Genomic DNA, 60,948 nt, shown 5'->3' with positions numbered 1-60,948 from the left:
TTCTTGATTGATTTACTTATAGGAAAGAAACCTGTATGCACAAATCATACTTAAATTTTATGATTTTTTTAAAATTTTCACCAAAGATGAATGAGAGAACAGAAAGGAAAGGAGAACATTTCGGCAGTAACTCCACTGGCAAGAATTTCTGCTGATAAAACACATACAATTTACATACTTTGGCTAAGCTTAATACACGTAATTCCACTTGCTACACACATGACAAATACATTACATTAGATAAACGTCCTCCATTAAATTGGTCCTGTGTACGTGAATGTGAATGTGCGCTAACGTGCCCCCATGGTGGACTGGTGTCTATGCAGGGCTGGTACTCCTTTTGTGCCCAAAGCTGTAGGGATGGGTACCAGCAGTCTATGATCCTGAACTAGTTAAGAAGATGGATGGATGAATGAATAATAGTTAAAACAAAAGACGCACTAACTGATAGAAAAGGTCTTAAATTCTAAGATCTAACATTAAAATAAAAATGGTGACCAACAAAGGCTGCCATATACAATAGGATTGCTGGATCTGTCCTCCTTTCTAAATTCATACAATATTTCACAAGGCTTTTAGCCACTGTTAAATACAAGATGGTGCAGGATGTTTCCATGTGGGCAAGACTAAGCACTGAGCAAACAATGGGAGTTTTAAAGAAAGAAGGAGATTACAAACTAAGCGCCATGAGGCTGGACTGGCCGCATTGCTCGCCCAAGAAAACTGAAACATAGACATGAATAAGAAAAAACATGAGAATAGGAAACATAAAATACCATTTCGGCAGTTCACCTCGTGATTTACCAGATTGTTAAAACAGTAAAAATAATAATTTCGCTCAACAATAAAAGAATAGAAAAGGTTTGTGCGATGAACCTGAATAGAGTAATTTAAACAAAAGTATAGTGAAGGGAAAGCTAAAGCAAGCATTTTACAAACCAAAAAAACTCCGCCTGTGCTTGACAAACTCTGTCTCTTATTTCTTAGACACCTATCAGCCACACATGCATTTGAAAATCAGTAATTTTCTATACAGTAGATGTTAACTTGTAGAATAGTGGGTCTATTTGCATACGACACTTTTTTTGACAAAGATTTTGAGTACTCTTGATAGATGGCCCACTTGAGTTAAAAAAAAATGTCAAGTGCCAATTAGCAAAGGTTTGCCACCATTCATTAGTAGACCACCTCCTCCCACCCAGACGTCGCTTAAAGCCCCCCCTCCTAACTCACCCAGTGCCACCCCAAAACAAAGACGTTTTTCTTTTTGTAAGCTTAGTGTTGAAGAGCTTTTTTTTTTTTTTCAACAATGACAACATTAGACAGATTAGCAAAATGGTTTTGCTCTGTTTCCCTTTTACTCTCACTTTTTGTCTTGTCTCTTTCTTTCCTTGCCTGCTTCTCTGTCAAAATATATGTTTTGCCTTTTTCTCGTGTTTTTATTTTTTATACATAGCTCTAAGTAAGATGACTGGAATTAAGTATTCAGCAGATATTTAGGGAACGACTGAGACCGACAGGGCTTTTTTCTGTAAACACATTACTTTCAATAAACTAATTCACAAAGCATAAGACCACCAGCCGTCCTCATACACACATTCTTGTGAGCCAAACATCTACCAACACATACATACACAGAGGCCATTTGGGGGTCTTCCATTTATTTTTTTTTTAAAAGGTACACATCTCATGCGCCACTGTCTTCACAGGTATTCACTCATATTGCATATTTGTAAGGAGAGGTTGTTGTTTTTCTTACTCTAATCCTAAAACTACATTTGTGAGAAACATTTTAAACCTGGAACCTAGTAAAAATGTGAGAATATACTTTACTTTCAAGTCTGTTTGTTTATTTTTTAATGTGTTAAAGTTAAGAAAATCTAAAGAGAATTAACATGACATATGTTACTGTAACTATTTGAACAGAAATTTTACTGGATAAACATTACATAATTTTATTGAAAATGTTAGGATGAAACAATAATTTCTGCTAATATAAAATTACTGCATGTGTATCTATCTATCTATCCATATATTTATTATGTATATATATGTGTGTGTGTGTGTGTATGAGTGTGCATATATACACACATACATAAATATAAATATATATGAGTGTGCATATATACACACATAGACATACATATAAAAATATACACACACACACACACACAGTATGCTACACCTCTTTATATATAAGGAAGCACAGTGCCACAGTAGTGCTGCCTCACATATCCAATACCCTGGGTTCAGATAGCACAACTGGATGTTGTTCTTGTAGAATCTAAAATGCTTCCCATCTCCACTTATTTTTACCTCTTGATACTCTAGTCTTTCCACCACATCCCCAAAGACAGGCAGATGATACACTAACTGGTGATTCCATATTGGCCCCTATTTGAGTGTGAATGTGAGCACTCTGATAGATTGGCACTGGCTCTGGTCCCATGACCTTGAGTTAGATTTAGTCGGTTTTAAATAGAGTTGCGTGTATGTATGTATATATGTTTTTTGTTATATATATATATATATACAGTATATATATATATATATATATATATATATATATATATATATATATATATATATTAGAGAGAGAGAGAGTTCTGGTTCAATATTTGGCTAAAGCTGTCTGAGTAGATTTAACCCATTATTGTGACTGCGTGGATTTTCTTCTTGGTGGTTTTACTCCTAAGACAGATAGGCTGATTTCGAATTACTAGTGAAATTGACCTATTTCAGGATGGTATGGGTGTGTGTGTGGCACCTTGTTCATGGATGTCTTTTTTCTCTGAGCTGCAAACTCACTGCCCACACAAAATTGAATTAGTGGGGTTAGGAAATGGATGAATGGTCATGCTGATAAATAAGTATCAGGAAAGAGCAAAGGTCTTCACTTTCAGAGAAATTCAGGATTCACATAGTAGATGTATTAATTTCATAAACCAGAAGGTTGTCTTTTTTTGCTCACACATGTCCACCTAGAACTTTGAAACTAAAGGACATGAATGGTGCACTAAATAATGGCATAAGCAGTATTAATAACCATAAACTATTCACTATCATTGATATATATGGATATATTGTTTAACATTCTTTGCAATTTTGGTGTTGTGGAGTTAGTAAAGGGTGTTAATATTATTTTACACGGTTTATGAGCAAGATTCTCTAATGCGTGTGTCTCTGAATGTTAAATGTAATCACGATAAGAGACCTACTGTGTTTCCATTTGCCAGTTTCATCTGCGCTGAAAAGAATTAAGTGTACTATTACCTGCAAATGGTTAAATATCTAAAAGAGCCCCCCTTTCTCTCTAGACTGATTCTGAGATGGTTGGGTCTGATTTGCATGTATTTGAATAATGAATGTCATTTGCATGCTTGCCGGGCAGGCTGTACCATGAGAACAGACAAGGGAACGTGCCCATGTGATCAGTTGATTGGCAGCGTTTGTTTGTGGGGTGTGGGTGCGGGTGCTGGCTGTAGTTTTTTTTTTTTTTTCATGATCGATGGTATGGGTTAAATATTGAGTATTTTATTTTTTTCCTTTTTTATTTCATGGTTCACTAACAGGTTTTGACTTATGGCTTTGTTTCTGTGTTTCTCCTAAAGCAGATTGCCAGGCCAAACCAAAAAAAAAAAACATATATGATTAAGCGAAGCAGAGAGAATGAAAGGAGCAGCTCGGCTTCTAATTCTACACCACCACCCCCTAACACACAAACACCACATTCCCCGCCCCGCTTATGTGACGAAGCCTCGGAAAAAGATGCTGCTGAGACCACCATCTTAGAAAGCTGGCATAAAATGGATGTGCTTTATGCAGGTAAATATTACAGCAACAGCAGCTGAATGCATCACAGTCCACAGGATCTCCTCTTTTATTGTTTCTAAGAACCCATCTGCCATCTGTATTGCCCTTTAGGTAGCTGGCATTATCAGATGGGAGAAGTGGAAAGCTTTTGTTTTAATCACCAACTGCTGAATTTCTATTTCACACGTGTTTTTTTTTTCTTTGAATGAGTGTCCCTCTCACTTTATTGAATATGTAAACAATATGAAAATGAATTCATTTAGCTTATTTAGTGTTATTCAGTTTTGTTGTCTAATGTAGGCTGAAGTGATTGTAAGTAGCCATACTTCTATATTTTACACAAGATTCAGTACCATCACTGTTTCCATGCCACACACAAAATATTACAATTTACAAATGGCTTTTTGGGGTCACAATGCATTAGCTCACTTGCTATTTTTACACATTTTTTCTTTCTTTCTTTTCTTTTCTTTTTTTTTTTTTTTACAAATGAACTATGCATGTTACAATCATCAAATGAAATAGGGGTGCTCTTATAATACATCAAGATTATTTTTAATTCACAGTCTTATGGAATTGTCTTTTAGTAGCTATATACACTGTGTAGCCATAGAAATTCGACATGAAGCAAACTATCATTTTACTGCCAATCAACGTATCTTTTTCTGTAAAGAAATTAATGGCTGAACATTTAAATAATATAACAGTGTATGGAATTCCAGTAACAAAAATTATACACACACACATAGATTTTCAAGTAATCCACTGTAGAACGTATACAGGTATTTTTTTGAAAAATAAAATGCTTCTTAATATTATAAGGTGTTAGACATGAAATGCTTAATTTAATATCATAAGGTGCTAGAAGGATACACATTTATGAAACAAATACGTATTTAAATACCTTTATTTATACACGTGATTCTTCTTCACAGTAAAACATCAGATTGTATTGACCTGCAAAATTATTTCTAGGAAATCGAAATTGAAGACAGAACTCAAGTCGATTAAAAATGCATAGAAGGAAACACTTTTTAAATTTCTAAGCTATCTAGTATTGATTGTTGTATACATAAAATAATAAAGTTATTATCAGAAAAGGCCTATGGTACTCAAGGCCATAAAAGCCCTTGTTGTAATAAGTGTATGTGTGGATTAACCTGGTTTGGGAAAAGAAGGAAAGATGGATGAATGTGGATCATGAAGAATTTTTCACGTTTTAAAACATTTTACCAAATATTTTTCATTCAGATAAAAACAGAAACAAAGCTTATGCAGGAGCAATTCTCTTAAGTTCTCTTCTAGTGGCTTGCTCTGCCAAGCACTTCCTTGAGTTGGATTGGTTTTCTGTTTTTGATGTTTCTTGCACTTTCTTCTTGTTCTTTTTCTTAACTTTGTTTTTTCCACTCTTTGCAGTGATTACAGAGCTTTATAACGGACGTCACTGCCGCGGCACAGGATAAGAATTCACCTTTTCCGTCTGCGATTTTCACCATCCGCCTCCAAGAGTGCCTGCAGGACTTGTCAATGTGGAAGACAATGCTTGAACAGGTCAGTTATGGGTCTCTTTTCACCTAAGTGAGGTACACTAAGGAAAGCAGTGATGCAAGTTAGTATCATGTTTTTAAAACTTTAATGGTTCTTTAAGTGTTCATTGAAATCAGCATGTCAAACCTAAGAGAAGGAACAACGTTCATTGAAAAAATCTTGTAGCAAATTTTCCAAAACTGCTAAAACTAAAACCAATTTTGAAATCTAATAATATATGTATTAAGAAATAAAATGCATAGTGTAAATTAGTTCTGCCATTTTAATTAATTACCGTTACAGTATTGCTGCCTCACAGCTCCGGAGAACCCATTCAAACCCTAGCCCAGCCATGGACAGTGTGGTGTTTGAATGGCTCCCCATGGCTTTGTGGGTTTTCTTTCCTTACATCCCAAAAGATATTCGAGTTAGGGAAGTTGGTGTGCTCACACTCAGTGTGCTCATGAGTGCATTGTAATGGACTGGTGTCCTTTTCCTGGGTCAGAGCTATGTGTTGCTGGGATAGGTGTGTGTGTCGATCCCTGCTATCGAGTAATAATAAAAAGAATTCAGAAAATGGATAGAAGGATGGATTTTGTTGAAATGATAATGACTCAGTTTGTCTGTGGGGCTTTGTGAAAGTTTCCAGAAATTACTTAACACAGAAGGAAACAAATTTTATGTAATGATGCCAAATTCAACACACGTTGATACAATATACAACACAATATATTTGGTTTTCAAGTTTGTATTTTTCATAAAGTTGATAGCTAAAAAAGCAAGTGCAGATGGTGTCATGGTCTTAAAAAATTTCCCAATGTTGGTAACTGGGAAAGGCATTCTAATACATAACTTGAGGAAGATATTAACAAAGTCCAGTCTAAGTTTGATCACAATTTGCTAAATCTGAAAGCCTATCTGATATTGTTGTTTTTCTTTCAAATACTGATTCCAGATAATCTTACGCCAGTTTGCCATAATCAGTTCAAAGACAGTTAAGCTATAATGAAAGGTTTAGAGCTACAAAAATCTTTATTAAGCTTCCTACAGCATTTCTTCTTGTAGCGACAAAGTAGCAGTCCCATTACTGGAGCAGAGGCATTCTCTAATGTAGTTTGGTTGTTTAAAAACGTATTAAATATGCCACAGACGCTGGTGTTTACTTTCCATTTCTTTGCATGTGTTGATCTTTAGATTGTCTTACACAGCGTTGATATTGTCCGAATCACTGCAAATGGTTATTGAGGGCAGAAGGTCAAAAAGGTTAAAACTGCTTAACTAAAATGCCGATTAGAGCATTCTGGAAAGGATTATCCAGTACAGTAAACAATGGTGACTATTGTTACAGTAATCAAAAAAGCTTCTTTTCTTTAAAATATTGACCGAAGCAGAAGGCTTTGTTGTAGTTTGCACTGCATTGTATGGGGAGAATGGTCAGCAGTCTGCATGCCAGAGAAGCCTCTTTACCTTTCATGCACACATGTTAAAGAAATTTTTGAACGTTTCTTCAAATGGGAAACACACATAAAAGTTAACAAAATGGCATTCATTAGAAAAGCATCAGAAATTAAATGTGTTCAATAAAAAACGAATAACGTCCTGCAGGAATGTCGTAATTTGGGGCCAACTAAAAATGAAGTTTTGTAAATAAAAATAAACATAAGTTTGTGAGCTTAATCACAAAATTAAAATATCAATTTGAGAGAAAATGATTTTTTCTTGTTATCTCCACTGCTTTACAGTTGTTACGAGGCCAGAACAGCCAACCCCCCCTCCAAAACTGCAATGCTGGTGATGTACAAAAACTTCTCACTAGGCCCCTGTCCTCTCCACCGTCTCTCTGTCCTTCATGACTGAAGGGGCCGGCTGAGTTGTGGTCCTTTTCTCCTCCCTTGTTTCAGGGAGCCTGGGAATGACTTCAAGTTCAAGGCCAAGCTGCCTATTGAGATGACAGGCTGGCTGTTTGCTCAGCCCTCCTTTCTATTCACCCCATTCAAGGGAGCTGCCGGTCACAGTTGCATACTAAGCATACTGATATCCCAAGCCAGCCTTTCTTTATAGGCAGACAAGGGCTGAGGGGGGTTGGACTGTGCATAAATAAAATAAATAAATAAAATTCTGCGCACGATGGTTGTTGAACAATCTGCATCCCATGAATACCACCCACCCCCCCGACTCACACCCTCCTGCCAGACTGCTATTCAGCCAAGTCACAACACAGACCCCCTTATTCTACAAAGCTTAAGGCCCGTGTTGGTGCGTGTCTAGGATGGCATGCCACTGTCACTGTAAATAAGACACAAATGTTGAGAAAGGGTAATTCACTGCCTTTGTGAGGCATGCGTGCCAGACAGCCTGGAGGATTTCTCCTTGCTTTGTTGGAAACCTCCACAGAAAAGCAGTACATTTTGTGCTACAATAAAATGTCAGAAAGTGATAGAGTTTTTGTACATTTTGCAACTTTCTGGCAATAATAGACTGTGTTGTATTCATTTTTTATCTTTGGGTGTGTTGTGTTTTGAAATAATAGCAACAAAAATGATTTTTTTTTTTTGTGTTTAGGATGATATATACAATAGAAAAAGTAACACAAGTTTGTTCAAGAACAACTTTTATTGATTATCATTTTTTAATACCTTAATTAAAGTAAACTTCTCATTAAACCACACTAGACAGTCTTTGATCCAGACAGCAGAAGCAGTCAAAAGAAAGAAAGAAAGAAAGAAAGAAAGAAAGAAAGAAAGGTTATTCTCCATCTAGACCAGAAAAGAGATTTATTTGGAATTTGTTATGTTGTTGATATATATTGTACTCATACTTTAAAAAAATCACTACATCTATAAATGATTCTCTCTATAATAACTGTTTACTTAAAATGAAGCAGTATGTACCCCTTTGTAATAAATGATAGATATTTGTGGGGTAGTACAGTAAAGTGTATAACAGAAATGAGTTGAGATTTGAATTCTTCTGGATATCAACCATGTGCCTTAAAGCTGAGGTACACTTGCATTAAAAGTACCGCACAAAGCCATTGAGAGATGTGATCAGATCTAAAAATATGACCTTTCTGAACAATTGGTTTTGCTCTGAAAACACCAGTCTCCTAAAACCTGTCACTAAAAGTTCTCAGTGCACAAAAAGGTTAATTTACCCTGCAAATCCAGCCGCCCTCACTAGCTTATGTTACTTCTCTAAAGCTTTGTAATTCCTGCAGTCCAAAACTGTACTGTTTTTAGCTTTAATCACATCACATGCTTTTGCTTTGCATTAGTGAATCAGGTACCAGCCTCGTGTGGGTTTAAACTTCGTCCTCAATCCCTTTCTAATAAGAATGCAGGTTTGGTAGAAATCTTTGGAAAAAGACCGTGCCCAAGAGAAAATGTTCAATGTATATAGCACATTCCTGGTTTTAATTGCACATCACTATATAAAAAATGCATTTTTCATTTTATTTAGTATCCTGAATGCACCTTTATTTTTCATAGGCACTGTTACACAAGGTTACACACTTAACCATATTATTGTTTATTATTGTATACTATTTTTTCCTGCCATGGAAGCATTTCCACATCCCTGCTTAAAAATAATTCATACATATATGAAATCAAAAGTAAAGAACAAAAATAATATGATAAGATAAATTCTGCAGGGCATCACACTCTTCTCTAAGAAATGGTTCTTTTGTTAGCACTCTTAGTTAACTTCCAAATTCTCCTGTTCCTCTTTTCAAAACTGTAAATAGAAGACACTTAAACTTTAGAGGAAGATGACGCATGGCTTGACTGTTTATGTTGGTTTGTTTGAGTTTGCACACACGAGCAGCTGTAGAAAGTTTCACATCGTCGTCATTAGGACTTGCGTCTCTAGTCAACATCAGTGGCGGTAGGAACATCGCAAGTCTTTCATGTCTGCTGCCGAGCTCTTGGCTCCAGTATGTCCAGCTGACACGAGTTAGCAGGATAGAGGAAGATGTCTTCTCATAACAGTATTTCAACGTTATTTATACTAATGACTCCTCTAAATATTACATTTAATAAACTAGAACCACATTTGCAACATCTGGAAATTTCTGAATATTGTTTCGAAAAACAATTATATGAAGGAATTTTCCATCTTCTCTTCCACCATATATGTTTCTCCATGTGGATCTCTCTGTTTAAAACTTTTATAGCTTTAGCATCATGTGACCTTGAATAAAATGCTTTTTTATGCTACAAATGAAAAACTTAAGTACATGTGAACTCAATCTGGATTTAAGTGTGAATTATTATTTATGTTTTTCTTTATACGTTGGTTTTGTCATTTGGTGTGGACAGCAAAGAAAGAATTTTTTGTTTGAATGTATCCTTGCATGTATACAAAGTCATTTATAAAGACTAATTAGGGCAGCATACTGATTACTGAATAGTGCTTATTTTTACTGCTTGCTGCATCAGTAACCATTGTCTCTTTGTATATTTTATTCCCCCTTCAAATAAAAAGTAAAGCTGAGTGATCCTCAAACATTCAAAACTGTACTTTTTACATGCTATTCACATGTGCATTTAAGAACTCGACTTTTCAGTAATATTTTATGTCTTAAAACAGCACAAAATAGATATTAAAATTGATGACATTAATTTTTTTCCCCATCTTTTTCTTGTAGTATCAACAAGAAACAGGGAGAGAAGATCAGTTGCTTTAAGCTTATCCCACTAAAAGAAATGACCACCAGACTTACCGATGAACATCTCCCTGTTTGTCAGCTTTCTCTGCATTTGCAAACGTCTGATGGAAGACATCGAAAACCGAACTGATCCAAGAGGAGGAGACCACTGCTATTTCTATCGGACATGAATGTCTCAAAAATTGTAATTGCACTCACTTTCCTGTCTTGATGCTTCATAAATCGAAGGAGTGAAACCTGCAATATGGACAAGTTGTAAAGCATTGCATTTATTCCTTAAATGTCCTACTTGTTGATCAATTGATTCTATTGACCGTCCTCAAATAAATATCTAAAATGTATATATAAACACAATATTCACTATGGACAACAACATTGAATACTTAACATGGGTGGAAGTAAGTGATCTTCACTTAGCCCAACTACTTATTAGATGGAAAAAATTGTGTTTTCTTTGCACAATCAAGAAACGTTAAGAAATGATTGATTCAGATCATTAGGGAAAGTGTTGCAGTGTGAACCTAAACTTAATTGCCATTGTAGATTCAAACTATAAAACCCCCATGAAACCTAATATGTGACACTCATTGTCATGTTTAAACTGCTTTTGGTAAGACGTTACTTGTAATAGCATGTATTTAAAGACAAATATTGAACTACACAAATTACAACAATTGCTAAGCATGGTCACAAATCTAGAAAATAAATAAATAATCATGTAAATGTATTGTTCATGAACTTGATTACCAAACAGTTCTGTGTCTTTTGTTTTAATTTCCAAATAAAAGGTGGTGAGCAGGTCCTTAGAGTGGCCCTCTGTTTCCTGCTCAAGACTGACCATCTTTGTATACAATCATGTTTTAGGTTTTTCTTTTTCGCAGCAGTTTTTATAGAAATTAAAACAAAAGATATGGAATGGCTTGAAAATTAAGTTCACTGAACAATATATGCTTAGCAATTGTTGTGTTATACTTTACTGTTACTATTTATCTTCTGTCTTTGTTATCTTTATATTTTCTTGAGTTGATGTTTCTGAAAACAATTGGCGGCTATTGTGGTTGCTCATATTCAGTAATGGTCATCCACCTGCATTTGATTAAAGAGAATCCCCCTTGAAACATCTTGCGCTAAGGGTATACTGTACCAATATCCAGCGGTGTGCTAAGAAATGTTGCTGCTAGTCTAGGTAGAAACTGGAAGAGGGGCTGATAACTGCAAGTGGTGGGCATTCTGGCACACGTCAGGCACTGATTAGGACTGTAAATATTTTTTATTTGTAAAGTGTTAACATTTGTCTATTGGTACACTTGTCAATAATTACCCAATAAACCTATGTACCTGTAAACGTATTGGCAAGTATTTTTCAGTTAGCTTGACATCTTAGTGAAAAAAAAAAAAATGAGGTCAAAATGGAGTCCTTAGAGCATTTAGGAGGCCGTACTTTGCCAAATGTTTACGTCTTATGACAAGAGTAGTGAGAGCACATGAAGCTAAGCCACAAATACCTAAAGTGAACATTTCCACAGAAAAAGGATCTCCAGTCGAAGACTTTAGCTAAGCGTTGAGGGCTGAGAAGTAGCAATGCTAAAAGATCCATGAGGGGATGTGTATATTTAAAGCAGCATACATTGAAATGGCTATATCACTCGTGAAATAAAACACTGTACTGGTTTAAATTTCATTTGCAAGGAAGCACAGTGATGAGTTGTAAATGGTGACACTTTTCAGAAGAATGTTATGATTGGTATGTTAACTATTACATCGAACTAAAACAATCAAAAGTGATTTTATGATTCTGTTCATTTTATTTCTATGCAGTTTCACACACTACCATAAAGACGGTTAGTGTGGGTATATAATAATACATATTTTAAATAGTCTGACTTAAAAACACATGTAACTAATTAGTAATGACAAGTGAGGACCTCTTCTCCAATAGGACTTTTTGCCTCAAATTTTATATAGACTTTCTTTTGTATTTTGAGTGGCAGTCAGTAATCTGTATGAATGAAGTGACGCCACAATCTGCTTGAATTTTGAATTGTCCAGCAGAGATTATTGGCTAATATTTTGGTTGAAACCAAAAGGTCAAGGTAATCACTCTCTCCACGAAATCCTAATGGATGCGTTGGTGGTGAGGGGACTAATGGATGGGTAGCAAAAAATGTAAATCCATAAACTGAAAGTTTTGCCGGCACTGAGTACGAGTGTTTCAGATAATTTGTTATTCTGTGTAGTCTTGAATCTTAAAAAACAAGGCCCTCATCCTTTATGTAAAATACTCAGAACTCAAGAGATTATCAGATTCATTTTGTAATTTTACGTCAGTACTAATAGTTGAAGTGTTAAGATGAATATTAATATTACACCTTTTAGGACCTTTATGCAGATTTTCCTTGTATTACTTCCACTTGATCATTTGTGTCCACTGATACATTGATAATTTTGGGAAAAAGTTGCAAAATTCACAATATGTAAAATTATCTAAGTTTGTGTTATAAGTTGTAATTTACAGTATTTAAATTCTTTCTGTTTTAGACTTTTAAGAAAGATGTGAATTTATTTGTATACTGACTGTAAATTATTTAAAAGGGTTGAGTTGTGTATAAAGCAAATATTTGTAGCCACGCTGATCTTATAAGTTTCGGAAACAATTGCTTTACATTATGTTTAATGTCCATATTTAGATTACAGAATATTTTAATTTTGTTGGTTTTTAAATATTTCCTTTGAATATTCCAATTGTCTCAGAATTTTAATGTACATATTTTTGGATTTGATATTGTGTACCTTCTTGTTAAAAATTTTCTACAAATAAAAAAAACTGTTTTCAACTTTATTGTACACATTTTTTTCTTCGCAATAACATTAAAAGTAACTTCCGGTTGGGTTTTTGTGCTTTTAATTCAGTTGCTCTTTTGTATCACAAAGACAATATTCAAATATTAATGGCACTTCTTCACCTGAATCAAGCACAACATTCAGTATCCATTCAGCTTTATGAACTCTGCCACAGTTTAACACGGCCAAACTCTTGGATTGTACGCATAACCTAAAACGTGCTATTGAATGTTAGTGTTGTAGCCACAGAGATTCAGGGTTTCGAGTTTGAATCCTGTGCCCAGTAACTGTCTTTGTGTACTCCTCCCATATTCCAAAGACACGTATCTTAGGTTTCTTGGAGATTCTAAACCGGTCCTATGTGTTTGTGAGTATGGATGTGGATGCTGAGATCAATACGCGCCTATTCTGTGACAGATGCCTTTGGAATTGCAACACTGACTTGAATTAAGATGGTTTAAGAATGTTAAGTTTTTATAATATGATAATCCATGATACTGAATCTGATCATGTTGCTAAATAATTCTCAGATGTTCAAGACCATCCTAATAATTTGGGCTGGGGTTTCTTACTTAACCAAGATGTGCTTCCATTGCTTGCTTACTTGTAACTGTATTTTTCTAAGGTACTTCTACTATTAGGGTATACAGTATGGTAAGTGCAATTTCTAATGCTCTGACTAACATGCTTCTTGAACAATACAGTGCACATTAAAATGTAAAGATCTGTGAAGGGAAGAATATAGCAAGAGGTTTCAAGAATAGGTATGGATATACAGTAGGTTAGCTGGGAGAAGAAGGTAGAAGGAATACTTAAGACATCTGGTTTCTTATGTGGAAATGGATTGAGCCATCATGTTCTGGTAAGAAGGAATGATGGTTGGAGAAACATTACAAAAATGCACAACAAAGTTGAGAAGGATACCCAGCGATTAAGCTGTGAGTGTAATACACAGTGCTGGTTTCAGCAAGCGCTGTTCTGTTCAACAAGATGTTGGCTTGGTTGCCTAGCAATGGCTCTTACAACTTTCTATGCAGTTGATTTCCACTTTTTATTAAAATGGTGTTTATAGGATCTGTGCTTTTTATATGCTCAGAATCAATGCTTTTGATGCCCAGGTTTTCTGCTTTCATTGTTCATATCTTTAAATCTTCAACATGTAATTATGTGACCACAGGTTGCCTTAGCCTATGGAGACTTTCTGTCTCTTGGAGGTCTAATGCTATGTCTCTGTTTTTTGGTTTTTCCTTTTAGTTTTCCACTGTAGGAATTCATATCCATCTCACCTGGTTCCTCAGTCAGCTGTTTGTGTTTCATTTCAAGGTGACCTGGTAGTCACTTTGTACTCAAGGCTCAACAGATGGCATCTGGTTAGTACTTTTGGCAGAAACCCACCTGCTTAGAGGTGTGACAGAATCCTGATATTGTGAAGTTATTTGACTGAAAATGGTATACCCGCTTGTGTTTTTGTAACACAGTAAACATATTTCAGTACCCCTGCATTTAGTTTTAATGAAAATAATTGCACATAGCGAAAATGGAATTGTCTACTTTTTCTTTCATCATGATTACAAGTGTCAATTTTTTTTTTCATAATTCATCTTATTAGCTTTTCATTTTGGAGTATATTTTCATGTTTTTAAAGGGATATCAAAAGTAAAAAAAAAAGAAAAAAACTATTATATGACTAAAGAACTACTATTAATGTAGCATGTAATCATTTAATCACATTATATTTTACAGTTTTAGGGGTAATTATTGACTCTGACCTGAATTTTAAATCACATAATAATCAGATCACTAGGACAGCAATTTTCACTTAAGAAATATAGCAAAAGTTTGATCCCCTATAATTTTGTAAGATGCTGAAAAATTATTCACGCTTTTGTTTTTTAATTGACTAGATTACTGTAACGCATTCCTCTCAGGACTATCCACAAAAGACATCAATCAGTTACAACTACTGCAGAATGCAGCTGCCAAATCTGAGCACATCTCTCCAGTTTTGATGTCACTACACTGGTTGCCAGTGTCATTTAGAATTGACTTTAAAATACTGCTTATGGTTTACAAAGCCTTAAATAATCTCACTCCATCCTATATCTCGGAATGTCTTACACTCCAAATCGGAACCTTAGATCTTCAAATGAGTGTTTCCTTAGAATTCCAAGAGCTACACTTAAAAGAAGTGCTGAGGCCACCTTCTGCTGTTATGCCTGCCAATAGGAGTTTGATAGGCTAATACACTTTAAAAAACTTCTAAAAATAACATTATTTTTAACATGGCTTTCTCTTAGCTTCATTTTATTGTAACCCTGATATTCTATATATGCATTTAATTATTATTTTTTCATGGCTCCAAAATCCTTACTATTCCCTACTTTCTCTTTTTCTCTGTCCTTTATTCTTTGTTAATTAGTATTGCCTAATTTTATTTTCATATTTTTTTCTTTCTTTCTTCATCTTGTAAAGCACTTCGAGCTACATCATTTGTGTGAAAACATGCTATATAAATAAATGTTGTTTTCAAAAACATTCTAAGTATTACTTAGCCATGTATTTTCTAAATCAAAAATTTAACGTCTCTGTCTAAATGGGCTGTAATCATTTTGATAGCATTGGTCATAAGGCAAGATAAAACTCCATATAATGCTCTTTTATAACAACAGCAACAGTCCCTTTAATTCAAATAAACCAATTCTAGGATTGCTAAGTAACTGCGCCTTCCTAGGCAGAGTATACTCACATACATTTAGACACTCACTCAGACTGGGCTGGTGCCACCAAATTCCATTACTGCTTTACAAAAAGTGAATTTTACTTTATAATGCTGCATTGAATTATCAGAAATTCTCCTGAGATGTGACACTTTGAGGTACATCATTTGCATGAAAACATGCTATATAAATAAATGCTGTTGTTCTTGTTGTAAGAAGTGTTTTTGAATGATTCTGATCATAGGCAACAACCTGCACCCTTGGTCTTAATCCCGACTGGCAATGACAGGTCTCAGAATGTATTCTGTTATGATGATATGTATATTGTAGTTATTGCTCTCTTCCACAGTATGTAAAAGACATGTACTGCCAACGCATTTTCAGTTCAATATATTAATTGTTCATTTGTGTATATGATTTTGAAGTGCTAATTTGATTCCCTAATAGCAGTTGAGTGTAGTACTGGTGTGTGTGTGTGTGTGTGTGTTTTGGGGTTTATTGTCATTCACGTACATACATTAACATACCACATATTATTATTATTATTATCTGGTTCAATTCATCAGCCCTTCTCAAAGTTGTCCATCTATTTATGTAGCTCTAAACAGCCATTGTGACATGCTGTGCATTTTGAACACATTTATTAGCCATTGTGAAGTTGTGTTTGGTCCTCTCTCAGCTGCCTATCAAATCCTACTCTTTAGCTGATCTCATAGAATTTATTTTTTCAGCTCAATTAGTTACTATTCTCTGCATGATGATTTACCTATCATAAATCTTTTATCACAAAGCTATTGTTATATCCATGTTTAAAGTCTACCTTCAATTTTTATATTGTTTATCAATATGCTATTGTACCTAACTGCATTTTATTTTGCCTTGTAACAATACTCAATGGGAACATTTCTCTGCAATGATAAAAAATGATTTAATCAATTGTTCACCAATACTGTGGAGTTTTTGATAGGGCAATAGCTCTTATTCTCCAGAGATCTATAGAGGCAAACATATGAGCAAAACAGCTTAGAAGAAAGGCTTGGTTGTCAGTAGTACCGGTAGGAATCAAAATGAATCTGCTTATAAACCAAGTGGTGTAACACAAACATACAGGGGCTCCTGAGACTAATTTGTTTCAGGTTCTCTTCTTGCTAATAAAAACATACAGTTGTATATTGGGATATTTTCAGTATGCTGTACAGCAGAACTACTTTTTAATTAGCTTGCAATATTTCATGGGTCTTGTAAGTGGTACATTTGTTTGATACACAATATGTTATTTAGTTACAAAAGCAAGGGTTGGGGACAAAGCTGAATAAGAGTGCTGGTTTTACACGGGACAGAGAAAAGCAGAATCGGGATGCTTTGAATGTGCCATGGAGCTGGACATCAGTAAAAACAATGTTCTCGTTTACAGGAAATCATAAGTTTTTTCAGAGAATTACTTTCCCGCATTAAAACATTTTTTAATGCAACATTTCAGAAGAATGTCTGTACTAATAATTCAAGACAGCACCATAAAGTAAAATTTATGTAAAGCAGTAATGGAATTTGATGGCACCAGCACAGTGTGAGTGAGTGTGCATGTATGTGAGTATACCCTGCCTAGAAAGGCGTAGTTACTTTGTAATCCTAGAATTGGTTTATTTGAATTGTTGCTGTTGTTATAAAAGAGTATTATATAGAGTTTCATCTTGCCTTATGACTAATGCTATCAAAATGACTCCAGCCCATTTAGACAGTTAAATACATTTTTTGAGTTAGAAAATACATGGCTAAATAATACTTTTTGATAAAATTTATTTATATAGCATGTTTTCATACAAATGATGTAGCTCAAAGTGCTTTACAAGATGAAGAAAGAAAAGAGAAAAATATAAAAATAAGATTTGGCAATACAAAGTAAACAAAGAATAAAGTAAGGCCCGATAGCCAGGAGGGTAGAAAAAAAAAAAAACTCAGTGGGCTAGAGAAATAAAAACGTAAAAAATCTGCAGGGGTTCCAAGGCCACGAGACCACCCAGCCTCCACTGGGCACGTGGGGACGTCAAGTATTTATGTTTTGTGTGAATGACTTCATACTCATTTGAAACAGTTTCTTTTCTTTTAAACTTCTTACATAGGTATAATTCATTAAAATAAGCCCATGATTAACAGACAAATAAATTATTTTGTGGAATATGTAGAAAACACTTCAGAAAAACTAAAAAACAAGGATTTTCATGCCAAAAATTCACAGATTAGACATTAGGACCATCATGAAAATTCTTTGTGGGTTTTTTTAAAGTGGACAGGAGTCATTGTGGTCTTGGCACCATAACATGAGAGTGCATTTGAGTGCTCATCTGTTCTGGAATCAGGATGGCATGACTGAAGAGACCCATGTGAGGTAATCCAACCTCATTTGATTTTGCTTGATTGACTGATTTTGTGGTTTTATCAAAATAATCACTATACAATACACCTTTAACACAAATGTAGTTGCAGTGTAAAACATTTGCATTGCTTGGGTAAGCTGCACCAAGGTTAGTACAACCTCTTTATTATTACAATTCAGGGTTTTCGGGCTAAAATCCACCACAAGAAAGTGAAGAAAAACAATAAAGGAGTTTTTTTTTCACACATTCTCCAATGAACTGTCATGTGAGAGTAAAGAAATGGCTGTGGTCAACCTCTGCCAGAATATCTATAAAAAACAGATCTGTGAAATAAATTCATAATGTTGTGTTATACAATAACACCATGAGTTATTGGGCAAATCTTAGAAAAAGGATTCAAACAGGAAGAAGGATTTTATGTTCATAAGAATTACGTCTGGACACTTTGAAATCACTTCAATTTTTGTTTTGTCCGGCACATCCTAACTCATGGATATGATAAAATCTCCACATATGATATATTGTTTAACTTGTCTTGATGTCTAGGTATGCGACACATTGAAAATTTTCAGGTTCCTCCCGAACTTTTAGGCCATTTTTGGACCATATTTTGTACATTAGTTCTTTATGAGAAAGAATGAACCAATAGGTGTTTTCAGAGAAAATGATCAGAAGGACTTGAAGTTGTGCATACCTCATCAACTGAGCCCAGGGGTTCACCCCGTAATGAGTTACAAAAGAGTCAAAGTTGCTTGTTTTCCCACCACTTTGAAAAAGTGAGGATCAGTAATAAAGGAACATGGAGTGTCATTTTATGCTATTTCAAGGGTGTTGATCATGAATATAGTATTAATTTTTGATATTTGATTCTATACTGGTAGTTGTAGCCCTTTAAGAGTCACACCCAGAAGGTTAAAAATGACAAATTTGAAACCTGAGTGTGTGGGGTATCATTTTAGATTATTTCAAGGTCAGTGATTATAAGCATTATAAACATGACGTTATTTTACATTTTTGTTCCTTTACTCCATGGACTTCTATCAGAGGGTGAAAAATGACACGTTTCTATTACATTTGCAAATATTTCGATTTTAAAAGTTTAAATTGAACTACACATGTAAATATTTCAGAAAACTGATGCAACTATTCTTGTTAATTATGTACTTATAATCAAAAGTACATAACATACTTTTCTTATGATTTATCTTTTTTTTTCAGCAGCAGCTTATAATTTGAAACAGAAATGAGCTATGTCAGACATAATTAATTTTGTTTTTCCTTTGCTATTATTTCACTCATACATTTTAGGTGATTTGTTTTATGTTATTAACTTCAGAACAGAGCCAAGCAAACAATGCCCCATTTGGGCGTTACCAGCCTTAAATGCCGTATAAATCCTGCACTTAAATTTTTATTACCCTAATTAAAGTTTCAGTAAAAGCTTTAATACACAGTTGGGACAAAAGACTTTACTGCTGGATTTCATGGTTGCACATGTAACATGCCTTTTAAAGAGTGGTGGCTCTGTGGCTAAGGATCTGCGCTGGTATCTGAAAGTTTGCTGGCTCAAATCCCATTACTGCCATAAGGCATCCTATTTCGTTGGGCCCTTTAACCTGAAAAGTGCTCCACTGTACAAGTGCTGATCCTGCACTCTGACCCCCAAAGTTCAAAGTTCCCCTCAGGGAATAATAAAGTATATCAAAATCAATAAATAAAAGCAGGCCCAATTCCCATAAGCCTGACCATCCTCTATGAGACTAGTGTTTTCCCGTATATTTATATTTATTTTTTCATGGCTAACCATTTAGCATTAATACAAAGTTAAACGTTTATTAAATAGATATACAGCACTTGGACCAGTGCACATTCAAATTTATAGTAATGACGCTGATTCTGCTAAAGTTGGAAACTCATAGATAATACCAAAGTTGAAGGAATAACAGATAATGAGGAAGTAAAAAAATAAAGAAAACAATCTGAACAGACACTTTGGCATTGTATTTTAATATAGAGAAAAGCAAAATGCTAAATTTAGAATAGGCATCAGGAACATTCATTATGAATACACGATGAGAGAAACTCTCTTCCATGAAGCCACTTTTGAAAAGGATTTACGTGGTTACAAAGTTTTCATTTTCTGAAAAAGATGCTGATGCATTTAAAAAGGCAAATAAAATGTTAGCATATAGCCATGAAGCTTTTCACCATAAGTTAAGGGTCTTTACATTAAGACTATATAATGTGCTAAACACCCCACATCTAAAGTACCGTGTGCTTCTCTGAACACCTCATTTTAAAAAAGACACCACAGGAGCAGAAGCTTTGCAGAGACGAGCAATCCGATGCATCTCTGGCTTACAGGGCATGTCCTACTCGTATAGTCTTAAGGAATTAAACCTCTTCAGTCTGAAGCATTGGAAGCGACATTGAGAATTAGGCCTAGTATCCGGACTTCTCGGTTGATTGGTAAAATTTGACTCAGCAGATTTCTTTCATTTAAATAATAAATTGTCTACTGAAGGACACCGGTGGAAATCAAGCAGAAGTTGAGTTCAAACAAAATAGAAGGAAATATCTGATTTGTTACAAACTTTAAACTCTTTAATTTGAAGCAGAAACTGTGACAACTTGTACAAAGTATTTCAGTGTGATATTTGGACACCTTATCTATTAGTTAAATGACTGACTGACTGATACTGTTTTATTTGTAAAACGTCTTTGGCTCTTTGAGAAATTGTCTCTCCTAAGATCATTTATTTCTTTACAGAAGTACATACCTATGTCAGCCCACATCACTTTAAATAAAACCAAAAGAACAAAAGCACATTTAAAGTTAGGGATTATTATAAAATGGTCTAGGACCGGAAATATAAATAAGTAGGATGCATTTCATACAATTTTCACCTAAGTTTAATCTCATTAAATAGGTTTTACAGTGTTTATAGAATCTTAAAATGACCTCTATTAGTTGTAATTTTCGATTATTCTGCAACATTCATACACACAGCATGCACAAACAATATCATTTAAGTGAAATAAGCAATGAAAAAGCCAACATATAATTAAAAGCAAAATAAAATATTTTTCACAGGATTCTCTTTTGTTTATATTTTGCCTGTAAACAAAAATTTGTAACACAACAATCATAACGGTTGTTCAAATAGCATATTCTCAAATTAAGGAGTACCTTACAAATAGTAAAAGAAAAATGACAATTCTATAAAAAAATAAAAAGTAGAAATGGAGAAATATCTAAGGGCAATGAAGAATAAATTAAATTACAACTGAATTCACCTTTATTTGTATGTCTCTCATGGTTAAATACCAGTGTTCAATTTGATAATGTATGACATAGTTTGATGGCCAGTGAGAAGAGGAAAACAAAATCTCCAGCTAGTATTAAGGGTGAAGAAAATAAATCTGCAGGTGTTCCAAGGCCAAAAGCAACTGGGCATTCATACAATCACACTACAGTAGCAAAGGATATTTAGAAAATAAGTCCAGCTACAATCAATCACAGTAACTGAGTCAAATCCACCCCAGAGTTGACAGGAGCAGGAGATTTTTCTGACAGCAAGTTTCATGCTTTAAAATAATATTCCTTGTGTTACTAAGGAAAACAAAAGGCATGCTAGCCAAATGTAACAAGAACAGGCACTAAAATTTGACATAAACAGAAAATACCCCAAAAAAGAGGCATATGAATTGTATGAAAAGTAGGCTTTTCTAAACAAGTGTCATTAAATAATTTGGTATTTAACATGACATCTTGCTTAAAACAATACTCCATCCAAACACTTTTGAATTGAAGACAGGGGTCTTGACCAATGAATGGGCAGGAGAGGCGGGTCTTCCATTCAAAAGCACTATCTCATGTGAAATTACTTCATTTTCCAGAGGAGCTTATTTATTTATCATGCGTTTTGCCAATTGTGAGTATAAGGCTGGATGATATGATTTGTGGATTATGTAAAACAAGTATTGTAAGATTTTATTCATGTATGTTTTTGATATTGTTTGTAGCTGTCCTGTTTTGGAAACCATATTTTCACATTCTATCAAAAATGTTATCTCTGTTCTCCATGAAAATTAAGGTGAAATTTTGAATCACTACAAACCACATGAGGTAAGCAACATATAAAACAAAATCAGTTTTGGATGAAGTATTCCTTTAGGATTATTTATATACAGTAATCCCTCGCTATATCGCGCTTCGACTTTCGCGGCTTCACTCTATCGCGGATTTTAAATGTAAGCACATCTAAATATATATCACAGATTTTTGCTGGTTCACGCTTTCCGGACAATGGGTCTTTTAATTTAGGTTACATGCTTCCTCAGTTTGATTGCCCAGTTGATTTCATACAAGGGACGCTATTGGCGGTTGGCTTAGAAGCTACCCAATCAGAGCATGTATTACATATTAACTAAAACTCCTCAATGCTATAAGATATGCTTCCCATGCGGTGCTTGTTTGCTTCTCTCAATCTTTCTCACTCTCTCTGCCTGACGGAGGGGATGTGAGCAGAGGGGCTGTTTGCACAGAGGACACGGATGCTCCTCTACAAAATGCCGCTTTATCGCGGTGCTTCTGTATACTTAAAAGCACGTATTGATTTTTTGATTGTTTGCTTTTCTTAGCGAGCGCTCTCTCTGACATTCTCTGCTCCTGATGGTGCTCCTTTATGACGGAGCTCCTTTGAAGATAAGATATGTTTGCTTTCTTTTAATTGTGAGAAAGAACTGTCAACTCTGTCTTGTAATGGAGCACAGTTTAAACGTTTGACTAAAGGGTGTTATTTCATTTCTAGAGGGCTCTAATAATGTTAACAGGGTGGGAGAGTTTATAAGGGCTTAAAATATATAAAAATAACCATACAAACATATGGTTTCTACTTCGCGGATTTTCACCTATCGCGGGGGGGTCTGGAACGCAACCCCCGCGATCGTTACTGTACTAGCATACGGCGGTGTAAGAATAGGAACAGAAAACGATGAGAAAGGAATTCAGTATAACAAAGGCTTAGGAAACCACCATCGCAGTATAACGAAAATAGCAAGGAGTGAAACCAATGCCAATGGTTGAGAGAGTACCTTCCTGTAGCAGGCTACGGAAAACATAGACATATAAAGATAGATGCCGCATTCACTGTGTTGCCCAGTCGACACGATAAGTCAGCACGTCCGCCTTATTGTGAGTGGTAAAAGTGCCATTTAAACTAATACAGGTAGACGTGGAAACCGGGTTTTCTGATGAAAAAACAATAACGTTTTAAACAGTACCGTTTACATACAACAGATTTTGGCGAATCATTTACATGCAATTATTTATATCCATTTATACACTAAATGCGTGCGTATCCCATGGTCTTAGAGTTGGTGGGCGGGGCTCTGTGAGTTGGTGGGCGTGGCTCTCTGTCTTGCGTGCGCTCTCTGTCTTGCTTGCCCTTAGTTAGAGTTGGCGGGCGGGCTTTGGTGGGCGTGGCTCTCTGTCTTGCGTGCGGTGTAAAGTCAAGCTCAGAGATGCATGTGGACTTTTGCACAGACGAAAGCAACTGAGGCTGTGTTTGGTGAGTTGTTGCGTGCCTCGAGAGTGATGCTGGACTCGGGAGGACGGTTGCAGTTGGCGTGCGTGGCTCTGTCGTGCGTATCCCATGACGCGGTAGGTGGGTTAGAGTTGGTGGGCGGGGCTCTGTCGAGCGTATCCCATGGTCTTAGAGTTGGCGGGGGGGGCTCTGTCTTGCTTCCGCTCTCTGTCTTGCGTGCGCTCTGTGTTTCTTGAGTGCCCTTAGTGAATTTTATATATATATAGATACGTAGAAATGTGGCTTTTTATAGACATTCATTAAATAAATAAATACATAAATAGGTAGATAGGAAAGTAACAACATAAATAAATATACACACACACTTTGGTTTGAACACACACTAGAATGACTATAAAGAAAGAAAATTAAAAGAAAAAAAACTTCTGACTTGGCAGTCACGGTTGCAGTGAGGCATTGTGCAGACATATTGCTGTTGGTATAAAGGAGTACCAGTAGCTTTTCTTGACACACTTCTGCTGAATAATTCTTTGGCTGAAAGTCCTCAATGTTGTTGTGTCAGAGAGAGGATGTGCAGAATTGTTCATGATGGCACTCAGTTTTATTTTAATTCTCTCTTTTGCAATAACATGCATGGGGTCCAGAGTACAGCCTATAACCGAGTTTGCTCATTTAATTAGTGCGTTAATTCGGTGGGCCTCTCTTGAAGTGATGTTACCAGGCCAGCACACCACAGTATAGAAAGTCACACAGGCCATCACAGAGTTATAGAAGATGTGAAAGATGTCACTTCCCACATTAAACGAATGAGTCTGCTACGGATAAGGAGCCTACTCTGCCATTTTGTATATAGTTCTTCTGTGTTCTGAGACCAGATGATGGCAAACCAAATTCTCTTTATATTAGTTACAATGGCCTAAAGAAGCCAACATAGAGACTTTAAGTGATTACTCATTTTTGAAGCATATTTTGCAGCAGATTGCTTAATGTGTGGATATCTCAAAATAAAAAATGTAATGCTGGCATTTACGTTTGAGGGAAAGACATCTAGAGGTAAGTGAAAATTCCTTGGCCATGATGGTCATGTATTGATTTAAGATGCAATAAATACTCAGGAAACAAGCAACTAATTTGACTAAAATTGTTCTATTTTTATACATAGACATGTATTTTTAGAAGTGATTATACTTGCTGATTTACTACATATGTAGATAACCAATAAAATGACTCATTAATTCTTTTTCTGAAATGAATTCATCCAATACAGTTTGTTCTGTCAACATTGGGTGAACAAGTTCTGTGCAGAATGCCAATCCATTGCAGGGCACACTCGTACACACAGCCATGGTCTAACATATCAGCCAATTTAAAAGCACCAAGTAACCACACAAGCATATCTTTGGGATGTGGTACGAAACTACAGAACCTAAAATCAATTCACACAAGCATGGGAAAAATGCGCGAACAGATAGTGATCAAGCAGGAAACTGGACCTCAAGAGCTTTTACATGGCACTTATAACTACTGTGCCACCATATCCCCTCACAAAGATATATCTTAATATATAAAAAAGGAAAAAGGCTACATTTGAAAGAACCAACTGGTTACAGCGCAACATCAGGGCCGTTTGTCAGCAGTATCTCTCTTCTTAGTTGGAATGAGCTTTAATGTGGCATCCCAATAGTCAGATGCCAGTAAGTATAATTAGGTTCACTGTTACTTCCGTTAAGGAGACTATAATTTATGAGAAGTACTGAGGAAAGCGGAGGCTAGCATTAGGAAACATACTAGGAAACGTGAAGCTAGAAGAAAGAAATGCTTGTGGTTTGAAAGCAGTTTGGCAGTGAGATTGAAGGTTCTGTCTGCATAGTCAGAATACAAGAGCAATGAAAATGAAAAAAAAAATAGTGCAAATTTCAGAAGATGGGATAAATCAAGAGTAAAATTAGGTAATGGAAGAAAGAAAAGAAAGCCCTGTCTGTTCAAGTTTCAAAAGAAAGAGGATTTTTACCTTGCATGATGGCATAAAATTAAAAATGTAGCTGTAAGTAGCATTCCCGTCTCCCTGTTCACGCCCACCCACACATCTCTCCAGGTCTGTGATGTCATTCACATGCAGATGCAGCTGAAATTCTTTCAGAGAATTTTGTTTCTGAATAGTTCTGATTCCTCGTCTGAGATGCCATTGCATAAGCGTTCCTCCAGCAAGGCCTCTTGAGAAAATATAGCTACTCTGCCTTCTCACTTTCTATGAATTGTATTTGTATTTCTCCCTTTATAGTTAAACTAGAAATATTAATTTAATATTCCATTATTCTCACTTTAATCACCCCAAGGCCAACATAGCATAAACATATTATCCTCAAACCCACTTAAACCACTTCAGGGTATTAGGGGGTCAAGACAGAAATAAGAGCTGGAGGGGGCTCCAGTCCAATGGTGCTTTCCTTTAAAATTGTTGCACTTCAATCTCAAGTGAAAGACACAAATCATGATTAATCATTTTTAGCTTGAATATACTGCTAACTGGGTTTTTTATGCTTTCTTTTTAATATACTTGCATTTCATCGTTACTATTCTTGAAGCAGGTATTTAAAAATGGTGTGTAATATACAAGCTCCTAAAATTAATGCTATGAGAGTGAGAAAATATCATGATTGGCACACTTGTTTTATGAGGAATCAGATGTATATTTCTTATAAGAAGGTTCTTTATGGCTAAAGCTAATTGCTTGTGGTTTATTATGAATTATCATCTGAGAATAGTGTGTGGTTTCTCTTATAGCCATTGTCACATATCAAATACAAAACTTTCAACACAATGTTTAATTAACACTGTCCAGAAAACTTGCTTTGTATGATGCTTGCCATTATAATGAGGATCAATAGTACTTACGTCCTACTCCCTTGCGCACACTGGAATTAAAACAATAGTATGTTTGATGCTTTACGACTCTTAGTGGAGCCACAATAACATTAATATTGCCATAAAAGTGTATGCAATATACAAAATCACACATTATAGCATAACTTATTAGAAACTTCCTTCTGTCTTCTACTAGGGAGTAAATGCTCTGCACTGATCATTTAACATTCATTATAAGGTATCCCTCAGCTGAAAAGAGAGCTGACAGGAATTATGAAAAGAGATTACTCTCTGCATGTTTCTGCCATGAGAGCGGATAACAACAGTGAAGTCTAATTTTTTTTTTCCGACAAGTCAGAGACAGAAGGCTGCCTTTCTCTTTCAACAATATTACATTTTCAAAGGGACGGGACCATCAAATGCCTGATCTACAATTAGTAATATACCGAGTTTTTATTTTTGTTCATGAAATCATCCTAAATGTATAACACTTCTATATTTTTAATTGAATTGCTAGCTTTTTCTACAAACACAAAGCCAAAGTCTGTTGAATTTAGATTAAAATTTGAAAAAAGAAAGTGTCACAAAATAGAAAATGGGGGAGTAATAGTTGTAGTAGTAGCAGTGGTAGTATTGTTCATACTGTATTTACAGAGTATAGGCAAATTCCCACTTACAAGTTCAACCAACATGCAACAAATCAACACTCCATGGCATCAAGATTAACAAGAATGTATTAAAATAAAGAACTTCAGTTTAATATAATATAATATAATATAATATAATATAATATAATATAATATAATATAATATAATATAGCATTCTTTAATATTTGTATAAGTTTTGCCTGAACTTAGGGTTTCAAGGTTGCAGCAGCCCACAGCCTATTCTGCCAACAAAACAGGAACCAAACCTGGATGGGGTACTTCGCCATTGCAGGGTACACTTGTGTATATACCCACATGGAGCCAATGTAGAATTTTCTATTTACCTAACTCATAGGTCCTTCACATGCTAGAAGTACCTGGAGAAAAACCTGTGCAAACAGAAGGAAATAGAGCAAACTCTACCCAGAAATTAGGTGAATATGAGATTCAAAACCAGGATGGTGGATCCATTAAGCAACAGTGCAGACTGCAATGCTTCCACATTATAATATAATATAATATAATATAATATAATATAATATAATATAATATAATATAATATGCTACCGTGGCTGTCCGTTTGTCTGCCCAGGATTTTAAATCACCGGTAGCTTGCAAACCATTAGACCGATTGACCTGAAATTTGGTACACATATACTATGTGAGTCTACTATACACTTTTGGGGTGATGATTGACCTCCATGGTTATTCCTCTTTTTATTTTTATTTTATTTTATTGTAGAATCAACTCTCAGCAGCTGCCAGCAGGGTGGCCGTGTGGTGCATGTGTATGGCCGCCGTTCTCAATCCTACCACCTTCGCCATCACTTCCCCTTCCTCTTCATATCTTAAATCATTCTTAAGGCAGATTGAAGACTTAAGTGCCAGCTTAAGTGAAAAATTAAAGAAAATGTACTAAGTAATTGCAACACAAACACTGACTTAATCAGTTTTAATGCGAAAAGATGCTCACAGAAGAAGAGAAGAAGCGGGCTGCTAGGGTAGAGAAAAGAAGAGCTGCTCAGGAAGCAGTAAGTGCAGCAACCTCTGAGCAAACGAATGATAAACATACAGAGAAAGAGGATGAAAACTATAAATCAAGTGTATTCACTGCACGTTGTCATGCAGTGTGCTGTTACTTCTATAATATAATGTGCATTTGAGCAAGCCCTATGGTATTATGAAAATGTTATATAATATGATACATTAAAATAGCTTGATGCCCTGTCAAAGGGATTGCTCTGTACTTGAGCCGATGGCTGCCAAGATCATCTCTCCCATAATTTAAAACTGAAATAATATAATATAATATAATATAATATAATATAATATAATATAATATAATACCACCCTTGTGCCCCTCAATGGACTGGTGCCCAGTTCAGGACTGAATCATGCCTTGCACACAATGCTGCTAGATAATGCACCCTAAAAAATTGGATTAGGGCAAAATTGGATTCTGCAAATATATATTCATATTTATTCTCAAACTCAAATTCATATCAATCAGTCTCAAGTCTACATGCTAAAAAAATCCCTATAATTAATGAAAGTCTACCATAAAACTTGTGGGGAAATGTTAATGTGGGGTACTCTAAGTAACAAGGCTTTCGAAGACTTAAGGCCGACAGCTCAACAAAGGGAACCACTGAGCAGCTATTGAGCTGAGGTCAAGGCCAGCTTTGGGGTTCAAGTTCAAGTCGACAATCATGGTCTGCATTTTAACTCCATTGAACCCTCCCACTACGGTTATTCCATCTACAACATATCCACCCACCCCCACCCCACATAAGGCTTAAACTCCGGGAAGCACAAACTGTCTTTGTCTTTCAGAAACATAATCAGTCTCTAGGCATTCAGCTGCCATACGCTTAAACTATCCCAGACTAGACAGACTAGGTTTGACTGCTTTGACTATGGTGGGTAGACTGACATTATTGTGCAGGGTGTATTTGTGTGTGGGTGTGTGAATCTGTGGGGTTACTAAGACAGCACATTTCTTGTCTAGTCATGAGGATGGGGTGGTGAATTTGTAAAAAGATAGCCAGTGAAAATCCCACCATTTTAAAGTGAAAGTATCATGCTGTAAAAGATGAAATAATTTAAAAATTGAAAAAGTACTTTTTCGTAAATTATTTTTCTCTATAACAAGAAAAAATGTGGTGCTGTCTTTTGTAAAGACCCTCAATAAAAATATTTAAAGCAATTACCATTCAAACACATAATTAAACCATTACATTTTGTGAATTGTTAGCTAAAAACCCTGAAGTGTACATGAAGACTGTACCAAAAAAAGGGAGACTAATATAAAGAGACCTGCATGCTGCTTATAAATGCCAGCATTCTGTAATTCAAGAGTCAGTGGACAAACATTTTTGGTCCAAATATGAAAGTCTGGAGCAATAGAGTTATATACAATACGGTCTTCAGAGAATAGTATTTAGTAACATAAATATAATAAATATAATATAAATATATTTACCGCTGTAACATAAATATAAAAAACTAATTAGGATGTGGAATATCTAGAATAGCTGGCATGTGAGATTCAAAAGTGTAAAATTAAACTCAGTATTTAAGGATAATAAATAAAATACAATGTAATCACTTGCAAATTGGCTTTCTGGTTAGAAAACTCAAAATGTGTCCTACACAAAGCTGCGGGAGCAATGGAGATGTTAGAATCATCAGCTGCGGTAAAGGGTGTGTGGCTGCTGTTTTCAACAGAACACAAATGACAGGTATATCTAAGAAGAAATAAATAAAAAAGAAGGGAGTTATGGGAAGAAAGTACAATATGAATACCCAGATGTACTGCAGGCATTATGATTAATGGCCAGGGAGAGTAAAGGATACTTTTGGTCAAATTCATGATTGCCGTACATTTCAAGCTGGATTTTCAATACTTTACTTGTTTAAAGTGAAATGTTCCACTGAAAGAGCACTGTTAAAGCTTCAGATAGGCACAATAAAAGAGATTGTGGAGTATAGCTATCATTACTGAAGATTAGCTGCAGATATCTACTGTTAAAAAATAAACATACATAATTTTGGCAAAAAATAATGTAATATATAGTGTGACATGAATGCTCCAAAATGCATATGAAATACAAACACAATCACACATCACAGAACTAACTATTCTAGACAGTAAAATTGCCAAAGCTCATTAAACTGAATAGTGTTAAAGTAATACTGAAACGCATATTCAATGTAACACTGTTTTCATATATAAAATCAAGGTGTTGATGTAATAGGTGTATCTGCAATTGGGGTAAAACTTTTGTAAAAGTGTGGTTTGTATACCACCATCTCAGTTGCTTTAGGGCACCATGGAAGAGTTAGGGGCAAGAATACATTTATTGTATTGTTATGTTTTTATCAATGTCTACATTATGTGTAATAAAAGAACAGTGAACATGCCTGGTGCCTCTACTGTTACATGTATATCTTGCAGAAAGGAGTCTTCAAACACTTTTTTTATGCAAATGACAGACCTTTAAGGAATGATTAAGGAGCTAGGTGCAAGAGAAAATCAAAACAGGGCTTGAAGTGGGACAGTACGTACCAGTATGGAGTATAAACACTTTTTCATTTTTTGAAGTAGCACACTAGTAGTTAATGGTGCACAACAGCAGTTAAAGGTTGCATGTCAGAAAGTTGGTGTATTACATTACACCTTATTTTTGTATAGCACTCTTTACTGAGTGCAGGCGCAGAGCACTGTGAAAAATTCTCAGTTAAAATAAAAGTATATAGATTATACCAATTACTAAATACAGAAATGGTACGTATAGAAATACAGATTTGCTAAAAAACATGGAAAAAAAAAATTGAAACTGATTAAACATAAATGGAAACATTCAATATCTATTCATTAATTGATTGATGAACTATGGGCAGTTGACAACAGAGGAGATTAAAATTGTATAAGAGAAAGTCAAAAGCAAAGTCATACACAGTGATAGTGTGCAGCCAACTAGTCGCCTACCCTCTCCTGGGCATTCTACAGTAGAGTGTGGTCTGTGCTGGCTGTCCAATCTGATGAGAGAACCTTTCCATCCAATAATTCCAACACTCATTTATCCAAGATGACTTTTCCATGCTCAGTGGAACACCCTGGCAGTACAGCAGCGGCACCAAGTGCCACATGCAAATACCAAGAAGAGAAAGAGAAAAGAGGAAGGTTAGTAATGGTTTATAAATATTCCATTACTTGTATTTCTGTATAAATGGCTAACAAACAGAAATGCAGCATGCACAGCTAATTGGCAGCTCTAGTCAGGGTATGCTAGGCTAAAGTAGTGAGTCTTCAGCCTGGATTTAAAAGTTGTGACTGAAGGGGCATCTCTTACATTTGCAGGCAGATCATATATGTAGATATAACAAATATATTAAAAAGCAGATACACTAGTAGGAAGTATCTTCTCACTACCTAAGAAAGTGGTGAAAAGCTTTGAAATGGTTAAATGTATATGGCTCTTACACTGTCAACACACAAAATATTCCTCAAAAGAATGGAAGACGAAAAATTATAGAAAATATATAATGACAGAGTAAAGCCGATAGGAAATACTAAAATATTGTTTAAAAAAAGAAACATTTACACTTCAACCTTCTGTTAAAAGGCAGACAAGACACCCATTCCTGTAACTAAAAAAAAAACAACTTCTGATTATTCAAAATGAGTTTCAGAATATTCTAGAAGATGCACTTTCTCATAAAGCTGCTCAGTTACCAGTGTGTACACTGCCTAAACAGTCGTTTCACTTTAGTGTATAGTATGGCCCGCAGATAGTCAAAAGAAAGTTTTCTTGTAATTTTTCAGTTTCCAAATTTTGGTGTTGTTGATGGCACACATATTAAATTCCCCTCATATCAACAAGCTTCAAATCTGTAGAAAATATTACTATTCCATAAATGTGCAAACCATCAGTGCATTCAACTTTACTATACGGAATGTTGTGAACAAAATTCAGAATTACAGAAGATGCAGCACTGAGAATGAACCACAATCTTAGGGCTAGTCGGGGGGTGAATTTTGAGCTTCAAATCCCCCAAATATATTTTAAGACATTTCCAACTGATTGAACAAAGATGGAATTAAGATTTATAAACATCCCCAGCTAAAATGAATTCATTGTTATATCTCTAACTGTCAAGCTAAGGGTCTGGTAGAAGAAACTGAGTTTCATGTTGTGTAGCACTTTGGAGAAAGCACTCATCCCCTTCACCTGTACAGGTGTGTCAAAAGATTAGCTCATTTTTCATGCAGTGCCCAACAGTATTCTCTCAAAAACTGTGTGACGGCACTGCTATAGTATGTCCGTCCATTTTTTCTTTTTATTTATTTATTTATTTTGCTTTACGCCAATTAATTGTTTGTCCAGTACCAGCTACAGACATCTCATAGACTTTCTATGCACTGCTGCCACCTCTGTTGTCACTTTAAGACAGCAAAAAACAGAAATTTTCGGATGTGTTTCCCTGTGTATTATCACACAGGAGGTCCTTGAGTCTCAACTCATGGTCCTCAAGCAACCTCTATATCGTATTTATTATATATATATATATATATATATATATATATATATATATATATATATATATATTGTGACTGGCGAATTAACCAGAGCAAAACAGCAGAAATTTTTGGGGTAACAACCCTGTATAATGTGCAAAACAAAGTCAAAAAGCTGAACTGTGGTGGCACAACCAAAAAGGCAGATGACCCAAAATTAGCTTTATATGTTTCCCTGTTTAATTTTACAGAGTTCTTTGAGTCTACTGCTGGTCCTGAAGCAACTCCCACCTTTCCAGGTAATCTAGTTTTATAGCATCCCAACAGGAAGGGATGGAAGAGAGGATACTGTTAACAACTGCGTCTCCTCTCATCCAGGATTGATACTGCTTACTTTGGTGAAAGCCAGGAAGATGATTTTCACGCACACTTGAATGACTATATATATATATATATATATATATATATATATATATATATATATATATATATATATATATATATATAGTCACACATGTGCGCTTGGAAGTTTATGGGCTTGAATAGCTGTATGTTCTCGCCAGGCCAGGGTTTGGCGCTGCCCACAAACTCTTCTCTTTCCCTGCAGACCTGCCAATGAACCCTCACCTTAAAGCCACTTCTGCTTCTCAGAAGTCAACCAACATCACTTCATCCTCCGGTCCTCAAGATCCCACCTCCACCTGATATCATTTCTGGTTCCCAGAATTCCACCATTCCATTATATCACTTCCTGTCTACTAGCAATATATGATAGCCATCTTTCTTTTTCTTCAGTTTTGTTTTGAGCTCAAGTCTGTAAAGACTTACCTTCCAAACCACTTTTTTCAAGTATATGGGTTGAATCCCTAAACCTTTCAGTTTGTTTTGTGCATTTATTTACTATATATATATATATATATATATATATATATATATATATATATCCAATGTGTGGGTTGACTTATTGTTATTTTCACTCATTCATTGCCCACCACGCAAAAATATCAGTCATTAGCATTACAGCCATAAACCTCTCTCACACTGCCCGAGCGGGTGGAAAAAAGTCACTACCACATAGCTGTTGCTGCTCTATAATGTCAGAACATAGAATATGCCAATAAGACCAATTTTTTTCTATCTATCTATCTATCTATCTATCTATCTATCTATCTATCTATCTATCTATCTATCTATCTATCTATCTATCTATCTGTCATGAGTGAGTGTGTTGGCTGACTTGTTATTCCATCCAAGGTAAGTTCTTGTTTTGTGTCTTGAGCTGCTAATCTAAACTTCAACTTCTTGCAACACTGTTTTCAGAAATTGAAGTGAGAATAAGTTAGGCCATTGTGTACAAATCTCACAGTCATCCTACTTTGGTCTTGGTCTGACAAGAAAAAAATCAACAACAAAAATTCAAACATATGCCCTCTTTTACATTTTAAACAATAAATTTCATTCTGCAATGGGTGATATTTAAATATCACCTCTCTAATGCCAGTTTTACTGTGTTGACTTTCAACACGCAATATTACTGAATTCGCACTTGCAGCTTTTTTTATATGCTGCTGTGACAGAAAGCTTGGATATTTTTAGGATCTACCTATTCTCACTCAATGTTTTCACTTTTGTCTATTTAATTATATACGCTATTAATAAAACTGAAAAGTATGATTTTCTTGAGGGTCCTTAGACTATGTGGTTACCAAAATGGTTGTAAAACCTAATGAAAGTAAATGGTGCCGAAACTGGTTGCTTACATGCAATTGTGCTGCTCATATTACTGAAGCTGTTAACACAACAGCACCGCCAGAGAAGTGTCTAAAAGAGTATGTTAACCAAAAATATGACTAATATTGACATAATGAGAGACTTTAGTGTAGTGTGCAGAAAATTATAATCAATATAATCATCACTCTGATTCAGGATTGAATTGACTATGTAAATATCTAAGATTTTTTCTTTATATTTATATATTTGCATATTTAAACCATTATAAAAGTATTGCTGCTTAACAATGCTTTATGAAATGTAAACATCTAAAGAAAAACTAGTTAACAAGATTAGAGCTGTATGTCTAGAAATTGACAGATTTTCTCTTCACAGAGGCAAAGAGTGAGAAAAGGGGTAAATACAGAATTGTAAGGTTTATATTCGGCAATTGTTGTAAATTATATAAATAAAATGGAAAAAGGGGGCAGCTTCCCACCCTGATGTTGCTGTTTGTCATGATGGTTTAGCATCTGCTATCACGTGGAAAGTCATCAAGCCATCCATTCTTTGGACCTTCTTACTGAACCTAACCACCTGGACACAGCTGAAGAGCAAAGAACTCAGCAACAGCAAAGAAACTTGCTCATGTTCCTGTTAGTCCAGTGATGTTTGCTCTGATGATGTTGTTAAGGATATACAACTGCTTATAAGTTAAACAAGCAAAGTGTTATTTTCTTTCTTCTCCTTTAATACTTTGCCCTCCACATACTGTTTGGAGGTACTGTATGTCTCTGGATGATTTGGGCTAGCATTAGGCTTGAGAAAAAAGAATGTGCAAGACAAGTTATTGATCAGGCATATAAGGCAGAAGCTTAAGTTAAAACAGACGCTCATTTTAATTTCAAGAGGAACATAAATATAACCTATTATCAGCTATCAGCCTTTGCATTGCTACCAGTGGCTTCAACAACGCACAGGCCTGTGTTTCGCTTACTCAACCTGCTCTAGAGTTGAGATCCAAAGTCTCATTATGCAAACATGAGTTACTTAATTTCTGTCCTTCAACACTGCTTAAGTTACTGCTACTTAAGTACAATGTAGATGTCATTCCTCTCTTCAGCCACAACCTAATCGTTATGTGCTTTATTTTTTTCGTTGTTCCTTTTTTAATCAGTTTTTCATAACACTGAAACTGTCACACTATTATGAAACTACGGCTTTACCAGCAAGCAGACCAGTTTCAATAAGACTTTTCAATCAGCCAGTGAACCCTATTATCTTTTATTGTCTTTTAAATATATTTAATATTTTGATTTTATTGGTGTTAAAGTTTAATAACAAAACATACATAGCTGTTAAATTAGGTAGAAGTTACATATTAAGTGTTCCATTTAACAGTCACAAGCAAAACCTATTTCCTACCAAAAATGAGCAAGAAATGGGCGGAGGGTGGTAAAAGGTAAAGAATGGGAACAGCAAATGGCTGAAATGCTTCGATCAAAGGAGCGTGAGCAATAATAACACAAGAAAGTTAAGGAGGTCAATGAAGAAGAATGATTATATACTAAAAAGTTTTTAATCTTTTCATGTAGTGCACATAAACTTCTGCTCACTTTAAGCGATAATTGTCCCGTTGTTGTATAATAGGCATGTTAAGATTCTTCCAGTCTGAGCAAAATAAGATTGCAAGCAAACAGTGTAGGATATCACAAAAAAGCTTTCATTTTAGGAATAGCACATCTAAAAATTATATATTTTTTAATTTACTTCCCACATATGGTTTGTTGCAAAGGCCATAAATGTTTTCATGTAAAATGAAGGCAGCAAAATTTTTATTAGAACTGGCATCCATAAACAGCAATACTGGACAACAGCAAACAATATCCAAAACATCCATGGAAAAATCCCACTTGTGTTGTAATATCCAGTTATCAAGTCAACGGGGGCATGTAGCAAACCTTCTTGTGGTGGCCCTGCTAATCTGCCCTACCAGACAGAGACCAATTGCTACACTACACAGTCCACTGCACTCATCCAGGGGCGGTAAAAGGATAAACTCTCGGTCCCAAAAATGTCCAAGTTTAGAGTTGTTACCTTCAATGCTGAAGGCATGTCTGCCAACAAAGTGCAACTCCTTAAATCACTCAATGCTGACGTTATATGCCTGCAGGAGACCCATAAGACCTCCACAACACCAGGAATGGACCTTGTCATCTTCCATCCAAGCTCGGTTCATGAAAATGCGATATATGTCCTGGACAAATCCACCACCCTGACAAGCAGAGATTTTACAAACGAGGGAATTGAGATCCTGTCTGTGGAAATGGAACACCTGAACATCATCTCGGTGTACAAGCCACCTCCAACCCCATTTAAGGAAGTCCAGCTTGAACCAAAAGCTCACCTCATAGTAGGTGACCTTAATAGTCACAATACCATCTGGGGATACAGTCAAACCAATAAAGATGGTGAAGCTGTGGAAGAATGGGCACTAGCTAATAACCTCACAATTCTCTACAATGCTAAAGACAAGCTATCCTTCCAAAGTGCTCACTGGAAACAAGGGTACACTCTAGACATGGTTTTTGCCTCATTAAGACGCTACCCAAACTTCGAAAAGTCCACCACAAATCCCATACCTAAATCCCAACACCGACCAATCCTAATTAACATCAAGCCCATAATAAGACCTAGAGAGACACAATCAAAACCAAGGTTTAATTTTCGGAAAGCCAAATGGGAGTAATTTACAGCAGACCTGGAAGCTGACATCTTAAATATTAGACCCGTCCCACAGTGCTATGCAGAGTTCCAGCATACTGTATGGGAGTGCTCTGAAAGTAACATCCCAAGGGGCTGTAGGAAAGAGTACATCTTAGGCCTCAGCGAAGAAACCAAGGCTCTTTACAGAGATTACATTCAAGCAAATAATGAGGACCCCTATGCTGAGAATACAATAGAGCTTGGGGAAACCCTAATGACCTTGTTAAGTGGGTAAAGGAAAGATCATTGGAAGGAAGTCATAATGAACATCGATATGACTAGTAATAGCAAATTGGCCTGGGCTATAATTAGGAAACTAAATTCTGATAAGAAACCTCCCAAACGTACGGCAGCTGTAACACCTAATGAAGTGGCACACCAGTTGTTACTCAATGGGAAACCACCAAGTAAGGAAAAAGGTTATCTCAAAATAATGAAAAAAGACACAGGTTGAGTCTTAAACACCAGTGACAACCACTTTAATCCATTTGTCATAGTAAAACTGAATAATACTTTAAAACAACTGAAGCCTGGTAAAGCTGCTGGATTAGAAGGGATTACAACAGAGATCATACAGCACTTTGGTGATAAAACTAAACAGTTGCTTCCCTCATTGTTTAACATCTGTGCCACATCATATCGCATCCCGAAGATCTGGAGAAGAGCAAAAGTTGTGACACTACTGAAACCTGAAAAAACCCAGAAGATCCAAAAAGTTACCGCCCAATTTCACTGTTATGCATCTTTTATAAGGTACATGAAAGGATGATACTGGCACGCATATCCCCAACCATCAAGAATCAAATGTCACCAGACCAAGCGGACTTTCACCTCAGTCGATCCTGTTGTGGCCAAGTCTTGAACCTAACTCAATACATTGAAGATGGGTTTGAGCAGAAACTAATTACAGGGGCAGTGTTTGTAGACCTTTCCACTGCCTATGATAGAGTGAATCACAGAGCACTTCTTTTAAAATTTGCTAGAACTATACAAAACAGTCCATTGATTCATATAATCGAGTCACTACTGGTCAACAGAAGGTTCTACGTAGAAATGGATGGTAAAAAGAGTCGCTGGAGTAATCAGAAAAATGGACTTTCTCAAGGTTCAGTGCTGGCTCCTGTTCTGTTCAATATCTATACCAACAACCAGCCTGTATTCACCAACATTAGGAGGTTCATTTATGCAGATGATCTCTGCTTAGCCTCCCAGTCTGTTTCTTTCCAAGATATCCAAAAGAGACTTACCAATGCCCTCAACAGCTCCTCAGAGTTTTACACTAAAAGGTTCCTTAATGCCAGCCCAGGGAAGACACAGGTCTGTACCTTTCATCTTAACAATAGACAAGCAAACTCAAAACATCAGGTGCAATAACGAAGTACTGAAGAACACCAAACATCCAGTTTACTTAGGCATCACTCTGGACAGGACACTGTCTTTTAAAGAACATATTTTTAAACTCAAAAAGAAGATATCCAGCAGGAATAATCTCCTCAGAAAACTAGCAAACACATCCTGGGGAGCAGACCCTAAGACCCTGCGATCAACGGCCATGGCACTCTGTCATTCAACAGCAGAGTATTGCGCACCAGTATGGGCTAGGTCAACCCATGCCAACAAGGTTGACCCTGATCTAAATAGTGAATGCCGAAACATCACCGGCACATTGCAAACAACGCGCCTTCCTGCTTTATACAGGCTGGCCAGGATCGCACCTCCCCATATTCGATGAGAAAGTAGTTCAAGAGCAGAAAGGTTCAAGCAACTGAAGAACTCCAGACACCCACTTCACCATCACCAGGAGGTAAATCGCCGACTACCTTCTCGTTGGAGTTTTGCCACAGTGGAACCCCTTAACCCAAAACATAGGCTTGAGAGGTGGTGACAGACTGACTGTAGCCCTCCCAATGAAGCTCTTCCTACACCTCAAGAGCATCTACCCAATGGAACATTCCTCTCTAGGAAAGACTGGGTTGTGCTTAACCGAGCTAGGTCAATGGTGGGCAAAACAAGGGACAACCTATTTAGATGGGGCCTCACAACAAGCGCTGAATGTCCCTGTGGTGAGCCCACCCAAACAATGGACAACATTCTCCATGAATGTTCCAAAGGCCCTACATGTACCAATGATGCTAATGACGCCACTCTTACCTGGACATGGCAGTGGCGTGATAAGATATGATGATGATCAAGTGAATCAGTTTTATCTTCACAACCTGCAAAATACATGCGTTTACTGGTAAAATATTTTAAATAAAAAATTCCAAACAAAATGCACACTGAGGAAACATGTTTACATGTGTTTGAAATTTTTTTTTTCTGGATTATTTTTTAAAGGTCTATCTGTTATCCCTTTAAATGGCATTTTTGCTGATCTTGATGCAGTCTGATTAATGAAGACATACAGCTACTGAAACAAGTTGCCAAGGAAGGTGGATGTATAAAAGTGTCTCTGGCAAGTAAGGTCAAGTTCAGGATATGCTTTTAAAGTTGAAAGAGGTGCATGTGATTTAGAGCTCTGAGATAAATTAGACAGTGTCTTTCACAGACTAATGACTAATTATCTACAGTAGAATGATTTGTTTGAAAGCATGTCTGAAAGTTGAGCTGCAAGGTCCCATTTCCAGTCCTGCTCAGATTATCTGCAGTAATCATTATTGTGATTATTTTAATGCTGATATAATCTTGAGATGCTTCCTGTATCCATATTAGTACTAAACAATGAAGCCCCCAAAGTACAGGAGAAAGACTAGTTAGGAAACATTTGCATATCATCCTTTTACATTCTTTTGTACCTGATATGTATTTTATATACTAAAAAAGTCTTCCAGGACACACTAGACACTCATCACTAGATGTGTCTCTTTTTCCCTACATCTGGAATATATTCTACAAGGCATCAAGGAAAGCTGACATTTAATCTACACCTAATCTATTTTTGAAATACACATAAGGCTTTACCATTTGTTTTCCTAAAACACTGCTTGTCCCTATCTGTTTCTCCAATGGTTTTCAATATCACTGCTATGGTGATGCCAGATCCTTTCTGAATTTTATGGTCACTGTTACAGAAAGAGACTATTTGTTCACCGGCCTACCATACTAGTATCTAACTTTTCATAGAGTAAATGATCATCACTTCCAGTTCAAAGCAAATCTTTCTTCTGCATTGTAATAGTCCAAAAGCTTCAGGCCCCGCAGCAGTAAATGCTTAAAGACCAACAAAAGATGAGACATCCTTGTATAGAAAATTCCATTTGTTTCCTGCTAATACAGATTCATCATCCCTTATACTATCTGAGCAATCAGCCTTTAGATAATAATGTCTGCAGGTAGTCCAATAGCAACTCCCTCACAGAGGCATTACCAAACAATCTAAAATGTTAAATATGCCTATGTCTCTTATTTTCAAACATAATTAATACCATCCCATAGTTAACACTTAGCTGCCTTAGCAACTGGACTGTTGGACAGAGGGCACCATCATAATGTTTTAGTGTACACTCCTAGGCTGGGAAGTCTAATACACAGGCTTACAAATCAAGATCAGATTTTTTTCAAGAAATGCTCACTGACAACCCTATAATTCTAGGATGGTCACAATTTACAGATTACACCTGTACAAAGCACACAGGCATTGGACTGCTGATGAGCAGATAAATGAGATGGCCAGAGAAATCACTCTTTACCATTAGCAGAACACGTGTGGTATACACCAAAAGACGTTTGAGTGGCAGACTGAAGAATTGTTCGGTAACTGTATTTGTTTCTGGCATTTATTTTCTGCTTTAAAAAGAAGGTCTTAACTGACCCAGAGTTTTTACTGTTCAAAGGTTGATCTTTGATGGCTCATAACACTTAGAAGAGATTCTCATTTATATTTCATTTAAGAATCACCTTTGTCACAGATGTTTCTCCTACAATTCCTTAGGAGAAACAGCTTTAGACAAAAGTGAGAATTTGTTATAATTTATGAGATCTCCTTCTAGTCTTGTTTTAATCTCTTTCAAGACTTCACATTGTTTATTTTACTTTATCCAAGGTGACTTGAGATATGGTTAGTTACATTTCTTTTGTTTTCACATTTGGAACATAGGCAGGTGAAGTGATTTGCTCAATCACACAGTGTCAGCAGTGGGACTTGAACCCAAACCTTCAGGGTTTGAAATCCAAATTCTTTACCACTATGCTACACTTTCAGCCTTTTTTCCAGACTGAGTATGATCTAAATAGAGCACAGCAATATAAATTGGAGCAACTAGTGGCGTTATTTAGAAGTAAGGACTGCAGTTTTTAAATCATAGTAAAGTCTTTTATTACCACAAACAATTGTCCATACATTTCACCATTTATTACTGAACACACAATACAAATACTTTCAAATTGCTAAAAAATGTCAAGACACTATTTGGAAGATCTGAGTCCATTGTGTGAGGCACATGTGAGACTACCAGGGTATTTTGTCTCAGGAGAAAAATCTGAGAAGCAGGAGAAAAAAGAAAAAGTTTCCATTTTATTTCATTCTGATCTCATAGTTATCTTGGAGAAACCAAAAGGATATTAGGGAGATTTCTTTTTTTGATTTTTCATTCCAACGGGAATGTATGAAGATAATAAGTGATCATATTTATGACATTTTTAGGATGACCGTATCCTATTCACAGCAAATTTGTAGTTTTTCAGTTGTTTAAAAACACATCACACCATATCTAATCTTAATTAAATAATTAATGGAGATCTTTAATTAACTTTTGAGACAACATTTTCTGTATGTGTCAAAAAGGTATGAGCAAAGCAAATTCCTCATTCAAGAGTGGTTGTACATAAACCTCCAACAAATGTCTCGACATTGACAGAGTTAATGTCCTTGTGCATAAAATGTGCTGTGGTGCAATGTGGTGACTTGTTACTGTAGTGAATGTATGTGTATGGGTGTTAGCCTCAGCCTGGGGCTAAACGTTAATAAAGAGAAAATGAACGTAATGTGTCATATACAGTATGTCATATATAAACTATTTGTATAATACAGAAAGACTGCAAATGTGTGTTATTCTTCAAGAAAGAATTATTTGAAAGGATATGAAACATTGAACATTTAACACTATTCTGCTTTACATTTCAGCTGCATTTTCAATTTTTTACCTGATCTCAATACTAGGAAAGCTTTAACACGTAAGTGAGAATTTTCTTTATTTATTTTAACTTTGATCATGCCTACATTTATTTCACTTTTATTAATTGTATACTAGCACAATATTTGCTATTCAGTCTTTATCCTTTCATCTCAATTTTTCCTCTCAAGAGTATTGGTTTTTAAATTTAATTGAAAACAAATTCATTTCAAGGGAAATAATGGCAATTTAAACCTTTTTTCTCCTTGAATTTATTTATTTGACCATGACACTCTTTGTAGGCTACAGACCCTTGACCTAAGACATCATGACAATAACTTTTGTTATTTCCTCCTCCAGACCTCTGTAATTAAAGGTCACACAGTCACAAAAGCATCTTTTTCTCTGTTGTATCTGAGTTGGAATACGTAGGGTTACTTGATCTTTGACATTGTTATCTTTGTTAAAGTGCAGCAAGTCCCATAAGATGTCAAATTTTCTATCATTCATTACCAAAACAATGACGTAACAAGACAGCTTGTTCAATGGCTTTTTTGTCAAGAATAGTGCATAAACCCTCATGGACTCTTGTGCAGACCTTCTGAATGAGAAAAAAAGTTCAGTTTTATACAAAGTATATAAAGATAGTATTCAACATGTATGCATTTGTTCATTTACGAAAGGATAGCAATGTCGGTGTTGCTCCTTCACTTCTCCAGTACTCTCAGTGCAATTCTCACCACAATCAATCTGTATTAAGAGTTAGGATTGGACTCCAAATGTCTGAAACCGTTTCCTCTGGGTACATCCCAAAGGCGTGCATGAAAAGTAGATTGGTAAATATAAAGTGAGCTTGAACTGTGCTGGTCTTTCATGCCAGTAAGGACCAACAAGAATATTAAGATATAGGCTCCAGCTCCCTGCAATCCTGTAAAAGAATAAATGGTTTAACCAATGGAATCAATAGTTGTATTGCTATGAAATTTTGAAACCTATTCACACATTACCACAGCATTTATTAAATCTTTATTAATAAAGTAGACTGGTCAACTGCTGCTTGCATCACATCCTTAAACATCTAAGCTACTGTGTTACCTATATCAAGATGTTGCTTATGGATTTTAATACTGTTGTTCCAGAATACCTTTACAGCAAGCTAATCAAGCTACCAAGCATCTGTCGACGGATTACCAACTTCCTGACAGAGAGAAAGCAGCATCTCCCCCTGATCCGTCCTGTGCCCATCAGTACTTGTGCTCCTCAGGGATATGTTCTTTTAACTTCTTTTCTTCTCCCTTTTTACTAATGTCTATGCCTTTACTAACAATTCAGCCAAAATTTTGAATTCTGCTAATAATATGACAGTTGTCAATCTAATTTCTAATGACAATGGGGACCTGCAACTGAAATGAAGTGAACATCCTTGTAGCATGGTGTGCATATAAAAACCTTCAGCTTAATGCTACCAAGATGGTTGAAATGCCCATCACTTTCCTCAGACAGCCTCCTGCCTATCCCCCTGTGAATGTTTACTGTCATACTATATTTGTGATTGAGTCGTTTAAAGGATAACTTCAACTTGAAAAATACAAAAATTAATTGTTTGCAAATATGGTATATATTCACATTAAGATATTTGTCATGCAGAACTGTATTCTAAACTTAAGTGCTTTTTAAAATGAAAATGAAAAAATATATATATATATATTGTCTACTTTGGCGCTTTAAAATGGAGGGTATAGGACACAAAGGAGAAGCTTGAAAACTTACCAAATGTGTCAATTTCTCAAGGTAAGACAGTTGTCCAGTATTGATTTGCAGCCTTTTTGTTTCTGCCGTATGTTTGTGACAACAAAATAGGTCTGGCAATTATTATTTTATTATGTATTCCATTTTTCTCATGGTAAGTGTACATTTTCTTTTCCTCTATGCAAATTCTCACATAAATACACAAGTAAATCAAAACAAAACTAACTGTGTGGAATGAAAAGTTTACTGTTATTTGGAGTTTCGAAAAGAAACCACACCCCGGATGGATAGTTGCTGCACAGGAAAACCAAGTGAGCTATTGCACATGGATGGTCTTCTTTTAAAAATAAGGGGCAGAATCTCATAATATTGATTTTTTTTTTGTTCAAAAATGCCATGCATAAATTATTTTACAAAGTGTGTATAACTGTAAGACTTGGATCAATACTCAACTGTGAATTTCCCCTTGGGATTAATAAATTATCTATCTATCTATCTATCTATCTATCTATCTATCTATCTATCTATCTATCTATCTATCTATCTATCTATCTATCTATCGATAACTGTCTTGGCTTGCAAAATGGATGTATTCGGTAGGTTTTTAAGTTTTTCCTCCATGCCCAATAGCCTACAATGCTTAAGTTCCAGTATATTGTGAGATTTTTTTGTAAATTTACAGAAAGTGCCTAACTTTAGAATACAATTTTGTGTGACAAATGAATATATAGCATGTCTGTGAAAAATTTATTTTGACTTAAACTTATCCTTCAGTTTCCTGCAAAACATCATTATGAGCATTCTGAATTGGGACAGTAACATCACCTCTATTACCAAGAAAGCGTAGAAGAGATAACCTTTCAATACCAACAAAGGATAGTCCATCCTAATGAACTTTTAATAAGCCATCATCGAGTAAATTTCTTTAGTAGTCTTGTCAAATTCGTGGATGACAGACACTGAGGAGGCAGCAAAAAGAATTCAAAATGACCTGGACAACCTTCAGAATGGAGTGAATACCTGGAAAATGCAGTTCAATGTAGTAAAGTGCAAAGTGCAACACATGGGAAAAAGGAACGTCAATTATAAATACAAGATGGAAGACACTGTCACACAGGAAGCAAATTGTGAAAATGATTGACAGGTTTATGTCTGTGCAATATTTTCATTGACTGAGCCATACACAGAAGCAATTAAAAGGGAAAACAAAATGTTAGATTACATCATAAAAACTGTTGAATTTAAGTCAAGGAGCATTATGCTCAAGCTAAATACCGCACTAGTAAGACTACATCGGGAATACTATGTGCAGTTCTGGACACCACAGTACAAGAAAGACATAGTATCACTTGAAGCCACCAAGTGCATCCCAGGACTCGAGGACATGTCCTTCTCTTACAGACTGAGAGAATTAAACCTGTTTAGTCTTGAGCAGAGGAGACCTAATCCAAGTGTTTAAAGGCATTGATAAAGTACATCCAGAAACATTATTTTGATTAAAGGGTGAATCACAAACTTGAGGACATCAGTGGAAATAAGGGGGAGTGTATTTATAACTGAAGATAGGAGGCCCTTCTTTATACAAAACGTTGTGGGACTCTGGAACAAACTACTGAGGCATGTAGCTGAAGCAGAAAACTTGAACAACATGAAGAAAAATCTAGATGAGATATTGGTACAGTTTTGCTATTAACTAAACAAATAGGTTTGATGGACTGAATGGTCTCCTCTCATTCTTTTGATTTCTTATGTTCTAATGTTTCTTATGAATGTTCTGAACAACTGTATCACTTTCTGATTCCCTTCCGCCTGCTCCCTCTTCAATATCCAGTCTACAAAGAGTATGGATGTCAGCTACCCGTAATAAATGATTCTTCATCACAAGGATAGAGAAAAGAGTTGCTGTGAAACTTGCCCATAACATTACCATCTAAGAGGTGGTGCAAGTCCATTGCCACTTGGACTAAATAGCATCACCATAGCGTCTTTCCTGAAGCTGTTCAGCTTTTTAATTAACATATCTATGTGCAATCCACCATTTCCATAAAAACATTCAAGTTTTCATTCCTTACTTGTTTACAAAATGCATGAAACCCAATTTTATTGCACACTTGTATTGACTTTTTTCTGCATTATTGCACTGAACTGTTTCTCAGTTTTGCTCCTGTTCTTTAAAATTATTGCCCAGGACCTTGTTGTTGTGTGATGTTCTGAGTATTATCTTCTTTTTTATGTAATGGCACCAAGCCAGAAACCAATTCCTGTATGTGATTTTTGGTAAAAGTTCTTAAAAGGCTGAAATTTGTAATCAACAATTTTAAGATCTGAATATCAATAAAAATTTGCACTTCTGATATGAAACTGCCAGTTTTACTTCTGGAAAAAAATCATCATTGTAAATCAGCTTAATTAGTTAACATTTGTTATAGACTGTTGAAAATAATTTACATTGATTGGTTGATGATTAGTCATTTAGATGAAATATTTTTCTGAATAATTCAAAGGTTCATTAGAAGTGTACATTTAAAATGATTGCTATCCAAATATCCATCGGCTTAATCTAAATGAAAGGTAGAGGGAATCCTGAGCCTACCCTGAAAGCATTAGGGCAAGGCAGGTGGAAGCCCTCACATACACATCTGGGCCAGATAAGAATTACCAATTGACCTAACCTACACAACAACTGGATAGAAAACAAAGAGAGAACACACCAGTTCCACCCAGACAGTGATTAGGACAACGTCAAATCCAGTTCTTAGGCCACAGATCTGACCACAGCACCACTGCACAAACTTTACACATGGTAATATGAAAGAGAAACACCCATACAATTTTCAGTATGGTCAGTGTGTTTTGCTTATGTGTTTGTAGTAGCTACTATCTATATTTAAAGGAGAGTGTTGAGTGTCTTTGGAGATACTTCTGGAGTCACAAGATGCGCCATGAATCTCCTGTAGCACTGTGCCCTCTTTTACTTGACATCTGTGATTGTTTCTTACAATTTAATTTCATTAAAATGTAAGTTAGTAACAGAAACATAAAAACTATAATACAGCAGTGCCTTTATAAGACTTGAGTGTGGGTAAGGATCATTTACTTTTTGTAATGGCAGCTCGTCTGCTGTTTTCACACCCAAGCCTTCCTCCCATAATGAAACTTCTACCTCCTGACTCTTGCAAGCTGAGGTTAGCAGTCAATTAAATGGCTCTGTGGCCAACAATCAGTGTCGCCTCTCCCAAACCTTAAACCTTCATTTAAGAGGTTAAACTCTGAAAACTTCTCCCCTATGCTCTACCTTTCTAAGAATCAATGATCGCATTTGTCTTCGTTATCTATATACCTCTATAACCAGCTAACACAATTAACGCAAAGTGTAGGCCTTTGTAAAGGTGCTTTGATTTTCAACGACTTTACTGTCCACTAGTACACAAAGAGTTGTACCACCATTACTGGACGAGAATCTTTCTCCTTTAAAACCAGTGCCAATACGTGATGCATACTCCAGTCCCCCAGGTTTCCAGTTACCTCTGCACTGCAAGGTCTACACCCTTAGCAACACTTCACTACAATTGTTACACAGAGAATCTTTATTGGTCAAGGTCTAGTTAATCTTCTTTGCAATGATAGCATTATTTTTATTAAAAATTTTCTGTATATTCCAATGTGCCCACTCTTATATCTTGCTTTTATTATAAAGGAATCATTGCTGCTAATCTACAGCAGTGAGACTGGTACACTACAGTGGAAAATGAAAGATCTGTTAAAGTCACATTACATTTAGAAGACATCTGCAATAACACAATAGCTAATGATGGGAGAGTAATAGCGAACAATGTCATTCTTCATCTATCTATCTATTTATCTATCTATCATTCGAGAGAGCAGTATTTTCTGTTGAGGATTTAAAAGGGAATTTTAAAATCTTGCCAAGATGCTTACTGTCAATTGTGTGACAAGCAAGGTGACTTCCCCTTTTTATAATTTTTGACTTTTTTTTTCTCCTGGTTGCCGTGACAACACTTGGGCAGGCTGTGGATATATCCGCAGTTGCTCAGGCAGTCCACGTGTCACAGGCGCCAAGACTCTCTCGGAAAAGCAGGTTCCTTGAGCAAAGCCACACACTGTAACGCAGACTGAATTTTCATTTCACAATCAATGCTGCAGAGAAGCAAGTTTCTGAAAGAGCAAGTAAGACATTTTCAACAAGAACCAAAATAAAGGAGAAATAAACTGGTGTAAATAAAAATGATAATTTATCCACGGTAAGAAAATAGTGTAGAGATGCAATTATTTCCAGTCTGTTGATACAAAGAAGCATTTTACCTTTTGGTTATATCCGTCCAAATAATTTTTTGCCTGAATGGGTCTAATTAGTAAAAGCACTCTTGATTAATAAATACATATATTGTGTCAGTGGATTTTATATGCTTCTCTGTGACAGAAACATAAATGACCAATTATTTATTTTTATTTATACACATTGATTTCCACATTAGGAGGTGCCAATCAAAATCCCCCTCTTTCAGTAGTTTATATTGGACACGTTTGTGTTTTTTTCTATAGGGTAATTGCAAGGGACAATATCAAAAGCAAATGCTGAGAATAAATATCCATCTAAGAAGTCTCCCTCTGTTATGAATTTGAGATTGGCATTTTTTAATTGTTTAACTGTTGCTAGTTGAAAATGGTGCATCAAACAGCTGACAATGCTGTCTGTCACTCACTGTGTGTGTCTTTTCCCACAGAGCTCTAAATGTTTGATCACCTCAGGTATCTGATAGATCCCGGCTAATCTCCCATTCTCTATGACCTGGCAATCCCAGTATGCTGCTGAATCTTTGACCTGGCAACATGTCCACCAAGATCGGATTAGTTACTTTCCTCTTGGCAGAGTGGAAACTGGCGAGCAAAAGTTGCAGCCCCATACAGTGACTAAATCCACAACACCATCTCTGGCCCCATCTACAACAGAATACAGAACAGGGAGATACAGACTAGTTGTGATCCTCCATTTTAGAGCCTATTGTAGGCTTATTGGCGTAGCAGTGCAGCAGTCACCATGAATTATTTAACACTATTCACCACCATGTATGTAAAAGAAGTTTAATCTTATGACCTGGATGCACTATAATAATTCTAATGCTTAACAGCTGCAATATGGAAATAGCACTTGAACTTATTGAGCATTTCAACCTATTTTTGTGAAATGTCCTTGAGAGTCATGAAAAACGCTTATAAATAAAATGTATTTGATAATAATAATAATGCATACCAACAAACCTATAGAAACTTCTAAGCTTTCAGTGTTTATTTTTATTTTTTCAAAATAAAAATAAAATTGGTATTGTCAATCATTGTGATTTTAATACAATTTGAAATATTTTAAAAGTATAACTGTTACATACATATATATGTAAAGTCAATAGTTCTATGGCTCTTATCCTGCTCAAAATGAAAAATACAAAAATATAAATTAAAATAATAAATGAATAATATCTGTGCACCCTGCATTAATGATCTAAATAGTCATTAAGATGTGCATATTAGAAATCCTGGTGCTCCAAGGTTATGAACAGCACTGCATCACAGTCTCTTAAATATTTATTTCAGGGCACAGAATTTGAGTTTTCATCATTAAAGCCCAGCTTTCTGTTTGTATGCAAGATTATTGTAAGAAGAATGGATGTGGGATTTTTCTGAAAACACCTTAAAAAGTGGAATACTGGAATCAATAGAAATAAGGGACAGGTTGCTTCTAGGATTATGACATATTGTAGGATGAGTTCTGTATATTGCCAGTTGCATCACAGAGTCACAAAAACAAACATTTACTTAAAAATTTCATAATGAGTAGCTGTCACAAGCTTTTAAAATCTGAAAACAAACAAATAGCTGCGATTAAAATAGGCTAAAAATATGCTGTGGTCAAGTTCAGGTAATACCTGTGGAAACTGTAATGAAACAACAAAAAGACGAAAGTCTGCAAGGACCAAGAATCAACACATTGCCACTCTTTGGAACAATTCTAAATAATAATAACAAGTTATCTTGAAGAATGAAATCTTTTGTCACCATCTATTTGATCAAAAAGTAATGGTACAGGACATTGGAGAGTAAATGCAGTACAATTTGAAATTCACCGTTTAATGTACTTTATTTTTTCTTGAAATGAATGTATGATATTCTAAAGAATAGAGATTTGACCCATACGGTTTAACTTAAAATTGTATACTGTATGTTACTTCCTACTTTGCTCTCATTATGAAAAATGACATAATGGACATTTCAATCTATAATATCTAACATTGGAAAGATTTCAGGCAACAAACCTTCCACCAGCTAAATGTGACATATACTGTAAGTGCAGTTTGCCGTCTAACATGTGAATTCCCAGTCGTTAACCATCATCTGTATCAAGTCGCTCCTTTCGTACCTTCATTTGGTCCTTGTTAATCCTTTTGCTCTGTTACCATCCATGGATTTAATTGTTTATACTGTACAAGATCTGAAACACCTGTATTACACTAGGGCTTCCCCTTTGCATTGCACATAATGTACATTTTGAATTGTCATATACACACAAGAAGATATATAAATATCTCCTACCTTTGCTTAAAAGTAATTTTATCTAAGGCTTTAATCACAGGTGACAAACAGTCAGCATTATACTACTTAATGCTCGCAAGGCAGTTTTGTTTAATTACCACCCTTCCGATATTAAAATTTTGCATTTGGATTGAACCTTCCGCCTTTATGTCCACATTTACAAATTTTCAAGATTAGGTAAGTATAAACATATTTTTGTAAGCTTTTGCCATAGAAAGCTGCCTTGAAATAATAGTATCATTTATAAAAGGAGACTTGAAATCCATACTGTTCCATTCACCTTTTCTGGTTTATTTACTTTTATTTTTGGTTAAGAATACCATTATGTTAAGGTGTCTTTAATGTTTCATATTCTTTAACATGAAGATTACTACAAGTAAAAGTCAATCCTTGTAATAAACCTAATCCACACATCTTTCAATTGTGGTAGAAAACTCGAGTACCTCAAATCAAATTTGGGTCCCATGAGCTGTGAGGTTTCAGTGCTAGTTTGTAATAATCATTCTTGTTCTTATACTAAACAGAATTAATCAACATGAATCTCGTGTATGATGTCCATCTTGAATCCGAGACTTCGATGCATATGAACTGAATCTGCACCCTTTAGCACCACACTTTGGTGGTCTAATGGCATAAGCCAGGTTAAGACCTTTGTGTAGTTGAGGCCACAGAAACAATTGTTATTTGACTTTGGAGTTCACAGGTCATTAGTCTGACAGCGTAAAACAGGCTGGCCACTTGACCTTTATATGACTTAAACACCAATGCACCATTCATGAAAAGGAAATACGGCAGATGTCTGCTCTAAACCAAACCTTATAACAGCTTCTCACTCTTTTCTCTGGCACTGGAAACAATGTTTTTTTTTTTCTTCTTTTTCTTTTCGCTGTAAAGATCCACAATATGTTGCAGTTGTTGCACAATCAACATAACTAAGAATGGTGAAAGTTATTAAAGACTTTATTTTGTAATGCACGTTTACATGCCCTCATACCTATGGCAGGCTTGTGTCAGCATTGCAATATATTCTGATATTTATTGGGTGTTTGTGACTCTTAGTTTTGATGTTAAAAAAAAAACCTGTCCTCGTATTATTAACAAATAACATTAGTTTATATGTAAAAAATACAGACTATTTATATCTCTGAACAAAACTGTCCTTCACCTTCAGTGTGGAAGCCCACACCTCTAGACTGAAAAATATTTTTTTCAAGACTCTTGAACTTCACCTTCTTCTGTCTGTTCCAAGGCTATGTGATTGTAGGGTTATATTTATGTATATAATTATTTGTAAAGGTCTGCTGAAGGTCATAACTGTTACTAAGACTTCCTCAGACTGTTTATCTTCTGTGTATTTGACGCAGCACACAAGTATGTGTTTCATTAAGACACACTGTATATAAGAATAATAATCCAGAAAAAATGTTCTTGGTCTTTTTCTATTGATCCATATATTTACATGTTTGTAATCTTACCACCTAATATTTTAGCTAGACAAGAAGGTTTTTTTTTATTTTTATTTGTTGTTTGTCATAGCTCAGTTACTTTTTTGCCTTCTCTGCTTGTTTCACTGTTGAGTTTATTCAAAATCCTCCTCTATACATTTTTTGTACAGCAGGGATTGTTAACTATGTTGCATGGAACAAATTTTTGTGCATGAATTATGGTGATGTACAAATCTGAAGATTTGAGTTTGTGAAGAACAGACTATTGATACAATATATATATATATATTAACCAACGATATCCTTTAGGGATGCTTTAGTTAATTTTGGAAAGTTCTGCTTCAAAATCCTGAGCAGTTATCAGTTGGTAAACTGTAATAAAAACTTCATGTCCATAATAGTACAGAAGCATGATCTTGTTGTGTTACGAAGTTATGAATGAAGTGTTCAAACTGTTCTGTGCTGATTTCTTAACGTATGAAAATTTAGGGTGCTGCATTTTAAGCATTTTGGTTTTTGTTTTCAATCAGAAAATGCAAGTTGGAAAACACTTGAATGTCTTGGTAGCACAACCTGCAGCACATTTCATTTCTGATTCTCCAAACTGGCTGCACAGTTTACCATTAAATAAAGGAAAATGTCCTTAAATGATTAAAAACTCTTCATTTCCAGGACTGTTTACTCTAAATACTCTGGCTCTAGTATTTAACAGATTGATCATTTTTATTGCAGATTCAGTTGATAAAATGTGCACACCAGCCAAAGGACAGAGGCTCTAGTGCACACTATGTGTCTGAATGGTGTAATGCATGCATGATAATTCAGTGGAAAGAGAGATAAAGAAAATAAAGCCCATTCCTTATATGTCTGGGACTCTGTCTGAGATTGTGTCTGCAAAAGTGTGTGTGGGACAGATTCTGGGGAACTGACTTCAAAATTAAATTACCTAATTGGGATTTTTTTTTTACTGTGGTTAAATCAAGCAGACGTTTTGGGTTGAAGGGGTATGGAGGGAGCAGCTTTTTCCCTCCCGACTTCAGCTATTTCCCGTCTGAGATACATAAAGGCAGGGTTCGAAGGTCAAATAAGTTCACAGAGACTCTGGCTTTTCTCATGCAAATGCTCAATCAGGTCCCGACTGCAGGGAATGAGGCAGAAAAACCCCTGTTAATCCTTTGTGATGACACTATTTATTGCATTGAGACGTCGCGCGATGGCGGACGGATGGCCATCCAGTGCAACACTGGCAGCATGCCAGCAGTCAGGGCTCCTAACTTTCTCACTCTGTCACCTAGAATACTGATGCACCCACACAGAGTCAGACGCATGCTTTACTAATATCCTAGTTAACATGATCACCATTTAAAATAAACAAAATCCTTCAAATAATAACCCATGAGACGACAGATTGCTGTTTTCATTTTATCCATGCCTCCATTTGTCAAGTTTATTCCAAAATATTCTGTATATGAGAAATTCCCTCTAGAAACATACATAATGAGTCACATTTTTGATGAGGATACTTCATTCACACCCCATCCACCGTAGGTTCTTGCCAGGACAGGCTCCGGCCCATTGTGTCCCTGAATTGGATAAACTAAATACAGTAATGGATGGATAGATGGATCCTTCATTCATCCATCTCTTAACATGTTCATTCCATTACCAAATATTGGGAAAGCAAAATCTTTGCCGTTTTGGGCACACAGCAGGAACAGGTCACATTCAGTCCCGTACTGCACACGCGCCTACTCATACGCACCAAGTCTAGCTACCTTTCATTTTAATTATGAAAAGTATATTTAAAGGGCAATGAAACACATAACAATAGTGAATGTTTTGCAAATTACTGTTCCCATCTGCTTTGCAAGACTGTGATTATCAACATTAACAATACATTAAATTAAGACCACAAAGTTATATTTTAGGCTTCAGATTCTTAAATCTAATTTTATTGTTAAGAGAAAAAAACATATATACAATTCAGATTTTTTTTTTATAAGAGCAGCAATGACCATTTAAAATAAAGGCATAAATGTTTAATAAATACTTGTATCAAATGCACACCTATAAACAAATGTATAAATGAAGTCACACAAAAGAACATTATTCTAAATCAAAAATCTCTCTAAATATGCAGAAATAAAACATACTGACCAAAACAGTATTTACACATCAAAGGCATTCATTTTGCCTAATAAACATTATTTTACAGTAAAAAATAAAATACAAAAATCATCTATAGTAAACCTGGAGAAATTCATTTAGTTGACATGTAGGATTAAACAAAATATATTTTAAAAAGTTAAGAATGTACAAAATAATTGTGACCTTTTTATTTGAATCCAATTTGACTGTGTTATCAAACACTATTAATAAAAATCCATGTGCACTTTAAAAATCACTATAAAAAAATCAGCAGTCACCTTCATTCAGACTGTTACAGATACCCAGTTAGATACCCCATGGAGAGAAAAATGTGTAATGTTTTACTCCGGAGGACGAGGGCTTCCTCTCTCTAAAGGTTCAACTTTAGAATTACAGCAAAAGTACAAAACAATGGCTGAAAAATGTGAAGGCTGGTTTGCATGTTTGTATTCATTTTGTTCCCCGTGACAATATTTAAATAAGTAAACACAGTTGTCCGTATAGAATATTGTTATGTTTCTTTATTTTAAATGATTTTTTTTTGTAAATTATCTACACACAATTGGTTTTTTTTAACAGAAATGTGTTGGTAAACAAATCCGCCTCTTTAAGAATAGAAAATTAAATGTTTTATACTGAAGAGAAAATAAAAATATATAGTACACTGATATGTTACTGACTCAACAAATCTTAATTAAATCAATGTCTTATCATTTTAGAAGCAGATATGTATATAAAGAATTTTTAATTTCTGTCATTTATGGCAAAATAAAGCAAATGTTAGAATTTCAAAAAACGAAAAATCTGAATTTTTAACTAACTGTTGTGTTGTGATTTTCTCTTTAAAAATTCTTTGTTTCAAAATTTTACAGAAACTTTATTTCTATGTAGAATGCGATACTGCTACTCTGTAGGCAATCATTATAAACCCAAAGGCACCAAGAAGTTGAAAACCTGAGAAAGTCAAAGGATGCACTTTGAACAGTGAAACAGATTGGCTGCGTCTCTCAAAAAGTCAGAGAAGCATTGACGATATCCTTTCACAACAGGAAATTTTTAAAACGTTTAAATGAATCTGCTGTTAAATATTCAAAAGGAACGATTTAGGTGAACCTTCAGGAGGTGGTGTATGTATATACTGTACATACACACCGGTAAATGAATAAACACAGGAATACAAATATTTATTTGGCATATTCATTCTATATTTACATATAGTACTGTATATACATATATATATATATATATATATATATATATATATATATATATATATATATATAGGGAGAGAGAGAGAGATTTTATTACTCTTCAGAATTTTTGGAAAGGTTAGTGATTAATGCCAAATATACAATTTTTCTGAGAAGTCAGGAACTATCGGTCCATTTTAATCGATTTCATAAAAAATGATAAAATATTGTAAAAGATAAAACATTTTCATGCACCAATTCAGAATGCTATAAATCTCCTCATAGATCCTTTCTTCTAATTGATTCTAAATGTATTGTTAATCAAAAACTAAATATCTTACTTGTATAGTAAATTTAGAAAAGGCTTAACTGCCTGCATGTGTTTTGGCAGATAGTGTAGTGGTCATATACTGAGTTTTGCAGTGTTACATCTGTCAACATTTAACGTGTTTAATTTATTTTGGGACAAGGCCCCTAAAATATTAAAGTCATTCAACAGAGCAAAAGGTTCATGAAAACAATGGGGATATTAACTATAAACACATATTCTGAGAAATTTAGAAATGAATACTCTGAATGCATAAACACATCGCAAGAAATCGAGTCAAGCAATGAATGACTTGCGGTGTAAACTTCTGATGAGAGTTTTATTAATGAAAAAAATGTACCATTCAAAACTTCCAAAGGAGTATTCTACAAAGTCTACAATAATAATTATCATAATCATAATTCAAAAACATATTATTGTCAGGTTGAGAGTGACAAGGGATTTAACAGGATTGAACTCGATGTCCCAGAACTACTTGTGTTTATCTGAATGTACAAATATGTTTACTTTCACTTCTGAAAAAGTCTTCGACTTTACATGTAGAACTGGGATTTGTGTTCCTGTGAGCCACTCTACTGTAGCTTGAAAAGAGCCTGCTTAACACATAACGTTTTAGCCACGATAAGATTCCAACCTAGAGCTTGAGAAGTCAAAGGTTAAGGTGTTAAGTAACCAAGCTATCCCAGATTTTTTTCTAAAGCAAAATTCTTGTAAGATCGTGTAAGATTAGGCGGTAAAAGGAGGGAAAAAATACACACTAATCAGACATGTCAGTCAGCTGCTGCTCAGGGTGGCTGAGAACTGTGGTCCCTTTTTCCAAAGGCGCTCACAAAAGACTATTATCCCAGAGCTGTTCTGTATGTATGTCTGAAATTCAGGAGTCTGCTTCAGAGCGTGTGATAGTGGCGATACTTTAAGACCAAACCCAGACCGCTCTGTCTGTCTGCCCCACAAACTATGAGAGAACAGTTGAGCCTCATCTGCATTTGCTGTTGAAACAACAAGGGCCGCTGACATAAATCAGACTGGACGACTAATACCTTTGTTTTTTATTTAACATATCCTTTTAAGCATATTGAATGTTGATACAGAGTCATGGGCTTCAACCCAGGCAGTAGAAGTACTGTTGTTGTTCAACAATTATCTTGGAAACCAAAAGACATCATTTACGACATTGCACAAAAAATTGATTTCCTAAAGAAGTTTTCTAAATGGTTTAAACTCCGATGCATTCTGGAATATCACAGCAAAATGTGATACAATAGATCAGCCATTCTGTTTCTGAGTAATTTTTTAATCCCTATCTTTTGTGACTACTCTGGATAGTCTGGTAAAGCTCTTTACAGCATGAAGGATAAAATGAACCTTCTTACTGTAATTAGATTATCTTTTGAAGTATCAACTTTCTAAGCTTCTGAAGTCATCAGCAGGTCTTCCAAAATTTTACAGAAAAATAAAATACAATAGAATTCAGCCTCCCATGTCAAATTTTTAGATTAGCAATGATACCTCAGAGGGAATTTACAATTTGTGTTTCCACAACTAGGTCTTCCACGTGTTTACACTTATTTGGAAGAGCTTTATGCAACTGAACCATGCTCCTTTATACAAGCAATTGTTTTTAAATGATTCTAGATGCTTTTGTGTTTACTGGCTCATCTCAGAAGGCTATTATTTACCTTCACCAATAACACCCAGTTATTTTGTCAAGTATTCTTTATTTCCTGTCTATCCTTGCTTGAACAAGTTATGGAGTTCGATTTTTATTATTTAAAGCTATGCACAACACAGTTACAAAATTGACTTCTGATATACTAATTCTGTCGCCCTTTTTCAGATATTTTTAATCAACTGTCATTGTAACCGTGGTGGAGAACTCTGGAGGCTCAGGTAAACCCAACATAGCCATGTTGTAGCTCATATTCAAGCAGAAAGATAGAATTCCTTTTGAGCATTTCTAATGACAGTAGTTTGGACATACGATAAAAGAAGACATCTTTCTGAACAAATGTAATCTTAGCTTCCAATACTTGCATAGATATCAACATAAAAATATTCTTTTCAAAATAATACAAGCTAATTTTAATAAGTCGAGGTATCTTGAATAAAATACCCCTCTAAGTACATATCATGGAAATCTTGCAAAAAGAAAGCATTATTTTAATTTTAGTTTCTGCTAGCAAAGCCTATTGAGCTGCTGCAGAGGGGCCTCCCTTTTTCCCGCCACAGAGTGTTCTTCCAGTCTAGGCTGATAGAGAGGCAAAGGCCTTGACAGGCCATGAAATTGGAGTGAATCAGGAGCACAGAGACATACCAGCGGGATGTGTCTGAAAATCCAGGGCTATGTCTAAAACCTAAAAAAAAAAAAAAAAAGGCTACTGAATTTAAACATACACCGAATGGGACTGGAAGCAACTTTGCTCCCTGCCAGGCCTCCCCCTCTCGCCTCTCTGTTTGTTCGTGCCAGGTGGGCAAATCTGATCGGAAGGCGCCAGCTATGTTGCAGTTCAGGCCTGTTTATGAAGAACTACAAATAGCGGCATGGCTAAGATGAGTTTCTGACACAATATGAAAGCAACACTAATGAGATGCCACCAGCCATCCACCAAACACACACTGTCTACTTAGATCTTCTTAAATGTCCACATGAACTGGGTCAGTTTAATGTACTCTGTCTTGTCAAGATGGGTTAACAGTGACTCTAGACTGGCCTGGTGTGCATATGTGCGAGTGAATCTGATGGCAGCTTCCATCCACAGCTGGTTACTGCTTTGAACCTGAAGCTGTTGAGTCTGTATAGGAATTGAAAGGACACTCCAAGAAATGGATAGGTAGGTTTTAAGTGAGCCAAGCTGATTTTTTATCAACCTATTAACATTCTGTTATGGTGTTAACTAGTATGATAAACAACTTTAGCCTGAAAATATTATTATTACTGTATTTATTTCAGTTGATATACCCAATTCGGAAGTTTGCAAATTTACGTGCACCATTCATAAACTATAAAACACAAAACGACTTTACACAGTAATGGAAATCATGGCATACTGGTCTGGACTTCACAATGCCTGATCTTGGTGGACTTCAGCTTTTCTTGTCTTCCTTGGGATGGGTTTCAAATAAAACAAATTAAGCCACCATAAAATGCCCAATGTCATGCTTTCTTCTGAGCAATGTGCTTTACGTCAAATATTCGTAACATCACATAAATAGACAAATGGTATCTTTAAAATTAGGAACATGGTTGTAAAATCATTTAATATTGTAGTTTGGGGATGAATCACATTTTATTTAATGCACTGTACATAGCATGTACAGTATGTCATTTCATTTGTGAATTTGCTTAATTCTGCAACTAAACATTTTTGTTTTCAGGTTACGTCATTGAATTGGCAATGAATAAATAAAAGTGACGTTAATTACAAACAGATCTACGATTAAAAGAAATGACATCCAATTTGTTGCATTTCAAATGAATTTATTTCCAAAAACACTTGCAGCATGATACCTCAAATCCCTATGATAAAACACAACCTAATAGGCACATTTTAAAAGCACCTTCTATAGTTACATTCAGAATGCCAAGTTTAAGCAAAGTGGTCCATTTAACTTCAAGGAGCTCATCTTGAAAATGTATTGGTATTATCATCATCTTCAATTGCTAAGAAAAACTGACTTTTAACATAATTTATATTTTAAAGTGATGAATACAATTTTAAAGACATTGTTAGCTTGACAAATTAATTTTAATCATTTGGTTTGCCAAGTTAAAGATTAAAAACACAGTTTCCAGTATGCCATTTTTTTTTTTTACATATTACGTTTTCTAAATATAATTGTAAAAGGAACGTGGTAGCTAGAAACTTCATTCACAAATCAGAAAACTAAAAAGTCTGCAGATTCAGTGAGAGAAGAATGCACCAGCAAGTTCATTTATATTTTGCTTAGAAAACATTATGCGTACTTTCTAAGTGCATTTTAATTAACATTATTACTGAAGGTTACTATATACAATATAATTTTCTGAATAGTACAGTTAAAAATGCATCACTGAACAAGACTGCATTTTATCACTCGTTGAAAATATTGGTGTATGGTCCCGTTTGTTCTTTGGGTTAAGGTTTCTGTTTTGTCTTTTCCGCGTGCATTTAGACATACGAGTTAAAAAAGAGACCCCTTTCCTCACATAAAATAACTGCACAGATGCACGACTGACCGGGTACATACTTAATATAATAATAACAATGATAATAAAAATAATAAGCTGCAAAGAGGCCGGGCGGATAGAAAACAAAACAAAACATGGATAACACAAATTTAGAAGCAAGAAAGCATTTTCGCAGCATTAAACGTTCTACTGTGAAAATGACTTGCACTCTGAATTACTGTGGCCACTGGAAGTCTGGTGGCATGGAAATGCAGAGAAAAATGAAGTGGCAATGCCACTCCCCCTGCATCCCCTCCCCCCTTCAAATTGCTGTTGTTTTCTTGCGGTTCTGCTCACACGCGCCATCCGCTGGAGAAAGGCGCTCATGAGCTCGTGTTACCTAAACACCATCTTCTAGTCTAGTTAGTCTACACGATGGCCCACGTTCTAAAGCATACAGACGGCATCTTTGTATGTTGATGGTGTTGTTCATACTAAACATTGAGGCTTTGCGAATATAGAAAAAGCGTTTTAAGAATAAGTGATTACAAAAGCGGTCTGGTCGTCATTGATTCTAAACAAAATTATAAACAGCTGAGGCAAAGCATTTTGTACTTTTACTTTATAAGTGACAGTTAAATATGATTGATTAATCAATCAGTATAAAAATAAACGTTATATGCGATTGTAAATCACCATAATTAAAAAAGTCTCCCTATTATTAGTCATAAGCAACCTTAGCGCTGTGAGCCGTAATAATTTTAAGTTCTCATTATATGCAATCTGGCCATTCAGAGACAATTTATATAAATATAAATATATATTTATATTTTCTCAAACCCGTGTAATCCAGATTAGGGAACCGCACTGGGTTCAAGGCAAAAACCAGGCCTGGGCGAGGTGCCAGTCCATTGAGACGCCCTTTCAAAATCGAGCACTCGGTTGAAAGGCATTTGTACACGGGGAGAACTTGCAGATTACACATGGATAACCACGGGGGATGCTATTTAAACCCAGAAGCAGGGACCTGCAATCAGCAGTACTATCCACGGACATACTGTGCCGCCCACCATAACGTTCTTAAAACGTTTGCAGTGCAGTTGTGATTTAATGCAGTTTAACGGCAACTTGCTTGTAATATTTTTAATTTGGCTTTTTAAACGCAGTCAGTAAGCAACCTAAGACACGTGAGTGACTGACGATGACTCAGCTGCACCACTACT

The 60,948-nt window shown here is 35.5% G+C and overlaps 1 long non-coding RNA gene across 1 annotated transcript; it reads left to right on the top strand.

Moving 5' to 3' along the window:
* Nucleotides 1-3,738: 3,738 nt before the first annotated feature.
* On the top strand, nt 3,739-11,408 carry LOC120527541. The gene is made up of 3 exons (XR_005633361.1): nt 3,739-3,825; nt 5,230-5,364; nt 9,989-11,408. It is a non-coding gene; the product is annotated as an uncharacterized LOC120527541 (long non-coding RNA).
* Nucleotides 11,409-60,948: the final 49,540 nt, after the last annotated feature.

This window comes from Polypterus senegalus, chromosome 1 (assembly GCF_016835505.1).
Source record: "Polypterus senegalus isolate Bchr_013 chromosome 1, ASM1683550v1, whole genome shotgun sequence".
Taxonomy (NCBI): domain Eukaryota; kingdom Metazoa; phylum Chordata; class Cladistia; order Polypteriformes; family Polypteridae; genus Polypterus; species Polypterus senegalus.
The sequence above is the reverse complement of the archived record's forward strand: the minus strand, read 5'-3'. Positions and strand labels throughout refer to the sequence as shown.